The sequence below is a fragment of the Eurytemora carolleeae genome, unplaced genomic scaffold (genome assembly GCF_000591075.1).
Source record: "Eurytemora carolleeae unplaced genomic scaffold, Eaff_2.0 scaffold234, whole genome shotgun sequence".
In the NCBI taxonomy this organism is placed as follows: Eukaryota; Metazoa; Arthropoda; class Copepoda; order Calanoida; family Temoridae; genus Eurytemora; species Eurytemora carolleeae.
The window spans coordinates 207,889-279,977 of NW_019396124.1; the positions used below are offsets into that span (position 1 = coordinate 207,889).

The window sequence follows — 72,089 nt, forward strand, 5'->3', positions numbered from 1 at the left end:
ATTCCCCCCTCGACGTTTTATTCCCCCTCGACGTTTTAATCTCCGTCGACGTTTTATTTCTCCTTCGACGGTTTATTTCCCGCTCAACAGTTCAACGAGAGAGGAGTGGCTGCTCTCAGGGTTGAAATGCTCCCAGGGTTTTGCCCAGGATTTTGGAGTTGCTCTCAGGGTTTTGAAGTAAAATGTGGAAATTTATTAATCAACAGACACAAAAGAAAATCGATGTCAAATTTAGAGCCTTCTACATGGCTCGCACTATACTAAAAATCCTTAAATTATTGAGATATCTAAGGAAAACTATGTTTTTTCTCAGTTCAAGTTCTCTTTCGTCATTTCTAGGAGTGTTTTGGAATAAATGCACATATTTATTATCTATTGCATGTTGTAAAATTTGATAGAAAAATTTAAAAATTATGAAAAAATTTGAATATTTTATATGATGCAACAAAATAAGAAAAATAATTTCATGATGGGTATTTTGTATGCATGCCTAAAAAGAACCGAGGGATATTGAGGCGGGGGGGGGGGGGGGGGGGGTGTTATATTTTTTCTCATCAAAAAAGGTAATAAATATCATATTTTAATTCTGCTTCACGCGATTAATTTTGATTTATTTCATTCCCTCCAAAATTTCCCAGATTTCCTGTTCACACTGGTCCGAGCATGCTATCTTCTTTGTGGGTTTAATAAACCGTGACCATTTCACCGCACGGACAACGTAAAAAATACTTCGAAAGCAGTCAAAGATTCACTTCAAAGTGACATTTTTGCAAAAGTACAATCATAAAAAAGTATTTAAAAAAATGGGCATAGATTACTTCTGGATTCTTTTTTACAGTTTCCACGAAGTGGTTTTAAATTGAGGCACAGTTTGCTCTCAGTTGGTTTTAAACCCTCAATCTCGACAGACTAACAGGTTTTACATTACAACTATAATGAATAGATTTCTGGGGGGGAGGGGGTGGAAATTAAGAAATATCGTTTCATCAAATTTTTCTTTTTAGATTTTCATCGGTAAAGAAACACCAAAATCTTGAAGATGGTTAAGGTATAAATTTTATAAGTTAATTGGTTTTTCGAATATTCTAAAAATTGTTATTTAAATTTGGAAAACTTTAAGCGCTCCCTCTATAAACAAACAAACAAAAAGGATTGTAAACAAATTTTAGACGATTAAAAGAAGCTGAAAATGAAGCTGATTAAGTTTAAATTAGTTCAATACAATTTAAAAGATACTCTTAGGACCCATCTATCGGAATAAAGATAACGTAACAAATTATATGGTACATAATACATAAGAGTAAATGTAATACTATGTCTAATGTCTTTGTATGCAATTATGGTGATATCATTCTTCCCTTTGTCATCTCTATACATAGTCCTTATATTATTATCCAACTTATTGTATTTAACATTTTTATTCTTGATATTATTATTATTATTATCATCATTATAATTATTATTATTATTATTATTATTGTTATTATTACTATTATTATTATTATTATTATATTTATTATTATTATTATTATCATTATTATTATCATTATTACAAGTATCATTATTATTACTATAACTACTATTACTATTATTATTATGTTGTAGCTGCTATTAGTTCTGTTTGTAACGTGTGCCTACTCCCTACCTAAACCAGATGCCCAGGTATTTTCATTTGTTTTCCTTATATCTTGTTTTTTTTTATCAAAAACATAAAAAATGCTTTTTTTCAATTTCTAATTGTTCTAATAAATAGACAAAAATATTTCTTACAAAATCCTTGTTCCCACACTTTATTTTTTTTTTATTGATTTAAAAAATTTAGTTTTTACAGTATTTTTGATAAACTTGTGATCTTTTTATTAAACATTATTATACTGAATGGATAAATAGATAATGAATGAAGGATGAAAGTCCTTGATTTATCTTAAAATGTACACATCCTTTGGTCCTCTTTTGGATATGTTATAGGTCCCCAGTTGTATTTTTTTATAGTCTTAAAAAAATATTAAGTCCCCGAAAAGCCGCAGAAGAAAAATCTTATTTTTGACTCATATATATATATGTATATATAAATATATATAATTTGTGATGGCTTTTATCTTGTATCTGTTAATAAACATGGTTTTCTATAAAGGGGTTCTATTCAGTATATATTTATTAGAAATATATAAATATATAAATATATATATATTATAGCTCCCTTTTCATTCAATATTCCTTATATGCATTATTCATAAGTCCCAAACAAACTGGCAGGGCGAATCCAGATAAAGGTACACGAGAATGTATTATACAGCAAACAGGGTGAACCGGAAAAAATTAGAAAAACTTTAATCATATGATTTAAAACTAATCAGTATGAAAACTCTGTATTCTATAAAAAGAAACCTGCATCCTATAGAAATATCTGTATTATATAGAAACCCCAGCCCTGTATTCTCAAACTAATCTGTATTTTATTGGACGTTCTGAAATCTAAAGAAAACAGAGTTGTCTATAGAATACAGGACGTTCTTATAGAATACAGGGTATTCTTAAAGAATACAGGGTATTCTTATAGAATACAGGGTGTTTTATAGAACACAGTGTGTTCTTTAAGATACAGAGTGTTCTGTACAATAAAGGGTGTTCTTTACAATACAGAGTGCTCTATAGAATACAGAGTGTTCTGTACAATACAGAGTGTTCTATAGAATAAAGGGTGTTCTATAGAATACAGGGTGTTCTATAGAATACAGGGTGCTCTATAGAATACAAGGTGTTCTATAGAATAAATTTTCCTGTAGAAAGAGTGTTAGAGTGTTCTGAAGAATAAGGTATTCTTATCAGAATACATGGTTTTCTATAGAATTCAAAGTGTTTGATAAAAAAATCCTGTTTTCTGTATAATGCAAGAGTTTTCTATTGAAAACCCTGTTTTCCATGGAACACTCTAGAATAAAAGTGTCTACTACAGGGTGAGGAAGAGTATGTTGCATCTGAAACTGCCCAGCAGGTTGGAGAAACCCTAAATAAACTACCATCTATACTCAGGTAAACCACGTCTAATTAAAGTAAATTTCACGTTCCATTGAAATATTAAATCTTTTCAAAAATAACTTCTCTTATCGAAAAACTATTGAAAATGAACGAATTGTTTTGAATTTTTATTACGTAACCGAATAGGTTGATTTTTCTCATTCTTGTGCAATAACTGATAACTATATGGAGTTACAAGGTCACAAAGTCGCATCAGTAATAACGCTTTAATTTAACCTCCACTTTCTGTCTAGTTTCCATTGAAAGGAAACGATTACTCGACACAAAAACTAAGTTTCTAATCTCTTGATGTTTGGAACCTGATGTTATATACTTTTGATATTTATAGGTATCAAATTTCTTAAACGTTTAAAAATAAAAAGGTTTACACCATCAGTATAAAGAAATATGAGGAGCAAACGTACAGTTTGTGGAAAGTAATCATTTCCATTTAATTTTTCTTCAATATATACAGGTTTTCTAAATATGGGTAAACAGATAGGATTATAGATGTAAAACGAGATTTTAAGATCTAAAGGGCATTAATGCTAGACATTTTAGATACGTTTATTTCTCACGTGTTATTCGTACTTTTATTTGGGGCCACTTTGTAACTGGAATTCTGAACTATTTAGGCCTTACCTACCTCTTTCAAAGGAGCCGGGGGCAAACCTGCAAAAAGAAAAACATCAAAGAATCATTGCCGCTTGCGCTATTGTATATGTTGAGTGTAATCTACATAATAAAACAAAACATTCATATTTTTGTTGCCTATAGCCGGCCAAACCAAATATTTTTTTTCAAATTTTTTTCCACGGGCAAAGCCCTGCCCTTCAGCTATTAAATATTAAATATCTAGAAGATGCCTTGCTTGCCATTGACAACAGGAAACCTTTTAAACAATTTCCATTCTTTGTATACTTTGTATAGAGCGTTTTACATATATTCTAAAAGTTTCGAAATGCATAAAATATTATGTTGATAAAAATTATCCAAATTTTTTGTTAATTTCTCTTTTATTATAGAAAATACAATTTCAAATTATGAGAAACATCTAAGATTTGTACAGTAGTTTTTAAACGTAAAACAATTTTCTTTTAAACGAACTTAAAATAATCAACCTGAATATAAGCTAACTTCTTATTAAAATTAAGTTAATCCTAAACAAATGAAAAAGAAAAGTTAAACTGAAGCAAAATCTAACTTATCCGTATTTTAGATTTAAACTTTGATCTAAATATAACATTTCTTCTAAAGCAGATTATCTCCAGTTGAAATTATACTTTTAATAATAAAGACACTGTTGATAAAATATAACCCTGAAAATAAAGGAAGTGCTGAAGAAGTAAGATCTTGACCTGTAACAAAATATATTAGATATTTTAGGGACTTATAACGATACATATTCTTGATATTAAAGGGACTGTACGCGTAATTTCAAGTGACCCTCCATTCAAAGAAGATAATGCCCTATTTACAACGGTTCCCTTTAAACCTTAGTCTGCTTGTCGAGTTAAGAAATATACGTGTTTATTTATATCGAAAAAAGTTTTGATTCTTGAAAGGAACCGGTGTACAATGCGTACAGAGTGTAATTATAGTGTTCCTTGAAATTACTGACGAGTGATTTTTAAAGGCGGTTTAAAAAAAGTTCGAAAGAAAAAATCTAATTTCTAGTTTTTAAAGTGAATAATGATATTTTATAATATATAACAGCTTGAAAACAAAGTGTTCTCAACAATTAAAAGAATTTTTGAAGATTGATAAGAATAAATCCGACAACATTGAGTGTACTTTGTGAATCGACACCAGTCTACAAATGAGGGGGCACTTTAAATTACGCCTTTTAAGGGACTGCTATCAAAATAGTCTGTATGTTTAGTAAGACTGCAGAATGGATCCGTGAGCTGGCTAATATTGGAGATGAGGTTCATCCATCTGTTGGATCTGTTATCAGAGATGGAGCTGATTCGGTAACATTTATCCATCCTTGGATTTAATGAACAGATATACGTAGTTAAACTACTTCTTATATCACCCTGGATTATTTATTTGAATTCAATCTTTAATTTACCAATCTTTAAATTTACAGAGTTATCTTTTTTATTTAAACGCATATGCTAACAAAAAATTTAATAAGATAATGCGCGATTTTTTGTTTAATAGTTTAAACGTTGATCGAAAATGCATATTCCAAGGACCGAACTGTTAAATCTGCGAGATGTACATTCCCAACCACACTAAAGAAGATTTATTTTTAGTACAGTGAAACCCTTAATAACGAATACATCGGAAGAATTTATAAAATGTCGTCTTGACAATTTTTCAATGAGTTTTATACTATATTACGCAAATTTCAGTATTTGCAAAAATAAATAAATAGCCATGAATATGCGGGAACAGTTTTAATGAGTTCCATATAATAATTTAATTAAAAAACTAAATATCTGCAACATTCCATTATCAGAAAGTGAAGAATACGACATTTGATGAATTTTTTCGATGTATTCGTTATTAAGGGTTTCACTGTAATTAGTTCAACTATTTCTTGCTATTCATTAATTCCAATCTCAGGAAAATTAAATCTAAACTTTACTTAAATAATTTTCCTTTGATCTATTAATTTTATTTCAATCTTGAATTAAGGGTTGGAAAAGTGAATAAAGAAGGAGGTTTTCGTAAAATTTAATTCATATTTCTTTGTTTATCGGAAAAAATTCTGAACAAGATATGTTCTGGAGTTCCTTGGTTCTTTTCCAAAATTTCTTTCAGTTTTAGGTTTTACAATTGAAGTATTTTTTTTTTTCCTAAATTGACTTAAATATACCTCTAGGTTGTTAAAAACTTTGAGGAAACTTTTTGTCCATTTATCCTGCACACTTTCAACAAGAATTTTTAAACTTTGAATTTGCTTAAGTAGGGATAGGATAGATAGATAAAAAGATAAATAGGAAAGGATTTGTGTGATTTTTGCAAAGATTTATCTGAAGAACAGATAGGACATATATTACACAGATAGAACGTGATAATAACCTTTCAGTGTGTCGTTAGTTCGAAACTTATGTGTAAAACAGAGCTATAACCTACATTGCTTAACCTCGATATCCACCATGGATATCTACGAGGAATTAAATTAAAACGTAGAACTCCACAAGATGCAGCAAACTGCATAATCCCAATTTACAGTATTCGCAATACAAACGTTTTGTCCTCTGGCTGTATCAGTGTAAACTGGAACAAGATTTGATCTTATAATCAAAACTAGCAAAGCACCTTAACTATCTTTAATAGCAAATAAGAAAAATGCTTTTAATAAGATAAATTCAACTAAATTCGCCAAATAAGATAAAAAGCGTACTTTTTTACACTAAATAGAATTGAAAAAAAAATTTAAAGGTGAAATGTTGTCTTCATCATGCCTTCAAAGAAAGTGGTCCATTTAAGAAAAAAAACGCTATTTCTGACAAAAGTCAACTTTCTAAGCCTGTAACGAATTGGTGTGATAGATTTTGTCAAAAAAACCCGTTTTTCATTGCAATTAAAGACGTTTTATAAAATTATATAACATTTGTTTTTCAGTCCTAAATGAAACTAAATTTATTAAATTCATTGGCATTTAAGTTTTCACCAAAATTGCCTAGAAAAATTGCTATTCATGCGACGCCAATAAAACTTCTAAAAGTTTTCTCCAGATTAAATATCCAAAATCATACAAATCATCTTGAAAATATTACTCAAATCCAATTTTAAAAAGATGAGATATTTTATTGATTGCCATGCACGAAGTGAAAAACAGTCTTGAGAAAATCTAATTGAAAAGTTTCTGATTATAAAAATTACTTTCAAGTAAGCATCAACATATTAATATATTTCTTGTTGATCTCAGAGACATCTAGTGTTGGTAAAAAGATTTGAAAAGTTAAACCTAGTTTAAAGAAAGCTAGAAATATTTGATATTTTGCCAAGATATCGGGGAAACTATAAACGGAAAAGGAAAGCAAGTACTACTCATGCTTTTAACAGCAAAGCTTTCTTGAGGAATTTTGACTTGACTAAATTTAAGAAATGACAGCACATGTAACCATGGAACCCATGCATGTACATTGTACATTGAACATTAAATTGCAATGGCGCACATAAGTTTAAAAACCTAGTCTTCAGTTTTAATTTATCAATAATGCATACAGTGGGACCCATAAAACTGTGATATAAGAAGACGACTGTTTGATTTAAAGGTAGTGTTTGCGAAAAACAAAAGGAGGTATAGGCTGATCCCGAAAAGAATTGGATATCGAACGCTAATAATTTTACTTTTATCTTTTGCGTCTATAAGGAGAAAATGGTTTAAAACGACTCATACCGAAGAGCGTATAGACCCTTACAAATTAAATTATCTACTGTCTGGGTAAAATATTGCAACTCTGTTGATTTGTTTAAATGTTAAATAGTTTTATGGGATCCACTGTATATATTTTATTGTAATAACTTCCTGATTTCCAGGTTAAGATTGCCTCTGACAATGTACCAGAAGATCTAGATGTTAAAGTTCAAACCCATCTTAGACATCTTATTGATATTGCCAAGAAGATTCAGGTATGATGCAGTGCAGATCATAATTCTTAAACCTGAAAAAGGTTGACCAAGGTTGACCAAGGTTGACCAAGGTTGACCAAGGTTGACCAAGGTTGACCAAGGTTGTCCAAGGTTGACCAAGGTTGACCAAGGTAGGCTAATGTTGACCAAGGTAGGCCAATGTTGACCAAAGTTGACCAAGGTTGACCAAGGTAGGCCAATGTTGACCAAGGTTGACCAAGGATGAACAAGGTTGACCAGGTTGACCAAGGTTGACCAAAGTTGACCAAGGTTGACCAAAGTAGGCCAGGTTGACCAAGGTAGGCCAATGTTGACCAAGGTTGAACACGGTTGAACAAGGCTGTCCAAACTTGACCATGATTGACCACATTTTCAAAAAAATATTCTTATCTTATGTTTTATCTCTAGGTTGAGGTTAAGACCGGATTGACTAAGGTTCCTGAGTTAAAGGATAATCTTAATGGAACACTAATAGAGTCTTACGTAGAGTAAGTATAACGTTTTTCTAACATAAATAGTTGTGTTTCACATAAACACCAAATTAATTTTAATACAAGAAACAGAAATAGGGTTACCCCCACTAATGATGATAACAAGAAGCTAGTTAAAGACAATACAGTGTATTTCTGTAAAATGATTTTTATGTATAAAGAGAAATCGGTTAAAATTTGCAGATTCTGTACAGTCGTCTTCTTTGTTTCATCCTTCAGGCACTACAGCAATTGCGACATTGCAAAAAAGTATTTTAAAAAAGGTTTCAGGACATTTTTTGCCTCTTCACGACAGTTCATACAAAGGCTACAAAATGGCTTTTAAGAAACAAATTAAAAAAATTATCTACTTGAAAGCGCATTTTTCAAAAACTTATTTACAGAGATGTGGTTGATAGTGTTCCATCTGCTGAGGAGGTTGATGCTAGAATATCTGATGCTATCAACTAGTAAGAAAATCATTATACCTAACAAACCGTAAAGTGTCCTTGATAAAACATTTTCACTCTTAAAAGCTTTTCTACTGCAGGAAAACATTATAGGAATTTTAAGAATTAAGCCCTTTTTAACCTAGAAAAACGACAATATCTTCCACATTATAGACCAGAAATTGGTTTCAAGGGTATAGTTGTGAATCTGGCATTGCCATATGTACATGGAGTCATATGAAATTGCACTTAGTTCTACTAAACCACTTGAAAACAGTATACTTCTAAAATCATCAAATAAAAACTGTTTTAAGGTCACTTCCAGATTTTAATCATGAAAACAATTTTTCGTTCAAATATAGAAACAAAATTAATGAAAAGAGCAGGTGTGGCAGGTGTGGCTGCAATGATTATCAAAATCCTTCAACCATCGCAATCTGTACACTCATCCCCATTCATAAAATAAAAACATATGATTCATTACTTATAATATTCATACAGGTAGGGTAGTCCCAATAAACATAATCTTTTTATACAGTGGTAGGCAATTTTATCAATACAATGAAGACGATTTTTTAAATTTAGTTTTGATTCTTAACATGCTTTTTTCGAATTACATGTAATCAAAGACGGTTTTTTAATTGACATCTTCTATTGACTTCTATGTTAATGTGTATCCATACTGTTTAACAGATTGATAAATCAAAATTGAAACCGAAAGTCTTCTTCATGGTATTGATATATGCGACGACGACTGTAACTAGAATAGATTATAATATTATACCATCAAAATATTGAATCCCAGAATATTTTGGAGTTATTTAATGATTAGAATGAATCAATGATAATTTTTAATTAAACTTAAAACTAATTTAAATAATGAAAAATATTTTAATTAGTTTGGAGCCACTTGCAGAGGCCCTGGCGGTACAGAACTCCAATACTACAACAGTGGCTTGATTCGTGTACGCTGTATAGCTTTACAGTGTTTTCATGTACAGTCAACTTTTATGTACACTGTACCCAATTCTGTACCCTAAAGAAGGGGCCGCATTATTTTACAATGGTTTCAAATTTTCATGTATTCAAATTTTGTAATTAATCAATAAATCAAATAAATGAGGTAAAAATTAATAAACTTAATACGGACTTTTTTGTGAGCTTTTATCAATTGAAAAACACAATGATCGGACAAATATTTTTGGTTAGTTTTCGATTAAAATTTCTTCTTTTATATACAATTTTGTATTTGGAAAACTTTACAAAAAGCCTTGAATCACATTCATCTGTCTGTTCGGTCCTTGTTCCAGCAAGCTGTGCCTTTGATCCCAATTTGACCAATTAGCATAATTTTTCTCCTTTTGTACTTTTTTAGTCGGTTGCTGCATTTTGAATTAAATAGTAGAAAAATATTTTGTTTAAAGATTGTTAAATTACAGACCAAAATGAATTAAATTCAATAAAGTTAATAATTAAGATTAATATATCTATTACATCTTGTAAAAAGTATGTACTGTGCATATACTACAATGATAGCTAGAAAACAGGGGAATCATAATTAACATTGTATTTTTTCTTTTTCTAATGAAATATCGCTAATGTTTTGTGAAATCTAAGACTGATTTATTATAAAAAATGTGCCGGTAATCGTATATATATAAACCTCACAGTCCATGACAAAAATTCATAATAAAAAGAAAGATCGGAGACGACAGTCATTCTACATTTTCTGGTTATAATTCAGTATAAAGAACAATTCACATTTTGTGAACCAACTGTTCCCTTGTATCTCCAGCAACTATCTCCTAAGTGTACAAGAAACCAATTGTTCTACTCCCATGTGTGCTGTAAACCCTCCTCTGCAGTTTTAACTTTACCCATATTAGACTTCAAACCAACAGAAATTAGCTCATTACACAGCGCTCTATTGAACCATAGTTCTTAAACTGGGAAATATAAAAACAATAGCCAAGGGCGGCCGGCCAGAGGGAACATATAAATGAATATCTTGTTTTATTATATAGATTAGATTTTAATTTCTATAAGTAGCAGAAAATAAATATTCACTTTCGTTTTCTTTAAAACCGCTTTAAACGTACTAATATCGGTATTATCACGAAGACGCTCTGTAAATTGAAAGAGTTATGAATTATACATAGAACACAAGGCGATTATATTCAAATTGAAGAAACCAAACGCATCTATATCTCAGGTTTTATATATAAGATATTTATTATATATAACAAATCCAATACAGGAGAAGAAAAATTGAATATATTGAAAGAAAGACATGCCAGTTGATGACAAGAACATAATAGAACTGGAGGATAGAACAATGTCCAGGAAAAAGAGAAGATTTACTAACAAAAGAGAAAATATTGGAATTGGACGATAGTTCATGAGCAGAAAAATGCCAAACTTCTTTTTCAAAAATATAAAAAGAATGAAAAGAACTGAAGGTTGAATGAATGTCAAATGGTCAGAACTTTTGTGTTCTTAATCTCTGGATATTATAGCATTGATCTATATCTTATTCAGAACCGATATCCCTTAGAGCTCATACCCCTGCACACATTAATTTCACTAGAAGGGGATAATTAATTCATTTGGCCTACAGTCCCGTTTTGTCTCATATCAAAATCAGCAGAATAAAAATGAACGAAATTAAAAAATTAACATTTAATGAAAGTGAAGGGAGAGCTAGAATAGTTTAAGGAAACAAAGAGAAAATATATGAACAAAAGGAAATACGTAGAAAATAAAAGAAATGAAGAGAAGAATAAAAAATGGTTTATCTCCTCTTGTCGGGTTGGGTTGGATGCAGGTTCAGATTTGAGAGAGAGTCTCCGAACTTCTGGTAAAATTCTCCGAGTTCTCTTAGTTACTCTTCACCCCTTCTCTGCATATACTCGGGTAGGACATCTGTGGTAAAGGTGCATATAGGAGGTATTACCACCCTCGAACCTTCTATCGAACCTTAAACATATTTACTTGATTGATAGACCTGAGTAAAATAAGTGTTCACTATGGTTTATAGGGTTATCCATAGTCAAGTTTTTAAGACAACGGCACAACACAAAACGTTGGGGGACTTCAAACTGATCTTGAGCAAAACAAAATAATAGAAATACCTTGATAATAACATGGAAATAGAATTATTGATATATCGTTGTATTTGTATGCGCGAGCTTGTGTCCACACCCCTTAACCAAAATAAATTATTAAAGTTAAAAACTTGATTGATAGAAAAATCTCATATTCTCAAATATATTTATGAAAAATTGTACCATTCACTCTGGGAAATGTCAAATTTTCATCTAACTGGTTGAAGCACCTGAGCCAAATTTAACTTCACAAGTCTTCAAATTTTGTTTAATAAAAAGGTCATTGAAAACAAAATTAAAGAATGTTAAGTTAAATTTTGCTCCGGTGCTCAAACAAATTTGTATATGAAAAGTTGACATTTCTCAAAGATAATTTTACAAAAATACAGGTTTTCCTTTAGAAACATTAAATTTTCTACTATTTTAAAAGAACTATTATATATAAATACGTATTATGTAGTTTTTAAAATGCCAAAGGTTGAAAACAAATTCGTTTGACAAAAATTTTGATGGCTTATTAAAGATTTAAAAAAATGTTCGTAATATAAAATAATATTTTTTAATAAGTATCAATAAGTATAGTTAGTTAAATTAATCAGATAACCAGGCCAATCAAGATACCGTTCGTTTTCAACAGAGAACTGAACATTTAGTTAATGGGAGTGTTTGAGAAAAATTAAAGGGGGTGTAGGCTTTCAGCAAAAATAATCGCTTTTGATCGCTAATAATCTTACTTCTATTTGTTGCATCTGTAAGGAGAAGATTGTTAAAAACGACTAATACTGAAGAACGTAGCGTCCATACAAATTCACAAAGTTGCAATAAACGACGGCGTAATTTTGTGTAATTTCTACAAAGCGAAATTTTTCATAATTATGCGTATTTAGCGAAACTTCAATTTCGCTAAATTACGTCGTCATTTTGCCAAATTCTGCAATTATTGTGCCTTATTAGATAAAATTTAAATTTCACATCATTACGACCAAAAATCAATCAATAGATAATTTATAAATTTTCTTTAATATTTAAAAACTCGTGAATGTTTTATCATAATTCATAATTAATCCTAATTTATTCAGGTAAACCCCAATACTTTTCAGTAAAAATGCAATGTTTCCGTAGATTATTATAACAGAAAATATAAAATAAAAATCCGTCAGTCCTGTAAGTAAAACTAAATGAAGAACTAAGAAAATATTTGAAATGGAAGTAAAACATTGTTTGGTCTAGTTTTTTAATTAAGAATTTCCGAAAGTTACAACGCTGCATGCATTACTGAGAATTATTAAGTACTTTACTAATTACGGAATGGTTTTGTATTACGTAATTTCGCGTAAATACGCCTCTATTACGCGAAACTAGACTTTCTTTCGTATACGTAATTAACACGTAATTTCGCGTAATGCCCGTGCGTAATAGAAAGAATTCGTTATTACACGTAACGCAATTTGTAATTACAACTGGAAACCCTATTTATGGGGTAATTTTTTACGGAAAACAATTGTTGACAATGAAACTATAGTTCAGAGCTGTCACCGGAGAATGTAAAACTTTATCGCAAAAATATCAAAATATCAAATGCCAAATGACCAAATGCCGAATTATACAGTACAAAGCTAGAAATGTAAACAAATCAGAGAAAAATTATAACAACTGATCGTACTGCATTGTTCATCTCAAAACCGGTTAAATTTCAACAACAAAGAGAAAACAAAAAGGAGACGATAAGAGATAAGAGAAGAGAAGAAAAGAGATAAGAGAACAGAAGAGTAGAGAAGAGAAGAAAAGAGATAAGAGAACAGAAGAGTAGAGAAGAGAAGAAAAGAAAAGATAAGAAAAAAGAAAGAAGAAAAAAAGAAGAGAAGAAAAAAATATATGAAAAAATAGAAGAAAAAAAGAAGAAAAGAGAAGAGAAGAAAAAAGAAGAGAAGAAAAGAGAAGAGAAGAAAAGAGAAGAAAATAGAAGAGAAGTGAAAGATGAAAAATAGATAACGTGAAAGAGAGAGCTTACATTTTACAGACGTTTTTTCAGAAAAGTATGTTTATAAATACCTTAAACTTTAAAATTAACTTTGTTGTAAAATTGTGTGATATTTTTGAAAAAAATAGTTGTCCTAACTGTTTAGCGTACATTTTTTTGATCATTCAAAGATGTTTGATCATTTGGCATTTGATAATCTAATATTTTTGCACTTTAGTCCTTATTCTTAATTCTTTAACTCCTTAGAGATGAGATAGTTTAAAAGTAAGAATCTGAACTGGATTCAAAATATCTCAATCTGTAAACTACTTTTGTTTTAAGGATAAAGTTGGACATTCTAGTCGTGAAAAAACTCCCAGTTATACTCTGAATATGAGTACTGCATGTTTTTGCAATAACTGCAATCCACATTTTTTTCAAATAAAAGTTTTGTGTAATACTTTTAAATCTAACCTTTTATGTCCTTATTGTAGAATTTATGATTTAATCCCAAAAAAAGTAAAAAATATTTTAAAAATATATTTAATGTATTTTTTTGTGTCGCGTGACTGGTTTAAACAATTTGTCCGAAACTGACAGAAGTAAAACAATTTAACTGTTGGCTGAAAATTCAATTTTCACAATTTTTCTTTCTTTCTTTTATTCATTTTGAAACTTTAAGAAGGGCGACAAATTTTCTTAGACTTTTACAAGTCGAATATTATTATTCATTAATGTGTATTTTCCATTTCTGGTGGGAATTATGATATTATCCTTTGAAATCAAATTATAGCATTTATAGATGCACAAAAACTGTAAAATGTAGATATTTTAAACTCTTTAAAATCCAGGCAATACATATATATAAATACTAGTAGTAACAGAAGTAAGGAAAGGTTAATTCAAGAAATTGAGTCTTGGCCACAAATTCTTAATTTTCTAAATCTAATTTCTTTGTAACCCAATGTCACAGACTTTATAATATTTCAAACTAAGATTCGGTTACATCAAATTATCTTAGATGAAAAATTAAAAGTCTTCAACATCAGGTTGCAAAGAAATGGAGATTACAAATTTGAGTTTGTGGCAAAAACATATCTCCTCAGATTACATTTTACCGTGACGTAACAGCTGAGGAACTAGTTTTACAACCGTGACAAAGTAACCAATTTTTATTAATACGTCACAAAAGAATGTAACTAAACACTTTTCTATTCTTCTACTTCCATATTTCAACACAAAAACATTTTAATTTCTTTATTAATCTTTCAGAATAATAAATGGTTATTGGTATCGGGGAGAAGAATGAATAGAGTATTTTCTGTGATGTGGAAAATGGATTTCATGTTATTTAAAATGTGTTTAGATTGAAACGAAGAATGATTATTTTTCAATCTCTTCTGGTTGTCGTCTTTTGCGGTCGATTGGCAACAGGCAAGCATCCATTAAAAAATCGACGCACACATTTTAGTAAATAGCTGTTAATGACATTTGGTAGGGGACATGTACGGTGTACAGCCAAGCCCCGCAATACGCCCCTTCTACCCCCCCCCCCCTCCCCTGTAAGTTTCTTGGACATAATTTTTTCCTACATACCTTTTAAATACTTATCACTCTTTTTAATTTCGTTCACATTTTAAATATTTTCGCAACTTGATTCTTTATCTCTGTAATATCTTATAACGTTGGTTGTTTTGCTCTCACAAAAGCTTAAAAATTTTAACAAATTATCATACAAACATTATGTTAGAAAAGTCACGTGGTCTGGGTTATTTACAAAAGACGAGCTGCAGATCTCTAGAAATACTCGGTCTTGTGCAGGAAATGTATTTTAAAAAGAAAAAAAATATAGTAAAATAAGAACTGACATCTGTACAGTGGTTTTTTTTAGCGTCAACCTTTGTGACTTAAAGCGGCGTCACAAGTTCCAAAATACTTTTCACGACGTAAAATAACTATCTTTAAGTATGACACATGCCTAAATCCATCTCCAATAATTGATGATTCCTAATGAAAACGAATTGGCACTAAGTATGCACTTTAGATTTATCCAATTACTCTTCAAACAAATATGGAAATTACACTGATTAACACAGAATATGTTATATATCGATATTGGTAACTAACCTAGTTACCCTTTGGCAGACTTCATTTTCAAACAGTTCTTAAGATAATCTTAAACTTAAGCTATGAATTACACTGTATTATTAAATTTAAAACAATGTGCTGGCGCGCCTTTCTTATAAAAATTTCAAATCAAATCAAATCAAATATTTATTGCACGAAGATTAGAATTTATACAATATAAATATCACATAGAAAAGTATAATCCTCGTGAGGGAAAATTAATCTGGGGGGGCCAGGTTTTCATAATTTTCCCCATAGCTTAGTGACAGGGGGGGGGGGAACCTGGACGAAAGGACGAGTAGGTGGGGTGGCAGAAAATATAAATAAACATGATAATAGACAATATATTGCTTAGCTCTATCAAACCAATACAGTAACAAACATTACAAATATTTAATTTAGAATAATTAAAATGGATGAAATGTTTGAAGGAAGACATATCCCATTTTTAATACTGCAAAGAGATAATGTATATCAGAATATACATGACATTCAAGTTTTAAGTTTAGGTGAAGAAAGAGATGTACATACATGAAAGGTTGGAATTTTAAAATCTAATTATCTAGTGTTTAAACAACAAGGACACAATAGCCTTTCACAAGTGAACCCCTGTAATTTATCAATAAGAAAGGCTTTAGAGACAGATTTAAAAATATTCTTAGATTCAGACTGCTTAATTTCAACAGGAAAATTATTCCATGCGGAAGGAACAGATACAAAGGGGAATCTTCTAAGAAATTCAGAACAAAAATAGTATGTTAATGTCGACATATATTTCCGGACAAATTTTTTAATTTTGATGGTTCAAATTGCGAGTTTATTGGATACAAACAAACAGACAGACAAACATCAAAGTATATATTTAAAGATTTATATATATAAAGATTTTGACTAAGTTCTGATTTAATTTTAGTTGCATGTATTGAATGAACTTTGCCGATGCAATACAACTATTTGTACTTTTCAATCCTTTAATTTAAAATTTAAATTAAGTAAATTCAAACTTAACCTAAACGTGTGCACTTTTGGGGATTTTCTTCAACAAATTTTTTTTTTATTCCTATTTTATATACTCATATAATTCTGCTAAACAACCCCTAACTATGTTCTAGATTAACCCTATTCAGATTCCTATCCCCCCCCCCATTCCCAATCAGTAGACCTTGAAGGCAATTCTTCCCCCCTGTTTTTTTATACACATATTGTATATTAATCAGAACAGAAAAAGAATTAGGAAATAAAGTGTCCCGATACTTTATTTGATTTTAGAATTATAAAACTTTTTTTACTAAGCCCAAAAGAACTTAATCAGTTTCTTTCTAAAGAAGATTTTGTTAAAATTTCTATCTTGTTTTTTTGGACACTATTGTATTGAGATTGATCTTGTTATAGATTAACTATAGTCACAATATAAATAAATATGTTATAAGATTAACTACCAACATTGATATTAGAAAATACAAATATAATGAAAAAGGATTTGTTGTTTATATAAGTCTGTAGAGAAACATCACAACAAATTAACTTTAATAGAAAATAATTCACATAATAATACATCTCATAATTTTATTTTCATTTGTTAATTTTCAAAAAAAGAAACCTAAGAAACTTTCCTCAAATTCAAATTTTACACGCCCTATATCTTTGCAACCTGAAGAAGTAAAAGAATTATATTTTAAACTTAAGGTCTATCTGAACTTACAGTATAAAATCGAAGGTCTACGACGTCAGGGTGCAAAGATATAAAGTTTAGAAGATCAGAATTTATAACAATAACAAGCGTTTAGGTCTTTTACAGAAGTATTTTTTGTATTCTAAATCATCTTTCCATTCCGAGTTATTATGGGGACCACTAACGTTAAAATTATGGATGACATTGACAGGGTTGAGTCCTGTCCCAAGGAACTTTGTAGCCTCTGGTTGTGGATCTATTAACCTAGACTGCCCTCTAGGAATCTTACATTCAAACACAAAATCAAGAATAGAGTTATGTTGCATGCACTTTAGTGGAAGAGATTTGTTAATTTAAAATTTATATTAAATCTAAGACTTTTGTGATCTTCTACTGGTTGTAAGAATATTGGGATTAAAAACTAAATCTAAATGTAAGAATATTTGGATCTAAAATTGGTTGTAATGGTTTTAAAACTGGAATTAAATGTTAGAGCATTCCGATCTAAAGCTGGTTTTAAATGTAAGAATATTGGGATCTAAAGCCGGGTTTAAAACTGGTTTTAATGTAAGAATATTGGGATTCAAAACTGAATCTGAATGAAAGAATATCTGGATGTTAAACTGGCTATAAATGTAAGAATATTGGGATCTGAAACTGGTTGTAAGGGTGAGAATATTGGGTTTTTAAAACTGGAATTGAATGTAAGAATATTGGGATCTAAAACCAGGTTTAAAACTGGTTTTAATGTAAGACTGGTTTTGAATGTAAGAATATTGCAAGGTTCTCTGTTAGTAGTCCTACAGGCTTCCTTTACCCCTGGCAATCAATGCAGTTTAGGATCTCAGGCCCAGGTCATTTTTTCTATACATTTAGCTAATTTCAGTTAATTTTTGTGTATTTTTCAACTATTTACCTGTGGAAAATCATTTTATTTATTTTTTGGAAAATGTAATTAATTTAAGTAACTATTTACCTGTCAGTATATTGTTTAATAAATAACAGTAAACACTAGAACCTTCAGATGAGAAGAAATTACTATTTTCTAGAATATATAAAATCAATAGCAAAGAGTTTATCCACTTTCGGACATGACTTATAAACATGAAAAAAATGTATTATAAGTTAAAAGTTCTATGGCAATTCTACGCTTCTTAAAGTCTGCCAAAAGTTTGTTATTTCAATTTTAAGAAAGTTTAGAACAACAATGTTTGTTAATTAAATAGTTGTTTCTTCAATTTTGTAATTAATGTTTATTCACTATTCATTTTCCAATAAAAAACTTGTCATTACTTATCCTGAGTGGTGCTCAAATAGGTTTTATGAAATTGACAGTTTCTAATCAAAGGTTAAATAGGAGTGAGATGAAGTAGTTAAACGAGCCCATAGTGTTTGAACTACGTCTGCGTAGTTTACCTACTACTTGCTTTCCTTAAACCTGGTCCCAGGTTGCAAAGATATAAGGAATTTTAAAAATAATATATTAAGGCGAGTAATCAGATCCTTTGGGTCTATTTGACTTATTAATTGTTTAGTTGGAGGATAACTGGTATATCTGGGGTAGTGTTGTATCCCGTTGTAACGGATATAGAGATGGTTCCTGTTCATACAACCTGGCTTTAGAGCTACCGGAATCAAGGCTCTGGGGAGACGGAAGAATCGATGTAAAATTCAGGTTTTAAATAACATAATGTACTTTTAATGATAATACAATTTCACATAAAAATATGTAAATTCCTTCCTTGTCTTTGCTGCACAAATCCGCAAGTGTCTAAACTAAAAAAAATAAAGGTTTAAAGGTTACCGCCTCACTTTAATCACGGCGACAATTCCTTTATTTTGTATTTTTAATGTCCTAAGGCCGAATTAAAAAAATTTGAGCGGCGGTTTAAATTTAAGCCGCGGTTTAAATATGGTTGGTTCCACTTAAAATTGTATCAAATGTTTCAAGATTTAGGCCGGCGCTTAATTAAAACCGGGTTTTGGCGGATTTAAACCGCGACTCAAATTCTTTAAATTCCATCTCAGAAATTATATTTTTCAACGGAACCGTTAAATCTTTTTCAAAAAAAAATGACAGAGAACTTGTCGGCAACTTAAATATTTTTAGTTAAAATTGTTTTTTTTTGGAAAATGAATTTTTGAAATAATATTAAGATGTGAAACCAAGATTGCATCCTTCTGTGGAGGTAAACTGGACGTCAGCAAACCAGGTATAAAAATATTGCTAAATATATATATTATATTTATCATTTATATTTGTCTAAAGCAAAATTACATTAAACAATATAAAAGTTTACAAACTAATACTCTTTTCTCTGGATATCGCATTTTATAATTGACAGGGTTTGCCAAAAAACAGGTGCAATACAAGACTTTTAGCATGAGTATAGTTTAGCTATTCAGAGGTGGTTTTCAGGTATGGAGTTTCTTGGTCCCAGTCTAGTGTATTGCTAAATATTAGTTAATATGACATTTAATTGTAGATTTTTTTAATATGACATTTAATTGTAGATTTTTTTTGTAAAAACTATTTTTAAAATTCACCCCTGTTTTATCTATTTCTTCCATGTTATTTTGATTGGTGTGAATGTTCTTGATCCTTTGCACTGTGTATTCCCAGTGCTACCAAACAAACCATAGTAAATAATCTATTTTCTAAACAGGTAACATTTTAAAATGGACTAAAACCTTTATGCAAAAGGAAACAAATTGTATTTTTAAACTTATAGGATAAGATCTGACATGGTTTTAATCAAAACTCTTCTTATTGAAAAACAAAAATGTTTAGAATCTCTGATAAGAAGCTGCAGATAAATTTTCTTTTCCATGATTTAAATATTTATTTCTTTAAAGCAATTTAAGTTTCTGTATGTTGCAAACATACAGGGTTGCGTTCTTTTTACATAATTAACAATTGTGTATTTTCTTTTCTGATACTTGTTTGTAAAATGATAATATAGAGGAGCTACGAGGTCACAAAGTCCTACCAATACTTCTTTTCAGCTGTAGTGCAATTGTGTCTGTCTTTGCCAAACCACTTGGTATACCGACGAATAACTGAATTGTTTAAAATCCATCCTTTATAACGATATTTTAAACAGTTTTAGGTTGCAATTTAATGTCGTAGACCTTATTTCAAGCAATGAATTCTGTAAGACCAAATAATCTAAGTTAGAAATATAAAACTTTACACCATAAGGTTGCAACGATCTAGGATTAGATAAGTTGAGTTTGTGGAAAAAAACATGCCATTTGTATTCTGTTATTCCTGAAAATGGAAGTTTAAAAAAGCATAATTCAAATCTTTAATTTTCAATTTTTTATTTTAATACCTTCAAACTTTGATCAAACTTAACAGAAAATCCTGGAAAAAGTTTGAAAAGAAAGTATTGGCAATTAGTTCTAAAAATAAGATTGAATAGTTAGCTTATACTGATTAAAAGATACACGTCTTGTTCTCATAATTCTAAAGTTCTAATCAATTTTTATTCATTATTTTGGACTAAATTTCAACAAGTTGTAAAAGGATTGGATTAAACGAGAGAGGTGTGGGTGTAATATGAACATTGCTGTGAGTAATGTTCTAATATTCTATTATGAAGAATAAGCGCAGATATATTACAAACACCATTGACGCCCCTTGTTCCCCCATGATTTTGATAGGAGCATGTAAAAAGAGCATTTTTAACCAAGTGTAATTTGTTAGAGCTTACATGAGATGAAGAAAGACATTGTTCGGTCCGGGTTCAACAATTTTTTTAACATATTGTTTTTTTTCGAGCCCCTGTTGAAAATTAAGTATTTAAGGTATAAAGGACGGATAAATCACAAATTAAAACCGGACATCCAGTTTTCTCCCAAGACCAACTTTGTTGAAAAAGAAAGGAAATTTTAAAAGTGGTTCTTCGGGCTCTAGCATTATGAGGTTTGCATTTTTTATCTTCTTGTTTAAGTCTAGGTGCAATACATTATTAATGCAAAATACAGTATAAAGTACACACTTACTGTTTCGCTACTTAGCGATTTCCCTAAAGACCTAATATATGTACCGTGTGGTATTTCTCAGGATTGGATCGTAAGACTCCCTTCTCTCAACGCTCTTCATAATAAAAAGGAAGATAGTAAGGTTCCGAACGTTTATTTCTCTGAGCCTTCAATCTAAACAAGTTTAATAAACCCACAGAAAAAGCTTTGAGTGAAAATCATACAAATATAACAAATAATCCACTCAGGCATTAAAAAACTGTGGCTAGGAACCAATAAACGAATACATAATCATCAATCATACTAGAATCAACCAATAAACATAGATATATATAAAATAATTACCACGGTGATCCCAGAATTCTGAACACGGAAAATACTTGCAAAACGAATAAACATATACTGAATATAAATATAACTACTACTCCGCTAGAAATCTTGCGTCTGCGCAGTCGGACTGTAAACAGTTCCTAAACTAGTTTTTTCACAATACATTCCGTACAGATCTTCAGGAGAAACTCAGAAATACGCAGGGGCGACAAACAGACTTTCTTCACGCAGCATGGCTCGCGTAACACTTACACTTAAAGGATTACGATGTTGTATTTGCAAAGCTCAGGATTAGAGAGAATATATTTTTAAGTTAAAAATTTTACTCAATAGCACTTTAAAATAGCCTTTTTCGCATCGTCATGTGCACAAATGAGTTCTCGTAAAGAATGATTGTGGATAACATAGCAGGGGCTTCGCGCCCCTCTTTCTAGAAATAAACTAAGCCTCTAAATTCTAATTTCACCATATCGGGAACAGACTTAAGGGATATAAATAAGTGCTTAAGCAACATAACATAAGGAGGAGCATTAGAAGGTGGCTTGAACGAGAAAAAAATGAAAAGAAGAATTGTTGTGGTTCATTAACTAATTCGTTCTATTAATTAAATTTAGGCACAGAAAATTTTCATTTTTAGGATACATCTCCAGCCCTGGATACCCCAGATACTACCTGGGGGGTCGGGAGTGTGTTTGGAATCTTCATGCACCGCTCGGCCAAACTGTTCAGATCCATATATTGGATCTATCTATCCAGGTATATTATCTATATATATAAATGTATATTCAGATCCATATACTGGATCTATCTATCCAGGTATATTATCTATATATATAAATGTATATTCAGATCCATATACTGGATCTATCTATCCAGGTATATTATCTATATATATAAATGTATATTCAGATCCATTTACTGGATGTATCTATCCAGGTTAAGGTTATATAACTATATATAAAGTTGTAATCTATGTTTGTCTGTGTGTTTGTTTGTCCGATCATAACTCGGGAACCTCTTGACTGATTTGGCTCAAATTTATTTGGGAACTCGGGAGAGCCACAGGAATGTTCTTAGCTTGAATTTTAGAATCTGGGTTGAGTAGGTCGACTTTAATAGCGAAAATTTTGGTTTGCCGGTAAAATCGTTTAGTGCGGGTTAAAGGCGAAAGTAACTATTAGCAACCTTCGCAGTGCTGGGTTCCCAAGCTAGTACATATATATATATATGTATTATGTATACTTCAGATCCATATACTGGATCAATTTATCCAGGTATGGGTTTTATATATATCTATATATAAAGTTGTGATCTCTGTTTGTCTGTCTGTTTGTTTGTCCGATCGTAACTCGGGAACCTCTTGACCGATTTGGCTCAAATTTTGATTGGGGAACTCGGGAGAGCCACGGAAATTTTCTTAGCTTTGATTTGAGATTCTAAATTGAGTGGGTCGACTTTAATAGTGAAAATTTAGTTTCCCGGTAAAATCGTTTAAGTGCGGGTAAACGGCAAGAGTAACTTTTACTAACCTTCGCAGTGCTGGGTTCCCATGCATATTCAGATACATATACTGGATCAATTTATCTCCTACGTTCTAAATGTTATTTATAAAGGCTCTTATTTGTTTAAACGGAAAAACATGTTTTGAAGCAATGCATTATTACCTAAGAACACAGATTTTACAGACAGGGCAAAATATTGGATTCTTAGTCCTAGAACTTTTCAATATTTCAACTTTAAAGTATCTTCATTCTTCATTTATACTCCGTAACTCTAGATATTAGGCACAAAGGGGTTTTCATTCACAAAAATCATCTCTAACCTGTCTTGCTCTATCTGTCATACAAGAAAAGTTGACATAACAAACTTTCCTCCAAAAAAGAATAAAGAACAACCGACTTGTTTAGATCATCTGTTTTTCTTCCTTGTGCTAGGAAAAATAACATGTAAATGTTCTTAAACAAAACATTATACCAGGGTTGCGATTTTTTTTTAATAGTTTTCATGCGTTGGATAATTTACACAATTATTTCGATTGGATAAATAGTATAGTCTACCTCTGTGAAGATGATATTGGGATAGTTTCTAAACCCGCATAAATACTATATTAATTGTCAAATGCTAAGAGGGGAATAGGGCGGATACAAGAATTTACAAGGGCTAAGCTAAAATTGTGTTTTTATTTTCCTACTTACCCCTAACAACTTCTTGCTCACATAAATAGAATACATTTAACGATTTGGATTTTGGAATTTCAGAAAAATTTTTCGGGCATCGCGCGAAATATTTCCCTCTTCCGGGGGATAAAAAAAAAATAAATAAATAAAAATAAAATAAATAAAAAAATGTCTAGTTGCGTTCCTGATTTTAGTTTATAATAGCTAACACATAATGGCATTGCAATATGATTAAATTAAATTTTTTTGGAATCGGCTTTTTCTCCGGCCACGATTGTTTTTAAAAAATAAGACTAATACCAATTAATAGCTAATAGGCTGTTTAGTTCACCATGAAATTACCAAATAAGTGAACGGTCCCTTTAAGATAAAATAAGTGTGATGTCCACCCCCCCCCACACTGAGTTGTTTACATTGTTGTAAGATGGCGACCAAAGCAATAAAAATGGTGATTAAGCAATGAAGCAGTGAGATAATTGAAACTTCTACTGGAAAGTTTAAAGATATATTATCCCTTTATTACCAGTAAAAATGTCAATAAACTTGTCTATATATACATAATTCTAGAATTAAGTAATATCTCGCTCTACATACCAAATCCACTCCAGGGTGCCCTACATCATATTGGATTAAAGAATTAGTATTCCATGGATGACGCGATTAACAAGTTTAATAAATATCGAATTAGATATTGAGTTACTATTCAGTAATTGAAAAAATTATCTATTCAATATTTTTTTCATAAACAAATTGTTTCAGTATTGAATTATCATAGATTTAGATAGATATTTTCAAAAAGCTTGGTCATTGTCATCCATGGAGTTTGAGCTCTTTATGAATTCCAATGGCCAAATTCAAAAAATTTGCGTTTTAAATTTGAGACGCAACTCAAACACGGTTGGTTTCACTTAGTATTGTTTTTAAGTGTTTCGAGATTTGAGCCGGCGCTCAATTGGAACCAGTTTTTGGCGGTTCAGCGACGCGATTTAAATTCTTTAAATTCGCACGCACAACCGGTGTACATTTGAATTTCCGAGCTTTTTACTCTTTTTTAATATATTTAATTCAATTATATATTATTTTTCTGTACTGAAGGATGCTTCGATCATAAAATGCAAGGAAATCATGTTTATTACCTCAAGAAGAACAAACTGTTATGAATTTAAAGATTTAAGAAAAAAATCCTAAATCCTGTTTGTCTTACTCGGCTTTTAGGGCACTTCGCGCCCATCTTCTATTTCAATTGTGAACAAAATCAAAAAAAAATTTCGCGGATTTAAAAAAAAAAGTTTGTGGATTTTCAAAATTTAATGAAAATCTAATTTTGTTGGAGGCAAATTTTTAAAATTTTGATCTATATATCCCAGTTGAGCCCTGAAATCTGAAGAAAACTAATAAATATTATTTTAACAACCCCTTTACAGTTTACAATATGTTAATTAATCTAAAGTTTGCAAAGCTATGCATTTAAGACAATACTTATATACAAAGTGCAGAGTCCAAAACTAATGAATTGTAAAATTTTTAAAAAAAAATTTTAATTTCTTTAAACCTTTTGGCTGTATTAATTATAATCATAATTATATTATAATATAATAGGGCCCGGCGTTGCCCGTGGAAAAAATTCAATTTTTTAGCTTATAACACCCCAAGGCCACCCATGAGTGTCCACAAAAAATGTCAGCCCAATCGGTCCAGCCGTTTGGCCGGCTATGGTCGTATATATATATACATATATATATATATATAGACGACCATCTTGTTTTATTAAATAGATTAAGACAAAGATTAATCTTTGTGCTTCTTGTGCTTGCTAAAACGAATTAGACATTGTACCGCGCTTACTGTTTTATGGGCTTATATACAATCTATATTAAATGATTTTTTATTCTATGATAAATATTAGTTGTTTGATACTTTCTATGGAATTGACAAAAAGTGATGGAATAGCGTGTTACTCTGATTTTTTAAAAGTATTTATATATTTATAAAAATAAAGTACCTAAGAAGTAATATAACAATGTTGTACTCCAGGGTTCAGATTGTATAAGTCTGATAGAAAATGGAGAGACTCGAATGGAACACTGTGGCGATCTTTCCAATACAATCTCATTCTCGTCAAGATCAAACCAACTGGAACTTAGGTTAATTATATCTCTCATTTACATCATCTTGTGATTTTTTGTTTACTCCAATTTTTTAATGTTTTTGTTACATTTTAGATCGTGCAGATTTCAAAGGTCCAAGACATATGTCAGGTTTAGAAAGATAAAGATTAGAAAATTTAATTTTATGGCGAGTTTTCAGTTAAGAGTCTTTAATCAGTTAAGAGTTACAACTTAATATTACTAGAAGGAGATGCTTAATTTGATGTACTATACCGATTTGCCGTTATGTATAGTATTTTTTTTTAAATGAATAACTTGCACTAGCTCACTAAAAATCGGTACGGTACTTCAAATGAACGGGAATATCCAGTAGTTAGTAAACAAAGTTTAAGAAAAAGATATAGGGAGAATCGTTTTTTAATTGAGAATTGTTTCTTAATTGAGAATTCTAGTTAAATCAGACAATTTTGTTTAAACTACTCTTTAGTCTTCAATGCGTAAGAGGAATAAGAAGAAATACTATTGAAGTATCTTATGTTACTTTTCTGTCTGATGAACCCTGTAGATACTCTCAACTTATAGTCATACTTAAATCATTTATTCTTTCTTATAATAAAAATATCAAAAATACGTTTGCTCATTACTTTGTGTTTATTGTTAATCCTCTGATGCTATAGGACTGGGCGTTTATTCTTTATTCAGTCCGTAGATTGAGCATTAACGGTTAATTTAATCAACACAACGAATTTGCCTATCTAGTGAATGCGCTTTTTAACGAACATTTTCGTGCTGTGAAATTTGATATGTTAAACTTTTATTAATTAATCTAACATAATTTCTAGTTTGAAATATCTAAGATCTACGACAAGAAAATCTGAATTTGTGGTAAAGATTCGATTACTTTCCGTTCTTTAAAGAAACGTATTCCAGCTCTACTCTTGTTCCTTGACCTGCTAAATTTGTATTGGTGTTTCTTGCCTCAAAAAAAAATTGGGGTCATCAAGTTGAGGTGTGCGCAGAGATCTATCTTTAGTTAGTTATATAAGTATACTAACATAGCTTTCATAGCTAGGTTAACTGTCTTACTTCTCTTTATAAGACTAAGCATCTGTTAATGTTTGATAACTGATTTTATATATCTTTACTACGCAATTGCAACTGTGTCAGTACATAGGTATAAAATTTCCTTTTATATTCCTTTTATAAGAACTAAAACATGTCATCTATTTTCGTGAACATACTGCATATTTTCTTTCTCTCCACGCAGATTCTTTGTTCAAAGAATAATGTCCTGATTTTTTAATCTCAAAATATTTCACATCTACTTAGTAGCCAACTTTGTTACTTATGTATGATACAATCTCAAAATATTTCACATCTACTTAGTAGCCAACTTTGTTACTTATGTATGATACAATCTCAAAATATTTCACATCTACTTAGTAGCAACGCACACACCTCAACTCGATGACCCCATTTTTTTTAAATTTTGGGTCAAGAAACATCTAAAGGTTATATTTAGGATGAGTACAGTCAACGGAAAACTGTTCCCTCGGCGTGGTTTGCTATTAAACTATAAATCTGCAGGATGTTCCACTCCACCCCCTCTACACAGGGCTAATATTATTCTTCAGAACTCTACACATACAGTGTAGGTTTTTTAAACACGAGCTCAAGTGTACGGCGTTGTCTGTGTAGTTAAAAAACACTTTGAAAAAAATGTAAGAATTTTGAAAAAAAAATTGTTTAGCCTATTTTATCCCCCGGGTAGCCATGGATTTCATAAAAAAAAAGTCGAATTGGGTCCTGGCGATTGGTCAGCTATAGCTAACTTAAGAGGTTTGATCAATAAGTTTCGCTAAAAAATTAAGGGTTACTTGTCTCAGCCGTGATTTTTTTAAGTTAATTATATTTATATTTATAATTAAAACTTGATTATGCAAAAACTCAAAAATTAACAAAGGAACTGATGACTCATCTCAAACTTTAAACTCTTTTTTCTTCAAATAAATTTTTAATTACTTTTCTGAAATATCAAGGGTCGGTGACATCAGGTTTCAAAGATATAAGGACTATAACTATTAGAGAACACCGAGAGTATTTAGTTCCATTTATAAATAGTTGATTTTATATTTCCAAAATATACATATACAGGGTTACCCGCGAAGGATGAAACTCATTTTATATGACGATCCCAGTTTTAATTAAGTCTTTTGCCTAGAGAGTTGTTTTTAAATTATTTGGCAAAGAAAGAAAGTTTATAGTTGAAAATATAAGAAAACAGAAATCATAAAGTCCGTACAGTCGTCTCTGAAGACTCATCCTTTTGTGGATATCCTTGTATATTGACGATTGATGTTGTAAAATATTTAAATGGAATTTGAAATGACCGTAGCTAATTTAGGTACCATTGTGAGGATGGAAGTTTGTTTAAATCTAATATATCTGCTTACAAGATCGTTGAATGCAGGTAATTCTTATTCTTACAATAATTATCAACAAGAGCTGGGAACTTTAAACGGAAGAAATGAGTTATAAAAACATTATCTAGGCATAATGATTAATTTCGGAGAAAATCTAAATTTGATAAACTTCTATTAATGTCGGTATACATCCGTTTTCAAAAATGGTTCCGTGATTCCATCCCCAACCTGTCACTTTGTGAACATATTTTTCAAATTAGAATTCAGTAAACTACAGAACCGAAAGTGTCAGGGGAGCACTCTAGAGACATTTAATTTCATTTCATTTAATCCAATTGATCTTTGTACAGTGTATGGTGTAAATATGTTTACTTCCTCTTACTATTTCCACCTCTTAAAGGGACTGTTAAAGTAATTTCAAGTGACCTTCCAAGGAGTTTCCTTACAACCACATATCTTAGTAAAAGCAATAATATGAAAATATTCTTGTTTTTTTATCATAAATATGAGATACACTTGTCAATTTTGTTTCTGTAGCATAAATCCGCAATTGTCACTAAGAAAGAAGAATTATAAATTAAGATTATCAATTTATTTATAGAAAAAACCATTATAACCATTTTTCTCAGACAGCATTTTTTCGAAGAAAACAAAGTTCAACCTCAGATGTGATATTTTGTGTTGAATACTCAATATCATGTTCGCTTGATCTCGATATTCACTGGGGGCACTTTTAATTTGAGACCGGAAGTTTTTTGTTTGTACTGTAGACCGAAAGTTATTTAGTGTAGACTGTAAACCAGAAGTTTGTTTAGTTCAGACGGGAAGTTTGCTGAGTGTAGACTGTAGACCGGAAGTTTGATTAATGAAGACTTTAGACCAGAAGTTTTCTGAGAGTAGACTGTAGACTGGAATTTTGCTAAGTGTAGACTGTAGACCGGAAGTTTTCTGAGTTTAGACTGTAGACTGGAAGTTTGTTGAGCGTAGACTGTAGACCTAAAGTTTGATTAGTGTGGACTTTAGACAGGAAGTTTGCTGACAGTGGAATGTAGACTGGATGTTTGTTCAGTGTATTCTGTAGACCGGAAGTTTGCTGACAGTAGAATGTAGACAGGATGTTTGTTCAGTGTATTCTGTAGACCGGAAGTTTGCTGACAGTAGAATGTAGACTGGATGTTTGTTCAGTGTATTCTGTAGTCTGGAAGTGTGCTGACAGTAGAATGTAGACAGGATGTTTGTTCAGTGTATTCTGTAGACCGGAAGTGTGCTGACAGTATAATGTGATGACAGGATGTTTGTTCAGTGTATTCTGTAGTCTGGAAGTTTGCTGACAGTAGAATGTAGACTGGATGTTTGTTCAGTGTATTCTGTAGACCGGAAGTTTGCTGACAGGAGAATGTAGACTGGATGTTTGTTCAGTGGATTCTGTAGACTGGATGTTTGTTCAGTGGAATGTAGACTGGATGTTCGTTCAGTGTATTCTGTAGACCGGAAGTTTGAGTTGAATTGAATAATGTTTCGTAAACCACTAATCTGATGGTTGATGAACTGATGAGAAGAAGTAATTTAACTTTGTTTACATTCCATTACAATATTCATTTAGGTTTAAATAGGAATGACCCCAGAAGGGGAGTAGAAGGGGTAGACACCAACAAAACTTTTTAGAAATATTAAATAAAACACGCTTTTTCAGAGGAAGTGTTTGGAACAGTGAACCTGACAGCTGTACACCAATACATCAGCTTGTACAAGGGGCATTTAATGTACAGGGGGTACAGAGTGTACAGAGTGTACCAAGTGTACAAAGTGTACATAAACTTCTCAGAAACCAAACTTTGTTACAAGCATTACAATACGCTGGGAGTTCTTCTCACAGAGGGTAAATACATTTCTGATTGTAATTTTATTATATCATTGATATGATTTTATCATTATTTTCATTATATTATTATTATTATTATTATTATTATTATTATTATCATTATAGAGTTGAGAAGATGAGCCTAGAGGTTGGAACTACAATTGTACTTGGTTTACTTCTTGGTAATTTTAACCTCTAAATCTATTTTAGAATCTTGGCAGGACCACATTTGCTTTCTTGTATTTTTTTCAAATGCCCCATTCTTCTCCAATTTTTGTACCGAATTGATAGGTATTTTCATTATCTTAGTATTCTCCCTGGTGGTTGGTATTCTACTGTACTGTATGTTTAAGGAGGCAGAACAGTCATACTTACAGGTATGTACTATGTACATTGTACTCTCTACAAGACTGTACAGATAGTTATGTACTCTACAGCTAGCTATGTATACTCTACGAGCCTACAGCTAGCTATGTTCACTATATACAGCTAGCTTGATACACTCAAGATGTAACTAGTTATGTACACTTTACGGCTAGCTATGTACACTATACGGCTAGCTATGTAAATATACAGCTCGCTAGGTTCATTATACAGCTAGCTATGTACACTATGCAGCTATAGCTATGTTCACTATACAGTTAGCTATGTACACTTTACAGCTAGCTTTGTTCATTATACAACTAGCTATGTACACTATGCAGCTATAGCTATGTTCACCTTACAGTTAGCTATGTTCATTATACAGCTAGCTATGTACACTATACAGGCTACATCAGCTATATACACTATACTGTTAGCTATATACACTATACAGCTTGCTGTATACACTATACAGCTAGCTTTATACACTATATATAAAGCTATCTATGTTAATCATACAGCTATCTATGTAAATATGCAGCTATAGCTATGTTCATTATACAGCTAGCTATGTTAATTATACAGCTAGCTATGTACACTATACAGCTAGCTATGTACAGTTCGCTATAAAGTTATAGCTATGTTCATTATACAGCTAGCTATGTACAGTACGCTATAACGCTATAGCTATGTTCATTATACAGCTAGCTATGTACAGTACGCTATAACGCTATAGCTATGTTCATTATACAGCTATAGCTATGTTCATTATACAGCTAGCTATGTACAGTACGCTATAACGCTATAGCTATGTTCATTATACAGCTATAGCTATGTTCATTATTCAGCTAGCTATGTGCACTATACAGCTAGCTATGTTAATTTTACAGCTAGCTATGTACACTAAACATCTAGCTATCTGCACTATACAGCTAGCCATGCACACTGCACAGTGTACACTATACAGCTATAGCTATTTTTATTATACAGTTAGCCACGTACAGTAAGCTATGCAGCGAGCGTATGTATATATACGCTCGCTGTATAGTGTACTGTACATGGCTATTAATGTACCGGGGAATCTGGCGGGTCTGCGACTACGAAATATGAAAGAAAAAAACCATTTATAATCCCTATATCTTTGCAATCTGATGTAGTAAACCTTTAACATTTAAAACTTATGCTATTTAATTCAATTCAATTCAATTTGTGGGGATCAGAATATTAGAGCTTGGAGCAAATACTGAATATCTTTACCTTATTCCTGCTGGGGGTGGGGGGGGCGTCAATTCCCCCCGCTCTAATATTTTTCTTTGGTCAAAAATCAAAGTTTTATTGAAATATGTAAAATATGTTGGAATTGCATTTCTCATATAAAAAATGCGGGTAACAAATTTTCAAGATAAAATAAATATACAATTTCTTGAAATTTTCAGGATGATCAAATCCATCTTAAAGAATCCTTGTCTAAAGAAGTGATCGAAGATCAAGTGGAGAGGTACTAGAGGATCAAGATCAACCAGAGAGATATATGGAGATCAAGATGAAAATGCACGACAAAAATTCTTGAAAAATTTTCAATTTTGCTTTTTTTATTTTCTGAAAAAAAGTTCATCAAATTTTTTTAAATATTTTGAAGATTTTTTTTTTTGCAAACATCTGCTGCATGTTGATTCTATCCCGTTCCTCGTGTTACTGGCTTTCTAAAGATCTACATATGTCCTAACCTCTGATAAAATCTATAAGTTAGTATTCATGGGTGAAGTAAGAAGAACTGTTTTAATTGTTAAAAAGAATTTGTCTTTTTGAATAAAAGCTGATTATGTGTTGTTCTGTATAATTAGAAAAAGAGGAATACAAGACAAAAATTTAATATTTTTCAGATTAATTTTTGAAAGAATTTGGTGTAACAAAGTAATTTCAATAAATATATTTATAATATATTTTGTTTTAATTAATGTGATATAATATCTATTTGATAATTTACTTTTATATTATTTCCACCTAACGGCAACCCTTTTTAATTCTAATAATGTAATCTTTAAATTTTTAAATCTTTTTGTTTTCTTTACAAGGTAAAAATTGATCCTTAGGCCCCCTTTTCGATGTTCTTTGGAGAAATAAGAAAGATATAAAATTGTCCATTAAGATTTTGTAGTTTATTTGATGGTTTTGTTATTGAATATATTTCCGATTAAATTGATCGAAAAATAACATTAAATCTTCTCTGTGAATCCAAAAAAGTTGGAAAAGAAATTTTATAATGTATAAGCGAGATAGAAATCGTACAAATAAACCAAGATTGGTATAAAAACGGCAATTGGACGATAATACGCAGTTTGGATGCCGACATGTTTTATAATAATTGAAAAATCGAATTTCAACGATGATCTATATTTTTTAAATTGTTAATTTCTAAATGGTTTTTGATTTTTGTTTTCAAATTTATTTTCTTTAATGAATATTGGTCCTAATTTTCTAGTGCATAATTATTTGATGTGTAAAATAGATTTTACCTAAAATAGTTTCACCCTCGCGCACAACAGGTGTACATTTGAATGTCCGAGTCAACCTTTGCGGTCCTATAGTTTGGTCTGTACTGCCAATTTACAATTACTAAAGCGGCAGACCTATGTGAATTGCGGGTTTTCTACTAAAGAATTCTATGAACAATTTCATAATGTCACAATGAACATTTCATATTTATCGATAATACATATAGTTTTTGTTTTGTTTCATCTAAAGGGTGTACATAAAAAAAGGTTCCCACTTACATTTTGAATTCTAGACATCTCAATATTGGCAATAAAAACTTGTGAATTCATATTTACCTAAAATTTGTAAAAATAAAACTAGTCAATGCAAAAAATCGGATTTGAAAATGATTTAGTAGTTGTCTGCGAGCGAGTGCGAGCTGCCAGCTAGCTGTACAGTGGACATACATAGACTCTCAACCTTTCTTACTCTATAGAAGTTCTTATTTGCGTCCATCTCCTTCTTCTCTTTAATAACGTGTTTCTTGAGGGTTAGCAGGGCAGGGATTATACTGCTATCTTTATCTAGTTTTTTATTTTGACATCAGCTATTCAAGATGCTTCATTTTGAGGTTTCAGTCACTACAGTACAAGGACAGCTGATCCATGCATTTAAAGATACTTAGCAGAGCTTATTACATTATTTTCACTGAGAACATCTGAAAGCGTTTATGCTTCGTTTTATGATGAGGATTTTTGCCATGCTTCCTTTAAAATGAGTGTTCGCGAAAAATGAAAGGGGGTATAGGCTTAATGCGATAAAAAAGCGCTTTTGATCGCTACCAATCTTACTTCTATTTGTTGCGTCTATAAGGAGAAAATTGTTAAAAACGAATTACACCGAAGAACGCAGCGTCCATACAAATTCGGAAAGATGCAACATTCAACTCGGATCGTAAACAAATCAATTTAATTCCAAACAAATCATTCAGATATTACAAACAGTAGTCATCGATTATTTTTCGACGCATTTGGAATTGTATTAATTTGTTTACGATCCAAGTTAAATGTTGCATCTTTCTGAATTTGTATGGACACTACGTTCTTCGGTATTAGTCGTTTTTAGCAATTTTCTCCTTATAGACGCAACAGATAGAAGTGTAAAGATTAGTAGCGATCAAAAGCGCTTTTTTATCGCATTAAGCCTATACCCCCTTTCATTTTTCGCGAACACTCCCTTTAAATATCATTATCACTTAATTTAAACACCTGAACATGAGAGGAAATCTTTCTTGATCTGTTAGGAATTTTCCTTGGATTGGGCCTGAAATATTTTAAATAAGCTTCCTTCTACTCCTTTCCAAATGCTTAGACAAATAGCGCCATGACCTCATACTTATTCTTTTGGCAAATATAAAATATTCTTATGATTATGATTTAACAACCTGGCAATCAGTATGCGGCTTGAAAAACGTTTGGGTACTTGGAAAATGGAAACTTCTGAACGAAGCCACCTTTTAGACTTTTTTAGCCCCTTTCTAACACAGAATCTATTGTTGGTCAATGCAAACTTCTTCCTAATGTGTATGTCTATGATTTAGAAAATTTTCTGCTTAACTTTAGTAGATTTACTTAAAATTAGAGAAGAAATGGTAGTTGCAAACCTTTGTACAATTTGATAATCTGCGTCCTTAATATTTTATGGAACAGACGAGCAAGCAAGTTGCCGAAATTTGTCGGAAATCAAATAGGAAAATGGCACATTCTATGTCTTTAATATCTAAGATAAAAGATTTAAATTCAATTTTTTTAATCGTTTATTCAAAATGGCCGCCAACATTTTTTTTATTTCAAAGACAGTGCTTTTTGTTATCAAAGTAATAAAAAGATTTTATTACTTTTACAAATAATACTGGACAATTTTATAAGAGGGAATTTACCAAAAATTTCCTTTAACCTTAAATTTAAAATAATCTTGAATTTGTAATTAAAATATTTCTTAAAATCTTTTTTTAAAAGAGGGGAAGCGACAAATCTGACCCCTTTAAAGGAATTTTACTAACAAATTTGACTGAACCAGTTTATTCGAAAAGAAAAAGAAAGAAAGAAATTTCTTTAAAGGGACTGTAAGCGTAATTTCAAGTTACCCTCCATGCAATATCCAATTCACAACTGTACCCTTAAACCCTTTATTTGATAATAATGTGGAACTGGAAGGTATTGTCGTTTTAATTGGTTTAATTCTGATAATTTCTATATATTTGCCTGCATTTGTAGAAAAGCGCAAGTCACTTTTGTAGAGTAACCACAGTTGAAAAAATATCAGACCTTATCTAATCCAAGCTTCATAATTCTTAATCTTTCACATTGCATACTTCCGTAAATTTCATATTTGACAAAAAGGAATTGAGTTTTTGCCACAAACTCAATTCTTATGATCCCAATATCTTTGCAACCTGATGGTGCAAACCTTTGATATTTCAAACTTAGATTATTTTATCTATAAGTATTAATAGTTTGAAATATCTAAGGTGTACGACATTGGGTTACAAAGATATAGAGATTAGAAAATCAGAGTTTGTGGCAAAAACTCAACTCCTTTAATTAATTATGCAAAGAAACTTGGGTTAAACTGTGTTAAACAAAAGGAAGAAAACAAAGAAATTGACAACTAAAACCGAGATAAAAATCTCTAGTCCCTTTAAGACACATTCTTGAGTTGAAAGTCTAATGCTAAAAACTTACATTCACAAATTTTAAAAACTGTTAAAAATAATGATATTATAACATCTTTATATTGCATATTTTTCTACACATTCTCTAAAAAGGTTAACAATACAAAAGCAACATACATAATACAGGGTGAGTAAAAAAGGGATTAACAACACAATATTTTTTGCATGGCATGTTTTAGGATGAAAAATACTAAAGTAGGAATGTAATTATCACGGAAACACTATTATTTTTAATGAAGCGTAATGTAAGAAACGTTAAGGCTTGAACATTTTATTACAACGCAACGTATAGAACATTTTTTCAAATCTTTCTTAGAAACGAAACGAATAAAGAGTTTTGATTGTCAGTTGTAAAAAAGTGTAACTCAAAAGTTTTCACAATAACGTTTCGATAAATCGTAACGTAAGAAAAGTTGCATTTTAGTAAAATTTCTAAACGTAATTAAAAGAGTTTATATTGGAAAAGTTAAGATAAAACGTAACGTTAACCAAAAATATTCTTTGCACTGAAATGCATTGCAACGTGCAGAACTATGCCTAAATGACGTTTTATTAAAGCATAACGTTTGTTACCTTTTAGTTTTCAAACCAAGTGGAAGTGTAACGTAAGGTTTCTGAAAACATTTACCTTGCATGAAAGTGGAACGTTAAAAAATTGTGGTTATATTACTAAAGCTTCAACGCACCGTTGGGAAAGTTTTTTAAAACGGGAAATGCAAAAGCGTAACGGAGCTTACTTTTTTCACTAACATTTACTAAAGCTTAACGTTGTATAAGGTATTCAAGTGCGGCAAATTCATTGCGTAACGTTACTCTATGCCATGAAATTTCATAATGTGCACCGTAACATTTCAAACGTTTATACTTTTGATGAACACTACCGTAACGAAAGCTAAAATCTAGAAAAATCAAAACGTTGACATCTCTTGCAGATACTTCAAACTTTGCATTATTTTGGTAAAATATTCTAAGTTTGAAATATCAAAGGTTTACACCACTCGGTGCAAAGATTTAGGGATAAGAATATTTGAGTTTGTGGCGAAAACTCAGTTCCAAATCTAGAGAACATTCTGGCAAACTTCTAATTGATTATCATATTTGATAACCTGTTTATCTTCTTTAAACGAACTTCTATAAAATCGAAAATGAAATAAGATATTATGAATGTTGGTTAGAAATAGAATGATTAATCATATATTCAGGAGAAAACGTAACATTATATGTCCTTTTCAATGTAGATGATTAAAATTATATATGTATTTTGATGTATTTTTTTCAAAATATATAAATGATTATTTCTTGTAATTTTATCTGTAATTAAACAAGGTACTTAACAAATTTTCTTTGGCGCTCCGCGCACACATCAAAAGAATTGACTGACTTATATTGTTAATTTTACAGCTCTTGAAAGTATAAATGTTTTTAAAAACACAAGAAAAGAAAATGATTTGAATTGAACACAGCCAAATCTGCATGCAACAACTGAAAATTTCCTTTTTTCGTCGTCAAACCCTTAAAAAAGAACTTTTATTTTGAAAAAATTTTCTAAAGGGGTGGCAAGCCCCCCCTACACCCAAGATATTTTGCCCAATATTTTTCAAAGTTTTANTGAAAACGCACAGGCGCAAGGAAAACACATGCATTGTTGAATTTTTTTCAAGTATGAATTTTATGTGTTTTTGCGCACGCAAGAACGCAGGATTTTGCTAAATAAAATGATATTTTTCAAATGAAATCAAAGTTTTTAACAAAGCTGAAAGATGTGATTGAAAACGCACAGGCGCAAGGAAAACACATGCATTGTTGAATTTTTTTTTCAAATGTGATCTTCATGTGTTTTTGCGCGGCGCAAGAACGCAGGATTTTGCTAAATAAAATGATATTTTTGAAATGAAATCAAAGTTTTTAATAAAGCTGAAAGATGTGATTGAAAACGCACAGGGGCAAGGAAAACACATGCATTGTTGAATTTTTTTTCAAGTGTCATTTTCATGTGTTTTTGAGCAGCGCAAGAACGCAGGATTTTGCTAAATAAAATGATATTTTTGAAATGAAATCAAAGTTTTTAACAAAGCTGAAAGATGTGAATGAAAACGCACAGGCGCAAGGCAAACACATGCATTGTTGAATTTTTTTTCAAGTGTGATTTTCATGTGTTTTTGCGCGGCGCAAGAACGCAGGATTTTGCTAAATAAAATGATATTTTTCAAATGAAATCAAAGTTTTTAACAAAGCTGAAAGATGTGAATGAAAATGCACAGGCGCACGGAAAAACATGGATTGCTGATTTTTTTTTCAAGTGTGATTTTATTTTGATTCAAGATTATCACAAATAAAAGAAAAGATTCTATGATAACGCACAGACGCACGGAAATATTGACATATAACCCAAATTTTGATTTTGGGGCAGTTTACACCGATACCTTCTGTTCTGGTTCAAATCCTTGATTCATGTTTTCTCCTGGATAGAAAAATTTGTAAGTTTATCCCATTTAATTTTTATTATATTTATAGAATCCGATCCTAAACCACCTCCTAATTTGATTAATCCAATATTCGGGAATTGACAAGAAAATCAAAAGTAAAAGTTGGTGAATTTTTTACTTGCTTTCCCAAAATGGATGACTATAGAACTATTTGTTAATTTATTTATTGGTATTCCAAAAATAACCAATTTCTACAAGCTACAGCCGATTACATAAAGTGAAATGAATAGGAAAAAGTTATAATGTGATTAATACATTCATTGTTTTAATTGTAATTCAAATTTTACTAAATAAATATTAAGATCTTTAATCTAGTAAAACTGCAAGAATAGAGAATAAAATGGTGTAAAAGATTGTATTATTTTTAGAAAATTTAGCTGTCAACTGATAAAATCCGCAAGGAGTAAAAAAATTAAAAAATTATCTATTATTTATAATTTATTGGTATTTTTTTTAGATAATAATATAAGTTTCCATATTACCTGAATTAAAATCATCATGTTCGTCTTTAATGATTAGCTCAGTGTGGAAATCAAGATCAAATACAGGTTTACTGTTTTCAACATCTTGTACATCTAGGAAAATAAACATTGGTTCCTCAACTCTTTGACGCTTTGAGAGATTAAAGATAATACTTTTTTAATAAGATAAACTTTTCTCACAAAATAATTTATTTTCTTCAAGAGTTATATTTTGAAGAGTTACCTGGTTCTTTGTATACTGGGGGGGATGTCTTATGCTCATTATGCATAATATATAGTAGGAAATATACAGTTCTCAATTATTTTCAAGTTTACCTTTCATATCTGTATCCACAGAACATGTATCCTCTTCAGTAGAGGAGGGAAGGATTTCTTCCTTGATGGAAACTATCTCTTCTTTTATATCAAACTTTTCTAAATCTAATTCTTCTTTCTGAATCTCTGCCATTCTAGATCTGAAAATTAGATTCAGTATAATAAATTAATTACAGATATGACGTTTTTAACTTCTAGTTCTAATTAACAATTTTTGTTAATTTGTTAATTAATTATAAATCATGATTTACGAAAAATTTAGTTAAGTTTTTATCAATAAACTGCTGAAATTCTAAACATTTATCAAGAACAAAACACAATTGAAAATACAAATCATATCAACGAAACATTAACAGGTCCAAGAAGCTCTAACAATAAGTTTTATTAAAAGTTTTCCAAAAGAGATAGAAAAATTGCCTGAAGTGAAGTATTAACGCTATATACTGGATTAGATTGATTGATTGATTAAATACATATTTCAAGAGTAGATTAATTGATAAAACACTACTTTGATATATCCAGAGTAGATTGATTGATTGATTAAATACATATTTCAAGAGTAGATTAATTGATAAAACACTACTTTGATATATCCAGAGTAGATTGATTGATTAAACACAGCTCCGATATCTCTAGAGTAGATTGATTGATTAAACACAGCTCCGATATCTCCAGAGTAGATTGATTGATTAAACAAAGCTTCAATATCTCCAGAGTAGATTAATTTATTGAACATGAACGACATTTATCTATATATATATATATCTACTCCTTCATGTTTACTTTCAACATGCCTCTTCAGATCCGTAGTTGATGCATGTTCACATTGAGAACATGGATATCTCAAACCTTCATGTATACTTTTAATTTAAGTCTTTAGAGTTCTTGCTGAAGTTGCAACAAACTCACATTAAGGACAAGGATATATCACTCCTTCGTATTTATTTGACGTCATAAGTTGTATTTTTGTAATATTAACTTGTGAGAAATATATTAGCCTAAATTAAAAAGTTATTGCAGATATCTCATTCACTTTACATTATCAAGTTGCATTGTGTTAACTTTCCAAATGAATCTTCAGATCACTTTTGTGATTTTTAATAACTGTGAATTATAAAAGCAGTGCATGAAAAGCCCCCCCCCCCCTGTAATCAGCCAATATCATGGGTTAGTTTAGTTCAACACAATTTCTGGCCAAAGCACATCAGCTAAGATCTTAGGGCTGTAAATATGGCAGGCTAGAAGCAAGGGGGGGGGGGGGTTCAGAAATATAGTCCGGGGGGGGGGGGGGCTTAAATTTGTCCTTTCTTTCCACTCCAACCAGGCAACCCATGAGTGTCCACAAATAATGTCAGCCCAATTGGTCCATTCGTTTTGCCGGCTATAGGGAACATGTATTCGAATGTCTTGTTTTATTATATAGAAAAAAAACATATGAATAGTGAACATTTTTAACATGGAAAAAAACCATCAAACCAATAGATTTAAAAAAGTAAAAATTATCGTTTTCAAAACTAAATATTCATTTAAAAATGGGAAAAATATCAAGTATTGAGAAACATTTAGAAATGCCTAAAATGCCTTTCATGGGAGGGGGGGAACTATACAACTATACATTGTTTCTCAAAACCACCTGGGGGGGGCTTAAGTCCAAGAACAATTCTAATTTTTTGGCTGTTTATATATTTTTGGAAGTACCATAAAATTTATAGACTTTAAAATTTGAGAATCTTAATTTTCAGTTCTTTTGGGGGTTGTAAAATTATAAATGGATTTAGCAACTCTTGTTAAAGTATGATATGAAGATGAATAACTTCACTTATGAAGAAGTTTGTTTCCTCGAGGTGCCAATCCTAAGAGAAGAATTGAGAAACATTGATCTCTCTTCAGGCAGAACTGATTGAGCGTGTATGGAGCCACTATGAGGAGCAGAGGATCCTGCAAGACAAACCTGAGAGAAGTTCCTACCCCAAACCCTCTCCCCAATTCTTTATAAATCAGGGAAACAACAGATCCAAATGGATAAATTTGAAATACACAATGTACTAAGAAGGATGAACTTGATAGATTACCCTTAAATGATCAAGGTTCAGCCCAGGTTAAGGATGATTCATTAGAATCTAGTTCTGAGATTGAGGAACAAGATAGAATTCTGGTGCAGAAGAAGCTTCATAGAGTTAAGAACTTGTTTAGATTTATCCTGGGAGCTGCTGAATATAGAGACCCTTGTAAATTAGTGGAAGATCTAGAATGTGCGAGAAATGAAACTGCAAGTATTTTTGCTTCCCAACCCCAAGGTATCCAAGTTCTGGGAATTATAAAAATTAATATTGAACTAAATCTAGTGTTGGCTAAAAACATGTTCAAACACAAAGAAGCTCTAGAGCAATCTATGGTGGCAGAAAGGTTATTCTCTTTGAATGAATTTGAAACCAAAATGGACACAAACACTAGATGCATCAGTAAGAGGACAAATGTTTGTTCTGAGATAAACAACATTGAAAATATGTCAGAGACACAGTTTCTGGGTTATGTTGCCAATGAAGAAGAGTGAGTAAAGGACCTGATGGAGGTCTACACAGCTGCTGCTGACAACTACATGAACCTTGATCTGGATAAGCCAGTTACATACTAAATAATCCTAGATACTGACAGAAAAATTATTCTCTGGAGATGGAAAGTAGATCGAGTTAAAAAGAAGAATTAACAACACCTGAAGACTGGAGACAATCTGCTGAAAAAGGTTGATTCTACTAGATTTCACTAGAGATGTTACTGCCCAGCTGGCTGGTTCTGCCCTGAATTCTACTGAAGAAGCTAACCTTTTGTCAAACAACTACCAGACTCAAGAACATAATGTGGTTCTTTAACCAACCTTACCTGTGAGTGGAGTACTCAGTAACATACACTTTAGATTCATCAACAGGCTGTCTAGTACTGCTTTTGAGGTGTTGCTTATGAGGAAGAAAGAGTAAAGAAACTGGTGGAGACCTTCGACCCTGCTGTCGAAGACTACACTAACTATGATATGCATGAAGCTGCTACCAACACAACAATCCTGGATATTGATATAAACATCATATGTTGGAGGCGGAAAGTAGATCAAGTAAAAGAAGTATTTACAACACCTGAAGACTGGAGACAGTCTGCTGAAAAAGGTTGATTGTTCTCCTTTCACTAGAAATGTTACTGCCCAGCTGGCTGGTTCTGCCCTGAATTCTACTGAAGAAGCTAACCTTTTGTCCAATAAGTACATGCTTGAGAATGAAACCCATTCAAACATGAAATCCCATAGACAGAGAAGGATCTAGTCAGTTATATGAAAATATCCAGAAAATTGTTGACTTGGAAAATGGTAAACCCAGGAATGAAATCACAACAGCAAACCTTTTCTGAAGTCATAACATGGTTGGTTCTCCTCAGCTTCACCATGCCTTCAAAAGTTGCAAAACCATTTCTAAAGAGAACTTTAGTTTTCAACATGATCCAAACAGTGGACAGCAGATTCCTGCTGTCCACAAATCCCAGATGCTTGGCTCTAAGTTCCATATGAAGCTAGATAATATCAAGGTTGGAATACAGATGCTGTTCCTTCTTCTGTATGATAAAGTAGCTGATAAAACTCCTATATATTAATAGGTATCTGCAGCCTGGTGATACATATTCTTGAGTTGCTAAATGACTTTAACTAGAGTTTCCTCCAGAATTTTGGGTTACCGTTTACGGACGGAAATGATCCATAAATTTTTTCCATTTCCATTATGGAAAAGGTTCCTGAAATCTGGAACGGTTTCCGAAACAATTTTTTCCGTAAACCGGAAATTTCAGGAATTACGGAATGTTACAGAATACTGTTCTGGAAAATTCCGGTTTACAGAACAATTTTTCCAAAATTTTCTGGAAAAAGGTTTAGGAAAATGTTAAAGACATCTTAAACTTATGTAAAAGATAAAACCATTAAGTAATACTATCAACATAATAATAGAATTTAGCTGTAGTTCAAAGTAATACTACTATGAATTATCATAAAATAACATAAATTCTGACTGCCATGTCTAAAAATAATTTCATACACAGAAAACTTTGGAAAGGAAGACGACATATATAGCAAGTTGAACCGAGCGGTGGTGTATTTTTCGACCTACGCAAATCCTCTATATTACACTTCTGACCTACTTCCACGTGGTTTTCCAGCTGCTTTTTAGCTGCTGTAGGTCGGTTAAACTATAGGTCGGTTGCACCTTAATTAAAAAAACTTTTGTTTGATCCGACCTACTGTAGGTCTGATGTTCTTCAATTGTAGGTCGGATGTACAAATTTGTAGGTCGGATGTTCATCGTTTGTAGGTCGGATATACACATTTGTAGGTCGGATATACGCATTTGTAGGTCGGATCATACTTTTTTTTGTAGGTCGGATTTACATATTTGTAGGTCGGATAATGGAAACGCCTCAACACGGAAACGACTCAACACAGAAATGCCTCAAAAAACAGAATCATAAAACTAATTTAATGTCGTCTTCTCTCAACTTAAAATTAAAAAGACTATATTCTACTGATTTTCACAGCCATGGCCGCAGCGCTCGGCCTCCTAGCCAGCCGTAGCGCACGGCCCCCTAGCCTGTCGTAGTCTCAGCGCTCGGCCCCCTTATAGCCATCCTAGCCGTAGCGCTCGGCCCCCCTTCGTAGCCTGTGGCGCAACCTAACTTACCATAATGGTAAAATAATTGTAAATTTTTTTTTAATGAGAGAAGACGACATTAAATTAGTTTTATGAGTCCGTTTTTTGAGACATTTCCGCGTTGAGGCGTTTCCGTGTTGAGGCGTTTCAATGTCACCGGCTGAGGGGGGTCAAAAAATCGTTCTTTTGGACAGACCCAATCGTTCTCTGGGACGGACCCTAATCTGTAATAAAATGAGACTATACAGGTGACTTAAATAAATCTAGTTTATAAACCAACGCGACACGAATCAAAAATACTAATTAAAATATAAAAACCCGGGGGACTTCAGACATGTGCACGAGTGCACTGAGTATAACTACTGACTATGGTTTTTGGCAGCAGATCAGCTGATACCGAGTAGAGAGAACTGTAACATCCTTGAACTTCCGACCAACTAAACTTTCGAGGGGAGGAGGAGGAATTTCAGATGAACAATTTTTTGTTCATTTCATATTTTGATGGTTTTTTTAAAAAGTGTATATCCGACCTACAAAAAGTGTACATCCGACCTACAAAAAGTGTATATCGGACCTACAAAAAGTGTACATCCGACCTACAAAAAGAGTTTAACCGACCTACAAATGCATATCCAACCTACAAAAAAGTGCACATCCGACCTACAAAAAGAGTTTATCCGACCTACAAAAAGTGTATATCCGACCAACTAAAAGTGCACATCCGACCTACAAAAAGAGCTATCCGACCTACAAAAATGTGTACATCCGACCTACAAAAAGTGTACATCCGACCTACAAAAAGAGTGTAAATCGGACCTATCATTAACTCGAGCTCCATGGATCCTCCAGATGCACATGGCTAGAACTCAATCATGCCGGTAGGTCGGATTAAAAAAATAAAATGTGCAACCGACCTACAGCTGTCGTAGGTCGGATATAGCAATAGGTCAGAAAGTTAGTAGGTCAGAAGTTCAGTATAGAGGATGTTGCGTATAGACGTTGCAACATTACCGTTCGGGCCTATCTGATGATCCTAATGAAAAATAAAAACTAATTTTTCAAAAAACATTGTGGAGAAAGTGAAAACTGTAACTGTAAAATAGTCATGATGAACTATAGAAAAATATTTGTGAATATATAATTATAGAACCGAGCCTATCTGATGACCCTCATGAAAAATAAAAACTAATTTTTCAAAAAACATTGTGGAGAAAGTTAAAAACTGTAACTGTAAAATAGTCATGATGAACTATAGAAAAATATTTGAAAATATATAATTATAGAACCGAGCCTATCTGATGACCCTCATGAAAAATAAAAACTAATTTTTCAAAAAACATTGTGGAGAAAGTTAAAAATTGTAACTGTAAAATAGTCATGATGAACTAAAGAAAAATATTTGTGAATATATAATTATAGAACAAAATTTATTTGCTAAACTTCCGTTTCCCTTGGTATAAGTTTAACTATTATATATTTTACAAAAGAAAGACAGAGTTTACAAAACAAAGTAATAAAGCATCTTACAAATACACAATTTCAATAATAAGAGATAAGACTGCTTGAGATAAGACTGCTTGAGATCAATTAAAACAGACAAATCAGAAATTCTTAAATTTTCATCGAATTTTTAATTTCATTTTTAATTTACAATTGTCATTAGTATACAGGGTTACCCATAAATAATGACTGACCTGTAACTCAATTCGGAATGTTATTTTAGATGAATAGGCCAAGAAAAGAAGTAAGTTAACAGCTGTGGAGTCACAATCCTTGTGCGTAACTCTGCAGACTTCCATAATTGAATTGTTAAAAAGTGCGTACATTGAACATAATGTTGCAATGTAGAACATGTTCACAAAATGGTTTTAAAATCAGATAAGTGTACAATTTTAAACAGTCACAGTTGTACAATAAACGCAAGAAAACGATAAAAATAAGGAAAGTACACATGCTTGTTTACATAAACTGTGTACCGCAGTTTCTGGGAGATATGTACACAGAACTTATGGTAAGGCCCGGAACCCAGGTTTCATATATGGGTTCAAATTATAATAAAATGAATTGCATTTTCATTTTCTAGTTTTTAAAATAATATCTTCACAATTGCATAGACTCCAAAAAGGAAACTCTGAAGCTTCTTTTAAAGATATTTTCTTTAATTTCCGCTTCAGGTGTAGCCCCTGATTTATGCATATTTCTCACAAGAATAGCAGTACCATTTATCATGTAAACAAACACATTCCTACATCTTCCTTGATAACAAATATTTGTCACATATAATTTTAAATATATCTATAATACAGTCGTCAGCATTTATATCAATATAATGAAGACGACTTGTCAATGAAAGTTTTGTCTTCAAATTACATGTTTACAATTAAACAAGGAAAAACTGTTAATTGACAGCTTTTCTTTGTTCCCATGATTTTTTTTATCCACATGATGTTTGATCAAGCTCAGTCTAATGAAGACGACTGTCTATTTCCCAGTCGTCTTCATTGTATTGATATATACGACAACGACCGTAGAACATATGCAAATTGTACTTTGCATCATTAAGAGTGTTCAAACGATAACTTTTTTAATGTACGTCTATCTTGAGGCCGGAAGGTTAAAATAAAATACACCAATAACCAAAAACAGAATGAAAATCGTCTTTGTTAGATTGTAATTTACTTTCATGGCCGATATATCGGTGATTTAATGTTCAATGCTAATTTCAGAGTTATTCTAGTTATAAAATTAGAGTAAATAGATTTAGAATCTTCATTACCCCCCCCCTCATTTCCTACCTGAACCTGGAACCCCCTCCACTTCGCATTTGCCCATACTGCTAAATATACATTTTAATTAATATTCCACCCTAGAGGTCACTGAGTCTGTGGAAAGCTAAGAGAGAAAAAAATCTGCAAGCTTTATGTCTAAACTTCAAGCTAGCGCAATCTAGTGTGAGACATGTTTTTAAAATCTATATCTACCAGATTCAGTTCATCTTTACTGTTTATCTATTTACTCTAATGTTATAAATCACGTTTCTAATCTTAAAAGATGACGACTTTAATTCCACTCTTATACCTTGTTAATTACTGTAAAAAAACTAATGCACATTTACAAAAGATTCTGAAGTAGAGAATAATAATACAGACTTTGGTACAAACTATCGTTACACAGTTTCAATTGAATTTGAATTCTAAACTTAAAATTTTAAACCTAAAATCTTGCCCAGTCTTTGCTTGGCTGTTGAACACACTTTCCGACCGCGGTTCTTGTCGTCGAACGACAAGGCTAACGTTTTCGGCGACATCTTGTGTTCGTCAGATCGCTTCTTTACAATTTTTCCCGAGCTTTTGATTCTCGCGAAACTGTTTCGATTCTCGGCAGCGTGTTTCAGACCTTTTTCAATTGCAATATTTTTGGCGGATTCTCTTATTGGTCGCTCTTTTTTAGGACCAAAGGTTGACATTTTAATTTTTGGATTCCAAGATTCGTCGTCGTTTCTGACGGGCAGTTCTTCGTCGTCTGATACATCTTAACAATGAAAGGATAAATAAATCTACCTAATCTAGGATAAATAAACAATAAAAGGATGAATAAATCTACCTAATCTAGGATAAATAAACAATGAAAGGATAAATAAATCTACCTAATGTAGGCTAAATAAACAATGAAAGGATAAATAAATCTACCTAATCTAGGATAAATAAACAATGAAAGGATAAATAAATCTACCTAATCTAGGATAAATAAACGATGAAAGGATAAATAAATCTACCTAATCCAGGATAAATAAACAATGAAAGGATAAATAAATCAACCTAATCTAGGATAAATAAACAATGAAAGGATAAATAAACAATAAAAAGATAAATAAATCTACCTAATCCAGGATAAATAAAATCATCGTCCTGATGAACTTTATTTATTTTCTCTTCTTTCAGTCTAAAAATAATAATAAATTTTTATCATTTCACTATTCAATAAATAAACAATAAAAATCCTCAATAATATAAAATTTATCATTCATTAATAAATATAAAATATGCAGTTTTCTACAGTGGTAGGCCATTATATCAATACAATGAAGACGACTTTTTATGTATGTTTAGATTGTTAACAAGTTTCCTTCGAATTACAAGTAATCAAAGAGAAGCAATTTGACATCTTCTCTTGACTTCTATGTTTATGTGTAGCCTTGCCTTTTCACAGCTTTCAAGAAATCAAAATTGAAATCGAAAGTCGTCTTCATAGTATTGATATAATCGCCTACCACTGTAAAATAAATTATCTTAAATAAACAATATTAATTAAAAATGAATTATCATCAGCAAAATACAGGGTTAGTAGGTTACCACAAAGAATGTTACAAAATTCTGATTTATGCATTTAAATGTTAAGAGAAATCAAGGAAAGTTATTTCAGAGGTGTACGCATTTTTGTACTGCAGTGTACTGTCTCTGGGCGGTAATGTAAACACAAGCAAGATGACGAAGCCTGACATGGGATCCATCTTTCACATAAAAAATCAATGAAATATTCTGGTCATAGGAAACTATTATGTGAATTATCAAAATGTCATGCTTTTAACCCCCTCAGATACTAAAAGAACACTGATGCATATATTCTTGCTTACAAATTCCGCCAAGAGAGAACTGGTTTTAATATGTGCGCAGAGTATACGCAACTGCAATTAACTTTCCTTGCATTATAACCATGGTAAAAACGAAGAACATCGTTATAATTCTAGATTATTCTGGGTTAACCTTTATAATAATGAATGGATTAAACTAAGTTAAAATAAAAAGGAATTCAATAAATTACCTGTTAGGGGCAGTGCTTATTTTCTTTCGAAAAGAGGCTTTCATTGCGATCTAAAAATTGGTTAATTATTGTAAAATTCAGAGTGTCCCACGCAATAACACGGCAGCAAGACGACTTGAAGGTCGTCTTTGATCTTAGAAATAATTTGAGGCATTTTATTCGTCAATTAAATTTTAGCAGTATAATTTTCGAGTTAAGAATCCCAAAATAACCCTAATCCCGGCTTCTCCATTTTTTTAAAACAGATTTTGGTCAACAATCTTTTTTTATAAGTGATCCTTTTTCTCTGCATATCATATTCACGAGGGGCGGGGGGGGGGGGGATTTTGAAGGAAAAGAAATTTTTTTTTGTTTAATTGAGTCCAAATGAAAATCAATTTCTAATCTAATAAAAGCTTGCATTAAATAAATAAAGAAATATCGAACTCATGATCTGTAAAAAGAAAAAATATTTAATTTAACTCTTATTAGTAAAAAAATCGTAAAATTGACAAAAAGTATTTCTAAATTGTGAGTATTTTGTTCTAAATGACTAAAAGAATATAAAGAATGTAAACTTTATGAGATATCCTAAAATTCTATTTATGATGTTGACCAAAATGTTGGAAACTTCGATATGGTTTCGATTGTTCGATTTTACGAACAATACTTTTTTATCAGCGTAGCTCAAAGATTTTGTACCTTCGGATGAAGTTTTGCTTTCTGAGACATGAAGAGCATTCCGTCAACAGCATCCCGGGTACTTGGACTATCTATTCAACAATAACAATTAACAAATAAAAAATAACAAATAACAAATAACAAATAACAATTAACAATTAACAATTAACAATTAACAATTAACAATTAACAATTAACAAACAACAAACAACAAATAACAATTATCAATTATCAATTAACAAACAAAAAATAACAAATAACAAATAACAATTAACAATTAACAATTAACAATTAACAATTAACAATTAACAATTAACAAATAACAAACAACAATTAACAAATAACAATTAACAAACAACAAACAAAAAATAACAAATAACAAATAACAATTAACAATTAACAATTAACAATTAACAATTAACAATTAACAATTAACAATTAACAATTAACAATTATCAATTAACAATTAACAATTAACAAACAACAATTAACAAACAACAAACAACAAACAACAAATAACAAATAACAATTATCAATTAACAAATGACAAATGACAAACAACAAACAACAAATAACAAATAACAAATAACAATTAACAATTAACAATTAACAATTATCAATTATCAATTAACAAATGACAAACAACAAATAACAAATAACAAATAACAATTAAAAATTAACAATTAACAATTAACAATTAACAATTAACAATTAACAATTAACAATTAACAATTAACAATTAACAATTAACAATTAACAATTAACAATTATAACAATTAACAATTAACAATTAACAATTAACAAACAACAAATAACAAATAACAAATAACAATTAACAATTAACAATTAACAAATAACAAATAACAATTAACAAACAACAAATAACAAATAACAAACAATAAGAATAAGAATAAGAACAAGAATAAGGATAACGTTAACAATGGTAATAATAAATAAATAAATGGTAACGATAACAAAATTGTAAACTCGCATTTTTTTATTATATTTATAAATAAAAGTTATAATAGAAGATGGATTATTTGTATTCCCTTTATTTTTATTCTCTGATTTGGAGGGTGGTACCATGTGAATAAAAATTGATGTGGGGGGGGGGTTGGTTGAACTATTTTCCCCTGTGGTAAGCCTACCTAACTGAGGGTAGGGGGGTTGAACACTTGGTTCTGCCAGTACAACAGGCTCAGTACTAGAAGAAACAGACAAACGAAGTTTTATAGATTTTTTAAACTTCTTTGCAGCTTTCTCGTCTATAACCAGTCCCTCCTGTTCTCTTCCTAGATTACAATAACTTTTTATTATTAATAAATAAATATAACAGTCACCCATCAGTCCGAAGAGAGGTTTGGGTAGAGCCCACGTCACCGCACTATCCCCAAAGGGAGTAGCAGGGTGTCATTGGCGGTTGGCCACACGGGCCGAAGTGTGTACCACCAAGCATGGGTCAAGTTCAATGGCGTACTGCCACAAACCCGCTGCACACTTACCAGTTGCATGAAGGTCCTGTCGGTACCTTTCATGAAAATGATAATACAAGAAAAGTCCTTTAAATACTGAAATCCGAGTCACCTCAATAGGGATGCAATAAATGTAGGAGGCAATGTAATTTTCATTCCTATATTTATTGCATCTTTAATGCCTCGCGTGAATGAAGAGATATGTAATTTTTTCAACTCTAAATTTAATGGAGTTTGTTCCACAAAATAAAACATTTTAATTTACATAAAAATCAACCTTTTCAGAGTTCAAAACTGTAAAATCTATTTAGTTTTTAACACATATTTCTGATGTTAAGAAATAAAATCAAATTTATGTTTTTGAAGTTGTAAATCCTCAATTTTTTGAAGAAAAATTCGCAATCAATCGCATCCCCGGGGTTGCAATCTAACATTGCAAACCTAGTTTCAATCTTAAAAATCCGATAACAAACGAGTCTGCAAAGACCCTTATGTGCAAACGGAGATAATCTTTTTTTTAAACCAAATTTACTCACTCCATTTGGAAACTTTAGAAGCCTTTAAATTGTCATTTTTGGATCTACAAGCCTAAGTTGGTCTGATTGAACCAGAAATTGTAAATAGATTTAAAAAAATGGTCTCAATCTTGAAAATCGGGTTACAAACGAGTCTGTAGACCCTGATTCCCCGTTTTTCAAAGACACCTTGTATATACCGTCAAATAAAAGTAAATTGCACGAATGATTTAAAGGGGATGGTGGAGTTGGCACATTTGATGTAGGGGGGGGGGGGGGGCCCCGCCTTAATTTTTGGTTCAAATCTTCCAATTTTTTGGTTGCACGCCTAATTAGTGATCGAAATTCCTAAAATAAAATAAAATTGAATTTTAATGACCTCTAATGACCTCCACAAATAGAAAATATTTCAACTATGGCTTAATGCATATCAAACGAAAGCTAGAAACCCAGGGAATAGTTAAATTGTCTGTCCTCTTACTTGTGCGTAAAATAAAAATCAGTTTCAATCTTAACTTTTACAACTTCCTCCATTGTTTTTAAGAAGATATGCGCAACTCAAAATTAAAACCGAAAAATTATTTCTCATGATTTTTAAACAAACAAAGCTTGTAAAATTACGCCTACAGTTCATTGACAACATTTTCAGAGCAATACGAGGGAAAAGTGATTATTTACCGAAATCCGTGAGAGCCTCGCTGAGCTGAGAGTTGAGATCTCCAGATTTATTGAGTTCAGCTTGCTTCCTGGTGGCAAGCAGTAGACGGACTGAATCCCGGTCAGTCAGGTCATAACCTTTAAATAGGAGAGTCATTAAACTTAAGTAATAACGAGATCTTACATGTTTTCAATCATAGCTTCTCTTTTTGAAGAGCTAATTTAGAACAAAATTTTTTTCTTATATATAACTGGATAAATTTTCTTATATATAACTGGATAAATTTTCTTATATATAACTGGATAAATTTTCTCTTCTCATACTTGTTAAATCGAAACTAGAGGAGCTACGAGGTCAGAAAGTCTATCAAGTAATATCTCAAATACTTTACCTACTCCTTCTGTCTAGTTCCCAGTAATATTTCAAGTATTCCCGTTTTAAAAAGAATATTTGATTCCATTTAGTACTTTCAATGAGATGGGTCAGAATATATATATTTGAAGTTTGGGTGAAGGAGAACAAAAGGTAAAAGTTATGGTCGAATTCTTTATCAAGATCAAGGTAAAAAGCCCAACGATAAAAAAATCCCTTGATAATTATCAAAATCAAAATCAAGGTCAAGATGAAACTAAGAATCAATTTCGGGGCCATCAAGTGCCGATAACGGTCATAATCATTAGTCATGGTCTAAGTGGTTCAACTTTTGATAGTCATGATCAAGATCAAGGCCAAAGATTTAAAGTCAAAGTCAAGTCAAGGTCAAGGTCAAGGTCAAGGTCAAGGTCAAGGTCAAGGTCAAATTCAAAGTTAACGTGGATGTAAAGATTATGGTTATGTCAATAACAATGTCAAGGTCAAAGTCAAGGTCGATGTAAAGGTTATGGTTATGTCAATAACAATGTCAAGGTCAAGGTGAAAATCAAGGTTATGGTTAAGGCCAAATTCTGTCATTGGGCATGGTTAAAATCAAAGTAAAAAATCAAAGTCGGTAATCAAGTGTTAGTCCAAGGTCAAGGTCAATTTGAATAACATCTCATATTCAATCAAACGTAAGCCCTTAAACTTTAACTGTTTTGAAGAAATAAATATTTTAGAATTTGATTTTTTATTTTTTTAAATAATAATTCTTTACCAGAATATGCTGATTCTTCTGCGCGTTTAGAGATCGGAATTTCTCCTTAAAAAAGAAGCTTTTTAAAGGGACTGCAAGCGTAATTTTTAGCGACCCTTCATGCAAAGATGGCAATGTCCGATTTACAAAGGTACCCTTGAAAGCTTTGTCTGATCAAGTTTGAATTAGATATCCATGTTTGTGTTTCTTTAAACTGTTTATTTTCACTTGCGGTTTCTCTGCAAAAAAGACTTGCGCATTTCTTGTTTATCAGAAGCAATGGAGAAACTCACAGAAAAAAACCCACTTTTGTCATAAACGACATTATCTTCCACATTTTTGTTCATATTAAAGTTTCAAGTTGTAAATCGGGCATTGCCATTTTTTTAGAATAAATTACATGACATCTCCACATAAGGAGAAAGAGATGGATAAATGGATGAGAGATAATTCTGCAGGGGGGGGGGGGGTGATTTCTGATGATGAGGGGAATAATTGGCTTTAAAAGGCAAGTTTTTCATTATTTTTGTTACTTTACCCAAAAACTCGTTTTTATTTCCCCCTTAAATTTTATTTTAACCAATTTAGCGAAAAATAACTTTAAAAAAAGAAATTTAAGTTACCTCTGTTATCAATAATTGCACCGTCCAGGTATTCCTGGTTCTTGGGAACTGACAAACTAAATAAAAACAAATTTGTCATTAAATAAACAGAACTTTGGAGACATCGAAAGAATTAATAAAATGTCGTCTTGAGTTTAATGCTATTATATCTAAGTCTTATTAATTGTAAAAAAACAGCCATAAAATATGCAGGAAAAGAGCTCCAAAATTATTTAATTAAAAAATTAAATATGTGCAGCATTCCATTATCAGTAGGTTTAGAAGACGACATTTTATAAATTCTCATTAACTTCTGCTCTACACAGTCCTCTTCACAGTTCACTCTCTTCAAAGTTTACCTGAGTTTAAGAGGAGAGACTGTTGGTTCTGAGTAAAGATATGACTGAGGACCCGGTGTGCCAGGAAGGGGTTGAGAGGGAGCTCCGTAGGAAGGAAGATGGGGGTGGAGAGAAGGGAGAGGAGGAGAGGAGAAGGGGAACGAGGAAAGATGATCGATGGGTTTGGATTTGACAGCGATAACTTTCTCAATTCTTCCACGGCCTTTCTTAGGAGCTAAATACGAAATTTCTTAAATTTAATTTTTTTCTTCAAATTGACTTGAGCATAAAAAACTTAATAACGGGAACAAGAATTTTCTTTTGTGAGAAACATAAAACTGTAGATGAAGAGGTAGACAATTTTTAAGACACAACGCAAGATACTAGACTGGCCTCGAATATTCTTAGCCTAAAGCCTAAAGTTTTAATAATGCTAGAGCTCTCAAACTTTGGAATTATATTCCTGACATCTGCAAAAACTCTGAAAAATTTCATAAAGACTATGATGAGACATACCTAAATGTTTATGGCCCTAAACATACCTGAATGTTTATGGCTCTAAATATACCTAACTGTTTATGGCCCTCAACATACCTAAATGTTTATGGCCAACCAAAGCCCACGAGCCGCTTTATATGGACACGCATAAGTGGGACTCTTAGTATATCCAAGTATATCCAAGTATATCCAAGTATATCCAAGTATATCCAAGTATATCCAAGAATATCCAAGTATATCCAAGTATATCCAAGTATATCCAAGTATATCCAAGTACATTTATCCAAGTACATTCATCAAAGTATATCCAAGTCATTTTAAATAGTCCAAGCAACATAAAAACTGCAATTGTGCTGTGTTCACAGGCCCATTTAAAAAAGGGATTTTTAAGCTACTAAAACTATTTGATTTTTATAACATCATCAAATACACATATATTGCTTTATTGTCGTCTCCCTATTCGACAATTCTGGTTTCTGCTTGAATTGAATCCTACTTGTGGTTTGTGGTTGGTAATTCAAATCCTACTTGTGGTTTGTGGTTGGTAATTCAAATCCTACTTGTGGTTTGTGGTTGGTAATTCGAATCTTACTTGTGGTTTGCTGTTGGTAATTCAATTCCAACTTGTGGTTTGCAGTTGGTAATTCAAATCCTACTTGTGGTTTGCAGTTGGTAATTGAAAACCTACTTGTGGTTTGCAGTTGGTAATTGAAAAGCTACTTGTGGTTTGTGGTTGGTAATTCGAATACTACTTGTGGTTTGTGGTTGGTAATTCAAATCCTACTTGTGGTTTGTGGTTGGTAATTCAAATCCTACTTGTGGTTTGTGGTTGGTAATTCAAATCCTACTTGTGGTTTGTGGTTGGTAGTCCAGCAGGTACAAGCTCCCAGGATCAGAAATATCAATAAAATCTTCGTCTAATGTTTTCTTCTTTCGTCGACGGTTGGATTCTCGCTCCGGCTTTGGTGGGTTTACCTACAAAACAAAATCTTACAATTTAAAAGGCAGGGGCCGATACGGGAGTGTATTAGGGAGAAACATTTAGATACAGGCAGAGGCGGATACAGGAGTTTATTAGGGAGAAATATTTAAATACATGCAGAGGCGGATACAGGAGTTTATTAGGGAGAAACATTTAATTATAGGCAGAGGCAGATACAGGAGTGTATTAGGGAGAAACATTTAAATACAGATAGGGGCGGATACATGAATGTATTATGGAGAAACGTTTAAATTCAGGCAGGGGCGGATACAGGAGTGTATTAGGGAGAAACATTTAAATACATGCAGGGGCGGATACAGGAGTGTATTAGGGAGAAACATTTAAATACAGATAGGGGCGGATACATGAATGTATTAGGGAGAAACATTTAAACACAGGCAGGGGCGGATACAGAAATTTGTTAGGGAAAACCCTTCAAATAAAGGTAGGGGCGTATACAGAAATTTGTTAGGAACAAAACCTTCAACTACAGACAGGGGCGGATACAGGGATTTATTAGGGAGAAACATTTAAATACATGCAGGGGCGGATACAGGGGTTTATAAGAGAGAAACCTTAAAATATAGGCAGGGGCGGATACAGGGGTGTTTATTAGGAAAAACCTTCAAATACAGGCAGGGGCAGATACAGGGGTTTATTAGGAAAAACCTTCAAATACAGGCAGGGGCAGATACAGGGGTTTATTGGGTAAAACCTTAAAATATAGGCAGGGGCGGATAAAGGTGTTTATTAGGGAGACACCTTCAAATATAGGCAGGGGCAGATACAGGGGTTTATTGGGTAAAACCTTCAAATACAAGCAGGGGCGGATAAAGGTGTTTATTAGGGAGACACCTTCAAATACAGGCAGGGGCGGATACAGGTGTTTATTAGGGAGACACCTTCAAATACATGCAGGGGCGGATAGGGGTTTATTAGAGAGAAACCTTTAAATACAGACAAGGATTGATACAGGGGTTCAATAAAGAGAAACCTTTAAAAACAGGCAGGGGCGGATACAGGGGTTTATTAGAGAGAAAAATTCTAATACAGGCCGGGGAGGATAAAGGGGTTTCTTAGAAAGAAACCTTCAAACATAAGCATGGACGGAAACGGATTTATTAGAGAGAAATCTTACAAGTTTTCATGTTTTCCCATAAAAATGTAAATAAAAACTTTAAAGTTTCGCCCTGACCTTGAGTGATATTCTCTCTGCGTTCTTGACCTCTCTGGTCAGATCTTTCAAGGTGGTTGCACAGTCCAGGTCTGATATTACAGGGTGGTTTATATCTGTAATAATAATTGATAATAATGAGAGCTGTGATAATGATGACAACGACAACTACCACGACACGACAACGACGATAACGATAAGATTAACGATAACAATAATTATTATAATAATTATAATAATTATAATATTAACAAGTAACAAAGATAATATAGAAATAATATAAGGAACATTAGTAAATGAAATCTACAAGAGACCACAATGTGGACCCCCCAGACTGCCGCCGGACCTTTAACCCCCCCTTGTAAGCCCGGGGAGTCAAGGAGATACCTCCGGTGGGTAGCAAACCAATAAGATAAGATATAGTTTATTGCTAAAAATACACATACAAGTTTTAATGTTACAGGAAAAATCTGCAACTTTTTTTTAAATTTTTACTATATGTATGTATTAAAGCAATTAGGTGCAGATTAGCTTTCGCTGTTTTGGGTATTATCCCCAATTGTTCCCATTGGTTGGGTGGTATCTGCCAAACTTTAAGGTGAAGCCAGAAATAAGAAAGAAGAAAATAAATAATATGACAATTCTGCTTTGCAAAAAAAAATTTTTGCAAATCCAGTGAGGATCCGCATCAAAAATCAATGAAACCTAAATATTGGATCAATTAAATCATGTTCTGATAATAATAATAACTAGCTGAAGGGCCCGGCATTGCCCGTGGAAGGAAAAAATGTGAAGAAATTCGATTTTTTCAGCCTATAACACCCCCCGGCCACCAATGAGTGTCCACAAAAAATGTCAGCCCAATCGATTTAGCCGTTTGGTCGGGTATACGAATGTCTTGTTTTATTATATAGATAATAATAATAATAATAATAATAATAATAATTTAATAACAACAAAAATAATAATAATTTGAACCTGTAATCCAGGACTTGAGTGTGGTGACCAAGGACCGAATACCATTTAGAAGATTGATTGGACAGGGAGTGTTGTCTATACAGACAAAATCAAAATTAAAAAATATTCAAAAAATATATTTTCTAAACCACCAGAACTCAAAAACTTTGAAAATAAAAGTAAATAAGTAATAAAGATTCCTGCCAATTTCTTTGGACAATTGACTTAACAAGGACATCTCATAAATAAAGATTTCAGTAACGAATAATAAAAATTTGGCATTTTCTGGATAAAATAGTTCGTCATTAATACCATTAAACAATCGAAAGTTTAGTTTTGTCAGTTTAAATTCAATTTTGTTCCTGAGTTTAAATCCGCCAGATCTTTCTTCAGCTTCCCTGCAGCTAACCAGTGCACCACCTAAGTGATCAATCGATCAATCAATCGATGGTCCAAGCTATCAATGACTCAATCAATCAACCAATGAAACAATGATTGAATTAATCAATCAAACATTCAATCAAAAAATCGATCATTCAAACAATCAATCAACAATCAATCATTCATTCAATTAATTAAAAATCTACAAATCAATGAGTCAATATATCATAAATAAGAATTAATGAATTATTTCAAAAAAGTCATTTAATAAAATAAATGAATGAAAGGATGAATGAATGAATGAAAGGATGAATTAATAAATGAATGAATGCATGAATAAATGAATGAATGAATGAATGAATAAATGAATAAATAAAAAAATAAATAAAAGGATGAATAAATGAATAAATGAATGAATAAATGAATGAATAAATGTATAAATAAATAAATAAATAAATAAATAAATGAATGAATAAAAGGATGAAAGAATGAATGAATAAAAGAATGAATGAATTAATGAATGATTAAATGAATAAATAAAGAAATGGATTAATGAAAGGATTACTGAAAGAATTAAGAAACAGAATAATGAAAGGATTATTAAAAGAATTTAGAAACAAATTAAAGAAAGGATTATTGAAAGAATTAAGAAACAAATTAAGGAAAGGATTTCAGAAAAAATTAAGAAACTGATTAAGATGGATTATTAAAAGAATTACTGAAAGGCTAAATCTGCTTAAATCTGCTTGTGATAATATAAAAAAAGATCATGAAAGATCCCGAATATGGGATCCCCAGACCGCTATCCGAAGGAAGGGTCTCAGTCAGGTATTGATTCCCCCACCAGTTCAATCTGGCACCCTAATCTCATTCCCCCTACTCTAAGGGAAATCAACCAAGGCAGGTAAAACCGATATTTTTGATAATTTACATAGGTTCCATTGTGAAAGACTATTGTGTCCTTACATTTTTGTGCAGTAATAAAAATGGGATATATTCTCTTACAAACATTTGACTCTTGAGCTTTATCCTTGTTAAATACGATATTGTTTGTTGTGATACGTAGTTTATTGAGCCAAGCATTATTTTTCGATTAAAATCATGTTTGTGTATTTTTATCCTCCTTCCGTCCTACCTTCTCTTCCACTCGTCCAGGATCCCCCCCCCCCCCCCTCTGACACTATGCTGCATACTAAAGGGTAATTGATGAAAATCTGGCCCACCAGATTCTTTTTCCCTCGTGAGGATTTATCATAATTTGTGATCATGATATTGTCAAGAATAATTATACCTTCACTAATAAATATTTGGTTTGATTTAAAGGGACAGACCGGCTATGTAAGGTAGTTAATAGTTATATGTATGGTAGTTAATAGCCGGTTTGTCCTTTTAAATGGAAAGATGATCAACTCAACTAACAATAAAAGAAATTAAACCTACCTCAAATGACGGAAATCTGAATTTAGGTGGATCCTTTAATCTATTCTCTAGTTCGTAAATTCTAAATAGATTTAGATATATATTTCCATTTTTAACTTCACATTTTATTTGACAAAGAAAAAAACTAATGTGGTTTCATGCTTTGCCAGCAATCTTTGGTAGTACATCTTTGCTCAACAAATGCTCAACTATAAGTTGGAAGATTTTCTTATCACATTTTGGCGGATGTTTAAGAATTAAATTAAACTGGATCACAAAAGCTAATTTTTAACAATCGTATTAAAAAACATATATATATACATTATACAAGGTGAGTCAAAAAAATAGTGATTATGGTATTTTTTCAATATTTTCAATTTTTTTTTTTGGTCAAAAAAATCAGCGAAACTTTTTTCACTCAAAATCAAAATTTTAATAAAGCAAAAATGTGTAGATATATCATTTCTAACAAATTCAAGAATTTTATAAAGATTGAATCACAGAATCAAAAAAAATTTGCAAAATTGTAATTAGAATATTCGCAATTTTTCAAGAAAATTTTTTAAATCCTCTATTTTATTATTTTCTTAGTATATTCTAAAGTTATAAATATAAGCTGCTCCGATGAAAACTGAGGACTGAGGAGCCATTGAGAAACAACTTTTCTTAAAAATTAGACCAGGACTAGAAATTGCAAATTCCCATATAAAAATTTCGAATATTCTGTAATTCTGTTATTCAATATTTACAAAATTTTAGAATTTGATAGAATTAAAATATATACAAATTTTTGCTTTTCTGAACTTTGGATTTTGAGAGAGAAAAAAGTTTCGCGGATTTTTTTGGGCCATTTAAGTACCAAAAAAAAAATTCTAAAAATATTGAAAAAATAACTTACAGGAGTTAAACAAAAAAAAACACAATTTTGCACCAAACGCCGCTAATCACACTTTTATTTTGACTCACCCTGTGGCCTGTATGTATATTTTGATTCCGCGAGTCCCAATGTTTAGAAGGACGATAAAAGTAGAACTTTAGAACGAAAGATTGAAAAGAATATTCACATATTGGCTGAACATGCATTTGAGAGCAAAGTATCGGGCCAAAAAACAATCTTGCAAGTTGCAGACGCATTTATTATTTCTCTCTCCAAGCTTCAATTAACTTAACAAATTTATATCAAAATCGAGGGTTCTGTCATTATCATTAAACGTACAAAATATAAACCCTACTGTCACAATGAGAGTTGGTTTACCTAAGCTGAAGTTGGATATTGAGTGAATGAAGGAAATTGCCTCCAAAAACTATACTATTCACTGGGGTATACACTGCGTGGATCCAACCTAGAAATCAATTAATCAATCAGTTAATAGATTTATCAATTAATCAATCAATCAGTTAATAGATTTATCAATTAATCAATCAATCAGTTAATATTTATCAATTAATCAATCAACCAGTTAATTGATCTATCAATTGATCAATCAATCAGTTAATAGATTTATCAATTAATCAATCAATCAGTTAATAGATTTATCAATTAATCAATCAATCAGTTAATAGATTTATCAATTAATCAATCAATCAGTTAATAGATTTATCAATTAATCAATCAATCAGTTAATAGATTTATCAATTAATCAATCAATCACTCAATCATTAAATCATAAAACAGAAAAACAACAAGTTAAAATTAAATCTAAAAAACAAAGATATGAACTTATGTCGGAATAAACAAACTCTTGTCGGAAAATAGGTAAATCTGTCGGAATAAATAAACCTTTATATTTGTTTGAAATGAGTATCAGTCGGAACAGAATGAATTCTTGTCGGAATATTTATAGGAATATAGGAATATCTGTCGGAATGAAGCAACACATATCGGAATAGTAAATGAAAATGTAACGTAATAGTAACTGTCGGAATAAATAAAAACCTGTCGAAATAAATGAATGCCTGTCTGTATAAATAAAAACCTGTCGGAATAAATGAATACCTGTCGGAATAAATAAAAACCTGTCGGAATAAATGAATACCTGTCGGAATAAATGAATACCTGTCGGAATAAATGAATACCTGTCGGAATAAATGAATACCTGTCGGAATAAATTAATACCTGTCGGAATAAATATTGTTTGTCCCTGGGTCAGTTTCAAAAGGTAGCATCGATCCACCATGTCCCCTTTAATAAATAAATTTATAAATTGCTAGCTTAAGGACCCGGCGTTACCCGTAAAAAAAATTATTTTTTTAACTTAAAAAAAAAGATTTTTGTTTAGCCTATGTACACAAAAAATGTCAGCCCATTTGGTCCAGCCGTTTGGCCGCTATAGGGACATATATGCGATATCTTGTTTTATTATATAAATATAAATAAATATTCAATTTATCAAACTTATGTAATTTAGATTTTATCAAGTCAGAATCTTTTTTTAAATTGTTTACTTGACTTTACTTGACTTGGCCGGATTTTAATGATTGTAGGTTATTAATTTTTAAATTATTATATACAGGACGTTAAATTAAATTGTGGGAGTAAGAGGTTAGGGGGCCAGGAAGGGATGTTAGGTACTTTCCTAAAGGTCTTTCCTCAAACGGTAACATCCCAAGCTTATTTTCCCAAGTGGCAGCTTCCCAAGGCTATTTAAGGCTATTTCCCCAAGTGGCAACTTTCCAAGGCTATTTTCCCAAGAGGCAGCTTCCCAAATGTGTAGTTTCCCAAGTCTGCACTAGCCGCAGTGCTCGGCCCCCCCATAGCATCCTGCGGCGCCTCAGAAGGCCTAACCTAACTTTTAGGAAGTTGCCCCTAAAGAAATCGCACATTTAGGAAGTGGCCCATTGGGAAATTGTCACTTGGGAAGTCACTCTAGGGAAAATGTCTTTGGGAAAGTACATAAAACCAAGGGGGTAGAGAGGAGGAAGCAGTGTAATGGGTGAGGTCGGGGATGTAATAATAAAATATCTTACCAAGGAAGGTTTCACTTTGTGTTGAAAGTCTGGTCCATCGTTCATAAAGAGAAATATTGGCGGGGGTAGGACGGATCAAATAGAAGTACTTCTCACCTTTATCAATCAATGAATCAATGAATCATCAATCAGTATAAATCAATCAATCAGCCAATGATTGAATCAATCAATCATTGAGTCAATTCAAAATCAAATCAATGAATCAATAAATCAATGAATGAATCAATCATTTGAAATAAGTCATTCAAAAGGAGAGCAAACAAATGTTTTAATAGTTAATTAATCTATCAATTAAAAGAAGGGTTTAAGTTGACGTTTTCTAAGGAATGAAATAAATATTTCGTGGTTTACTCGTTTCTGATGCCAGCGAAAAATGTTAAACAGAGATATCCGTATATATAAAAAATATAAATATATAAACATGTCTGCTGACCTTGATAGACATGATACCAGACTGAAGTGCCCCCGAAGTCTATATGAAAATCTGTAAACGAATTCTCCATGCTCATTATACAATACTTCTGCACCTGAAGTACAGTCATAAATAGAAGGACCCAGGATTAATTGCCAATTAATCAAACGACTTTTATTATCGTCTTTCATCTTTGAAATAGTTTGCGGCATTCAGGTGGAAATCTAATTTTATAAATATTTAAATATGATTGATTTAACAATTATGACAACATAGCCCTAGTCCTGTCATTTCCAAAATGTGGTCTGCCTTTTTTGTGCGTTCAAAATCACTGGAGATATGAATAATTTCATTCAAAATTAGAAAATTTTCGTTGTATTAAATAAAAATTAAATCTAACCAAATCTCATTATATCTCAGGTAATTTTGAAAGCCAAGAAGGGCAGACCACATTTTGGAAATGGTAGGACTAGGGATATTTTGTGATTATCGTGTTATCAATCATATTTGAATATTTGTAAAATCATATTTACAAGCATTCTAGTACAGTAGTTACAATAGTACATCTAGGGTTACCGACAAAGGATGAGACGTAGAAGACGGAATCTACACTGTTTCATTATATTCCGGATTCCTGGCAACTTTAAACTTATTGCCTTTTTGATAAATCATATAAAAAACTGATAAAAAACTCAAATTAAGGCAAAAGTCTTAATCTAGTCATAAGATCGTAATATTTTAAGAGTTTTAGGTCGGCTCTGAAGTCTCACTCTTTGTGGGTAACCTTCTGAAAGTTTCATAAGTTGGGACTGTTGAAGTAATATGTAGATAATTAAAAATTATACAACTCATTTCCTTCGAAACTTTACCTGAGGTTTAGGGTAAGGTAGCGATGACCCTGAAGGCCAAACATTATTGACCCAGCACAGCTTCCGAGCAACCAGGGGAGGAGAGAATACCTTTAAATAAGAAATATAAAAACTTGGCCCAAATTTTATGAATTTAAACTAACGGTTCAAATTAAAATCACCGATTCAAATTCATCGTTACTCTTTACCATGAATCGGTGGTTTAAATTTGAACCGAAATTTGGTATCTCAGCGACCTAGCTCAAATTCATTAAATTCGGTCCCTCGAAACATTACTGAAAAGAGAATTAAAGTAAAAACAANGTATATTTTAACCAGTGCTTAGGATCCATTTAATTTTGATGCGGATCCGGATCCGGATCCTGGATCCGCTTTTCAAAAAAACGGATCCGGATTCGGATCCGGATCCGCCATTCCTGTTTCTGAGACCTCCAAACTAAGGCAGTTTAAAACTCGGTCTGGACTGAAAAAAAACTTTCTTTCAAAATTTGTCATTTGTTTTGATTAAAAAATGGAAAAAATATCATTGTTCTCAGACCAGAAAACTGTTTAATTTTAACAATTTCCTCCATTGTTTCTGTGTATGAATGTCTCATTTAATGTTGATAAGACAAAGCTTAAAAAGGGTATTTCTGAGTGTCAACCGTGCCAAACTTTTAACGCAAGGGCCCTTAAAAGTTAGGTTTACTGTCCCTTTGTTAAAAAAAAAAAACTCACTAAGGCGTATTGAAGACCGCGGCAAACTGCGCTAGAGACATCTGGCAGGCTTGCTGCCTGTGCACATCTATTATATCCAACGGATAATCTAAACACAAATCCGATCAATCAATCAACATTTATAACCAGAGAACATTTTAAGTTTCTTATTACGAACTTTGAAACTGGAAGACTATACAATATTTTAGAAAAAAAACAATAATAAAACAAATCATTGAAAGATCAAATGATCCAAAAGATCCAAGTTAACAAATGATCAGATGAATAAGTAAGTATGTCGAAATTGAAATGATTAAATGACTAAATGACTAAAAGACTAAATGAATAAAGAATTAATTTACTTTAGGACTAAAAAACTGGAGGACTAAAGGACTTGAGGACTGAAGGACTTGAGGACTAAAGGACTTAAGGACTAAAGAACAAAACGACTATAGTACCAAAGGACTATAGGACAATATAGGATTATAGGACTAAATGAATAGATGAATAAATACCGTCTCCAAGATAATCACAAATCCTGTCAATATTGAACCCAGCCTAAAAAATAAACCATTCATTTATTAAAATAAAATTATTCCGTATCAACCTTCGTTGTATTTGAATCTAGATTTTTTTAAAGCTCTGTCTAAAATCACCTTACCCTCAGAATGAAAGAGAGAGATAGAGAGGGGGGGGGGGGTTAATGATTTTAAAGAGAGAAAATTACGCCTAAATCAGTGCTTAGGATCCGAAATCCGAATCCGTTGGATTCGCAAGATTTTGGCTTCCTGGATCCGGATCCGCAAAAGTATGCAGATCCACGGGTCCGGATTCAAGGGGAAAAATATCAACCAAAAACTGCAGAAAACAAATCTTTACCCTCAAAACCCAAATCTGAACCATTGAAAACAGGGAGATAATAAAAATTTTTACTAGAAAAGAACACAAAACATTAGGTTAGTGTTAATGCAACGGAATTATCACACGGAATTATCACCTTCACATTTAAAACACTTGTGATTTGTTTTTTTTATTTTGCGTTTTTTTTTACCTGCGGAGTGGTCATCGTAAGTCCATCTTTATCCGTTACAAGGATAGGATGATTGAACCCTGATTGATTTAAGTAAGGCAGGGTCAACTGCTTCCCTGATACCTATAACACAGAAGGTCAAAACTTATGGATTTTAATGGACACAGCCATTCAGGAATTAGTCCAGCGAGGGGCTTGCCTTTTTTCTTTCTAGGTGGGGGGAGGGGCTAAGCAATAAGCTCCCATTTGGGCCCAAAACCCCCCCTAAAAACCATAGATTTCAATGTTCTACGGGGGGGGGATGAGTACCAATTGCCCCCCCCCTCTGAATACGCCACTGTTGAGCCAGTTCTTTTTAAATCACTTTTTAAATAATTTTGATGTGGATTTCACGTTTATCCCACAGTTAAACTTAAAACTCTTTAATTTAAAATTTTACGCCTTTGATATCAAGTATAGTTTATATGGCTCAGCGCTATTCTAACCAAAGGTTGTCCCACTTTACATTAAATCTAAGTGACAATTTTTAAAATGAGTTTCAACTATACGTTTTATCTTTGTGACTTATTGCATACAATTATAAAATTATCACACTGCAATGTTTATATTTTTTTTTAATTTCCAATTTTGGCGGGAATATTAAGAAATTTGACTAGAATTGAATGGGTGGATCCTATTGCTTACCTTCATAATGATATCATCAGCAGTAGAAAAAATCCTTTTCGATAATTCGTCAACAAATAATTTTGTTCCAACCTTAACATAAATATTTGTCAAGTATTTATATATATTAAGTTGTAATCTCGGTTTGTCTGTCAATTTGTATTTCTGATCATAACTCATGAAACCCTTGACCAATTTGCTTCAAATTTTGATTGGGGAACTCGGAAGAACCACGAGAATGTTCTAGCTTGGTTTTGAGATTCTGAGTTTAGTGGGTCAACTTTTACAGGGAAAAATAGCTAAAATAGTAATTTACTACTAAACTCGGGTAGACTGCGGGATTATCTATTTAGTATTGAGTATTTCTTCTATATATACTTTGTTTGTTTGTCTGTTTGTTTTTTGTTTTTATATAATAAACGTCAAACCGGCTTAACCGAATGGGCCAACATTTTTTGTGGGACCTCACGTGACCCAAGGGAAGGTTTATGGATGATCAAAATTTCAAAACGTTGCCTCCATCAAAATAAGATTTTCATAAAAGTTTGAAAATCCACCAAAAGATATTTAGATTTTTTTTTGTTTGTTATTGTTTTATATTGTAGACAAAGAGAAAATGTTTACAATAGAAATAGAAGATGGGGGCAAAGCACCATGAAAGCCTAGTTCTCTAAAATGTGTCATCCGTGTATACTGAAGTGTATACTGAAGTGTATAGACAATAAGAGCCGAAAAAAGATTACTTTAAAAGAAAACAGAAAGGCCAAATAAGAAAAAAAATAATCTAAGAATTTTTTTTAAAAAAACATGTCAAAAAAAAAAAATGTCAAGGAAGAGAAAAAATAAAAACTCTACCAAAAGAAAAAAATAAATGTCCCTTATTTTTAATCTTGATTCACTGGATATTCGTAATTATTGAATAATATACTCTGTATATTATTTGTGATATATGCAACCATATGAATATCATGACAACAATCGGAAATTTTCTTATATACTCCGCCAGGAGTCCTGAAAATAATCCTAACATAAACATAAATGAGAATGGAATATACCTGAAGAGGTTTATATGTGGCCTGAGGATCAGTTTTATCATGTCGGTGCCAGTTCGTTTCAACCTGATAGATAGTTAGGTTAGATTAGATATGTTAAATAGATGAGACAGATAGCTACAGATAGATAAGATAGATAAGATAAACAGATAGAAATAGAGTAAGGATAGTCAAGCAGACCTCGATCGTTTTTGGTTAGCAGACAGACAGAGAGTTCTAGGGAAAAAGATTTTCAATAATATACCCTTAGCCAAAAATATTAGTATTTTTTAGTATATTTTAACCAGTGCTTAGGATCCATTTAATTTTGATGCGGATCCGGATCCGGATCCTGGATCCGCTTTTCAAAAAAACGGATCCGGATTCGGATCCGGATCCGGATCCGGATCCGGATCCAGGTCATTGATCAAAAAAAATTTTTATTTTAGTTCAAATGTCTTTTCATACCTAAAAAAAATGTTAAACATTTTAACATTTTTTTATTGAAAATTAAAGCTGTTTTGCACATTTTAAAAAATAAAATTGTGCTTGGATCCGGATCCGTGGATCCGCATTTTTTTGCGGATCCGGATCCGGATCCAAAGAGCCAAAATAATGCGGATCCAGCGGATCCGGATCCGGATCCTAAGCACTGATTTTAACAAGAAATGGCAATTAACAGTTACACAGATTATCCAAACTTCTTTAGTTAATTTTTAAAATTATAAAAAAGGCAATCTTTGTTTAAAAATTAAAAAAGGCAATCTTTGTTTAACATTACAAAAAAACAATCTTAGGTAGAAAATTAAAAAAAGGCAATCTTTGGTTCAAAATTATAAAAAAGGCAATCTTTGGTTCAAAATTATAAAAAAAGCAATCTTTGGTTCAAAATTATAAAAAAGGCAATCTTTGGTTCTATAAAAAAGGCATTCTTTGGTTCAAAATTATAAAAAAGGCAATTTTTGGGAGTGCTTTTTTTTCTGCACAAAAACATTAATTAAGTTTTATAAAACATTGGTTCACTCATTTTGACAAATAGAACGTCCAAACATACAAAACAAAACGTAGTTAGTAGATGTAGAAAATAGATAACCTTCATAATAGAAGGTCCGCAGAGGGGTTCACATGTTGGACAATGGTACTTGTCTATATCTGACGAACTTAGCTCGTCAATCTAAAAATATGATACATTAAGATGACACAAAAACAGAAATTGTGCAGTGTACACAGACCCATTTCACTTCAACTGAAGTTTCTTTTTAGGCTCTACTAGAAAATAAACTATTCTATTATCAAATGCACATAAGACTGCTTAAATGTCATCTTCCTCAGTGCCAATCAGGCCATCTAAATTTTCATATAATGGGAAGCGTGAAGAAATCTTTTTTGTACGTTAAAATTGTCCATTTAAGATATAATAGCTTTCAAAACTGAGCTCATAGTATATCATTAAGTTTTTGTTATTTAAGAACATCTGATAACAATTCTCATCCGAGTTTGCAGACGTAATCTTAAATTAAAAAATTCATATATCTGATTCAAAATGGTAGTCTTTAAACCTACATAGGGAAATAAACAAAAAGATATTCGTGTTTTACTTTTTTATCTGAAAATTGATAATTTTGATTTTATTCATTAATTAAAAATGGCGTTCGGATTTAAGAACAAAAATGAAATCGACAGAATTCAACACATTTAAAAAAAGGGAAATTGATGCTCAGGAATCATTGTGAATCGGACATGCCATTAATAAAAAAGAGGGTCGTTTGGAATTACATCTGCATCCCTTTAATGTTACGCATTCATTATTATTTCAGACCTTGATGCAGTCTCCATGGAGCCAATTCCGACAAATGTCGCACTGTATCATGAACACATCATCTTCGTAAACCTAAATACAAACAAAACTTAATATATCCCTCAGACCGTCGCCAGGTGAGATGGTCATGACACAAGAGGCCCCCCATCCCCCCCACATACTTTACTGTTTGTTTGTTTGTTTATATGTCCAAACAACTCAGGAACCCTTGAGCGATTTGACTCAAATGTTGATTGGGAACTAGGGAGAACCATAGGCATGTTTTTAGCTTTGTTTTAAAATTATAAATTGAGTGGGTCCACTTTGAACTATTTACCAATTTTTCACTGGGAATTTAAAATATGTTGCCGCATGGGATATAACATATTATTTATCCCAAGTAAATAAGTTCCCTGTAAAGTAGTTGTAAAAAATAATTACCTTCCCACAAATGCAAACGGTTTCCCCGATTAAATCTTCAGCATCGCTTCCTGTATCCTCCATCTTTCATAATCTGAATTCGATTTATATTTTAAAAATTTATGCGAGATGCATTTACATAATGAGTAGTAGTAGTGTCAATTAAGCATATACACTTCAGGAAAAATTACCGTTTTTATTAATAATTGTATTGATATTGATTGATTGATTAACGTTTATTTCTATATGCATTAAAATGCGAGCATCTCAAATACAATTTTATTGATAAAATGCTTTTAGTATCCACTAAAACTGTCAAACGAAATTTTTGGGATTTTAATTACAAAAATATTTTGATACGCGCATCTGATCTGAATGCCGCAATTCATTTAAAATTTCTTTCTTTCAGGTGACTTACCATCCGAACTACGACATTTTTTTTGGTCTTTTTGAACTTTTAAACTGTAGATTTGAGCAATATATTTTACAGTTTAGTTGACAATAAAACTTTCAAAGAAATAAATAGTCTAATAATTACAATTTTTAATGGCTGACTTACTTTTGCGAATATTCCTAACGAGATTTTCAAAAGACGGAAAAGTACATAGTTTGGTGGAGAAGGTAGAACGGTTGGTTGATTGATTATATCCGTAAGTACGAATCCCCCGTAAACTTGCATTATTTATCAAAACAAATTTTAAAATTCGTAAGTGTAAGTAAATATTTATATTTAATTGATTTCTGCGATGAGAGGTGACAACGGGACTGCTGAAGAAAATGAGGTGAATATTTAAACTTGATTGTGAACTTAAATAGGTTTGAACTTATCCAGTCGCAGGGCTGATATCAAGAAAGTGGGGGAAAATGTAAAATTAAGAAAACGATCGAGTTTTATGAAATGATTTCCGAAATGCATCAAAGCTTATTATCTTATACTCAAGCTTATTAATAGCAATTTTTACTGTGGCGTGTGCTGCGGCTACGACAGGCTAGAGGGCCGCGGCCACATCACCAATTATATCCATGTGTTCCTTACGAGATCCATGTACAAAATTGATAGGAGGGGGGGGGGGGGCCAAAAATCGTTCTCTAAGTTTATACCCTAAGATCTTTGCTCAGATATTTATAGATTTATATGAAAGCTATAGCTGGACAAATATAGCTAAACCAAATTGGCTGAAATGTTTTGAGGAAACCCATGCGTATTGTGGGGTAACAAAAGCTTAAAAAATCGAATTTTTATCTCCTTCACTATTTAATTTATTACCACGAGCAACGCTTGGCACTTTGGCTAGTACTAAATTAGGTTAGTGCAGAACAATTTACGGGCCGAGCGCTGCGGCTAGGACAGGCTAGAGGGTCGATCGCCGCAGCTATGACAGGCTAGGGCGGGGTCCTAAAAGCGTCCTCTAGGAAATTGCCAATTGATGGGCGGGGGTCAATAATCGTTAACTAGGACGGAATCCGATATTGATATTAATAAAATATTTACTTCAGCGGCTCTCTCAGCAGCAAGCAACTGAGACCCAGCAGACTGATGATGGATATCTGGATGAATCAACTCATCTTGAGAAAATGGGAGATTACAAATCATACGCAAAGGTACAGGTTTACTTACAAAGGACAAGACTTTGGTCATCAAATCAAAACTTTTTAAAATATAACTATAGCTAATTAGAGATAAAATTGGGTGCACGAAATTTGATTTATCAAGCATACAAAACACTGAACATTTAATCTGTACTAGAAAAAGAGGACTTTTTAACAATTTACTGGTACATTTATTTACCAGGAGGACGAACTTGAGCTGATTAACGTTTTCGGACACTTTAAGTAGGACGCACATATAATTAGGACGCACATTAAAAACGCTTTTAAGCACCTTTTTTTGATGGGTAACGGCACTACCAATAGTTTGCACTAAAGATTGACATAGATACATAGAATAAATGTTAGCGTTATAAATTAGATAAAAGAGCCTTTTCCTCATAATCAGACCATCTGTAAAATAATCTAATAAATTTTGCATTAATATTTTTCTGGCAGGGATTGATGGATATTGCTTTGATTTCAGCCAATGCAAACCAACTCCGGACTGCGCTTGAATATCCAGTTCCGTATAGGTACAAACATTAAAACAAAATTGACCCCCCCCCTCCCCTTTTATCAAAAAAATATCAGTTATCTTAAGAATTGCTTTAAACAGTAGAACTTTTTAAAACATATTTCTGATTTATTCAATTTATTTTACTCTACATTATTTTAACATTTTTAATTCTAGCACTATCTTGGCCTCTATGATCGCTGTTTCGATCCTCCTTCAAGTGATCGCTACACTTCTTCTTGTGATTGAAAGGATGACCTGCAAGTAAGTTATCAATTAATAATATTCTTAATATAATGTTAAAAATTATTTGCTAAAGGGAAGAAAATTATTATTCTAGAAAATAGATAGCCTTGTAAACATATTTAAGAATTGCAGCGCAATTGGGATCCGGATTCTTATGATTTATAAATAACTTGGCCTACTGATCTGGATCTGCAAGAATGGGGGGGAAAATATCAACAAAACGTGTTCTAAAAAAGTTGCTTTTATTTTATTTCATGAAAATATGCATTTTATTTTTGTGAATTTCAATAATAATTTAGGAAGCATGACTATGTCCGGTGTCACAAGTACAACCTGGCAATCGCTATCCTGGTTTGCTTTGTTATCTTCATCAACATCTTCATTACCGCCTTCGGAGTCCCGGGAAACAATCCTAAAAGTTTTAATTCCTCCTTGTAATATGTTTACTT

At 31.9% G+C, this 72,089-nt stretch overlaps 4 protein-coding genes across 4 annotated transcripts in view; 3 read left to right on the top strand and 1 right to left on the bottom strand.

Moving 5' to 3' along the window:
- The first annotated feature begins 835 nt into the window (after positions 1–835).
- LOC111695657 (uncharacterized) lies at positions 836–9,683 on the top strand. The gene is made up of 9 exons (XM_023465054.1): positions 836–916; positions 1,005–1,048; positions 1,606–1,662; positions 2,957–3,033; positions 4,901–4,991; positions 7,519–7,611; positions 8,020–8,099; positions 8,486–8,551; positions 9,430–9,683. Exons 2-9 carry the CDS (start codon positions 1,040–1,042, stop codon positions 9,488–9,490), a joined length of 534 nt encoding a protein of 177 aa, XP_023320822.1. The 5' UTR covers positions 836–916; positions 1,005–1,039; the 3' UTR covers positions 9,491–9,683.
- A 5,167-nt stretch (positions 9,684–14,850) lies between these two features.
- On the top strand, positions 14,851–32,470 carry LOC111695648 (uncharacterized). The gene is made up of 13 exons (XM_023465038.1): positions 14,851–15,028; positions 17,605–17,673; positions 18,177–18,247; positions 18,929–19,068; positions 19,551–19,606; positions 22,348–22,466; positions 25,922–26,031; positions 27,518–27,646; positions 28,400–28,465; positions 30,112–30,297; positions 30,406–30,461; positions 30,589–30,656; positions 32,079–32,470. The coding sequence occupies exons 1-13, from the start codon at positions 14,974–14,976 to the stop codon at positions 32,145–32,147; spliced, it is 1,194 nt and encodes a 397-aa protein (XP_023320806.1). The 5' UTR covers positions 14,851–14,973; the 3' UTR covers positions 32,148–32,470.
- A 12,803-nt stretch (positions 32,471–45,273) lies between these two features.
- LOC111695647 (lysine-specific demethylase 7B) lies at positions 45,274–69,412 on the bottom strand. The gene is made up of 28 exons (XM_023465037.1): positions 69,312–69,412; positions 68,892–68,963; positions 68,166–68,246; positions 67,097–67,159; positions 66,063–66,134; positions 65,400–65,501; positions 64,864–64,906; positions 64,370–64,457; positions 64,055–64,115; positions 63,653–63,742; positions 62,805–62,898; positions 62,372–62,467; positions 61,521–61,586; positions 60,660–60,747; positions 59,426–59,486; positions 57,967–58,024; positions 57,626–57,700; positions 56,669–56,763; positions 55,340–55,466; positions 54,015–54,228; positions 53,677–53,732; positions 53,075–53,119; positions 51,963–52,079; positions 50,446–50,589; positions 49,319–49,389; positions 48,638–48,687; positions 47,697–47,758; positions 45,274–47,347 (listed from the first exon to the last, which is right to left on the bottom strand). The coding sequence occupies exons 1-28, from the start codon at positions 69,372–69,374 to the stop codon at positions 47,016–47,018; spliced, it is 2,586 nt and encodes an 861-aa protein (XP_023320805.1). The 5' UTR covers positions 69,375–69,412; the 3' UTR covers positions 45,274–47,015.
- Positions 69,413–69,950: 538 nt separating this feature from the next.
- The window catches only part of LOC111695662 (ninjurin-2-like), a 2,415-nt gene continuing 276 nt past the window's right edge, over positions 69,951–72,089 (top strand). Inside the window, exons 1-5 of the mRNA XM_023465062.1 lie at positions 69,951–70,072; positions 70,788–70,892; positions 71,337–71,413; positions 71,572–71,658; positions 71,940–72,089. The exon at positions 71,940–72,089 is cut by the window's right edge and continues 276 nt beyond it. Of these exons, the coding sequence (XP_023320830.1) occupies positions 70,037–70,072; positions 70,788–70,892; positions 71,337–71,413; positions 71,572–71,658; positions 71,940–72,078 (444 nt within the window). The 5' untranslated portion in view covers positions 69,951–70,036 and the 3' untranslated portion in view covers positions 72,079–72,089. The remainder of the gene's footprint in view (positions 70,073–70,787; positions 70,893–71,336; positions 71,414–71,571; positions 71,659–71,939) is intronic.

What these genes read in the sequence shown, in the direction of transcription:
- LOC111695657 (XM_023465054.1), top strand. An exon ending in TCAGAGATGGAGCTGATTCG is followed by an intron (nt 4,992 to 7,518) that starts GTAACATTTATC and finishes CCTGATTTCCAG; the next exon opens with GTTAAGATTGCCTCTGACAA. An exon ending in CTAATAGAGTCTTACGTAGA is followed by an intron (nt 8,100 to 8,485) that starts GTAAGTATAACG and finishes ACTTATTTACAG; the next exon opens with AGATGTGGTTGATAGTGTTC.
- LOC111695647 (XM_023465037.1), bottom strand. Translation starts at nt 69,374, where the DNA reads ATGGAGGATACAGGAAGCGATGCTGAAGATTTAATCGGGGAAACCGTT. An exon ending in TTACGATGACCACTCCGCAG is followed by an intron (nt 64,907 to 65,399) that starts GTAAAAAAAAAC and finishes TTTATTTTTTAG; the next exon opens with GCTGGGTTCAATATTGACAG. An exon ending in GTCTCTCCTCTTAAACTCAG is followed by an intron (nt 53,733 to 54,014) that starts GTAAACTTTGAA and finishes GTTTTTATTTAG; the next exon opens with TTTGTCAGTTCCCAAGAACC.
- LOC111695648 (XM_023465038.1), top strand. Translation starts at nt 14,974, where the DNA reads ATGATTATTTTTCAATCTCTTCTGGTTGTCGTCTTTTGCGGTCGATTG. An exon ending in TTGCGGTCGATTGGCAACAG is followed by an intron (nt 15,029 to 17,604) that starts GCAAGCATCCAT and finishes TGACATTGACAG; the next exon opens with GGTTGAGTCCTGTCCCAAGG. An exon ending in GTTTAGGATCTCAGGCCCAG is followed by an intron (nt 18,248 to 18,928) that starts GTCATTTTTTCT and finishes TTAATTGTTTAG; the next exon opens with TTGGAGGATAACTGGTATAT.